Genomic DNA, 72,089 nt, shown 5'->3' with positions numbered 1-72,089 from the left:
GAAGCCCCACTTAACACTCATTTGTGCAATTAAGTTCCCTCTGTATGATTACCTTATCATTATCCGATTTAGTCTCAACTAGCACTAAAAAAGGTCCGATTCCACAAAATGTAGCCTGAATTAACCCCCATTTGTTCCATTAGACACCAAACAATTAATTCTATATTTTTAATACATAGAGCCACTTGACTGGTACAATAGGTACATCAAGTGTATTGATCTGAATCCAACTTTCCCTTGGGTTGTAATATTGACAATGGATCAGATCATGCTTTCATACATCTTTTGTACCTAGTTTGTACCTTGATGAAATCTGCTACAATCATGGCCGTTCGTTGCGGATTGAGAGTGTTGAGGGGTATCGCTTTCATCTCTTGTGTTACTCCATAGATATGCAAGGCTGAAAGCAACGGCCCCACAATCATCTAAAACATAATATATAAAAATATTAAAAACAGGTTAGAATATTAACAAGGGGAATTTCTCTAATGGCTGTTTGCATAAATACCCTACAGAAGAATTTCTAGTGTACACCTGCTTGTGACCATGCAAAATGTATATTAGTGGTAAAAAAAACCTGACAAATAATAAAGAATCTATTTGCCCAACCTTAACAGTTACATCGAGAGACATTCAAAGTGATCTTCCTTCCTCGCCATACTACCCGAAGGAGGAATTTTGTCTTTTTTTTTAAAGAAACACAGAGAGCAGGGGTATATGTGATAGTTCTGATTTTGATGGGTCAAGCATAAATTTAATGTTTTAGGGCTCCAAATCAAATTATTACTAAAGGATGACATTTGCATCAGTAGCCTTGGATTTCAAAAAATAATGGTATAATTGTAGGTCGCCTGGCACCAACATACCAGTACTATAAATAATCTCGTAATATGGATAACATACCTTGCCTTGCATGGTGGAGCAAACAGTAGATGCAAGCAGAATGCCGGCACCAATACCAAGCATATCGAAAAGGGTAGATATAGCCTCTCCTTTTGCAAATATATCACTCAGGTTTCCCTCTTTTGCAAAAGATGAATATATAGGTAGTCTTGTTGCTCTAGCTGCCACCACTGCCATCCCCTGAGAAAATGGAGAAAGGATTTATTTTTTATTTTTTTTGTGAAATAGGAAAAATCAAATTTTACCCTTTCCAAAACTCAACAAACAAATTTGGCACATTTGTCCTAGAGACATATAAGAGATAACTCTCCAAATACCAAATCCTGTAATATCTTCTTCAAGGGGCATGTTTGAAACAAAACAGACAGATAGGTGCTAAATTAAAGGTACTATAAAAAAAATCATGATATATTACACAGAATATCCCCACTGAAAGCTGAGCACAATCAAAAAGAAAAAATGTAATAAAAACTAAACTTGTTACCTTGGCAAAATTTCCCAATCCAGCCATCTCAAGAAAAAGCTTAGGGCATAGTGGTGAAATAACCTCCAACCCAGTACCAAGGTCGTATAACACATCAGCTAGAAAACCAATTTGAAAGAAAAATCCTCAAGTAACTAATTAAGTAAAATTGCAAAGAGATTATAACGCAGTACCAAGGTCAACTAGCATTGCATTATGATTTATTATCAACGGTTTTAAATACGTGAGACCCACAAGAAACAAACAACTACTCTCAGGCGGGGGGGGGTTACCAATTATTCGCCAGGTCTTAGGCTCTGAGTCCATTCGTGCACCCATGCTACTACATATGAGTTTTCCAGCATGTTGCATTCCATCTTTCAGAATCTAAGTATATCAGAGACAAAATAGTATGAATCCAAGAGATAGATTTCAATAATTGATTCTTCATCTTAAATTATTACGCTTACCCAGCTGACGGCTGTTGCTTGCGCAGGTGTCGGTCTCAATCCTGCAGCAAATAACAGAGACTGAGCCAGAGCTCACATTGATTTGTTAGTAGGAAAAGAGTGAAAGTAGAAAAGCTATATAAATATTAAGCATTTAAAACATTAATTGACCTGAGTAGAAAGAACAGACAAGGCAGCACTAGAGAAATGCTGTAGAACCCGAAATTGTGTGTAAGTCAAGTACCCCTCATTCACACTAAAATTTATTTTTCATGATATGTTAACAGATTTTTAGACCTATGGTGACATCAATTTTAATAAATATGAAAGCATAAATTGATACATGTACCTGTATGGGTAACCCGAAGGAAAGAATTTGTTCAAAAATGACTCTACCAATCTCTGATGCAAAGGTCTTGTATCTTTCAATGTTTTAACCTACAATTCAAATTGCAACACCATGAAATTAGAAAATTGAGAAAACAAAGTAATTAGGTGCGAGATTACTTACACAGAGGCGACCATCAGAAGCAAAGCTACAGTGTTGCGAGACAGAACCAGATAATTCCAACCAGAAACCAGGCGCCTCTTTCTTCTTCACTGGAGCTGGTGGAATTTTTCGCTGAAGTGACCAAATACACAAAGAGCGAACAACTGTTAAGATGAGAAAGAGAATTGTTTTCCACATAAACTACTGAAAAAAAGTAAAATAAAGCGAGTACCTTTACCAGTAGAGAATCCATTGAAGTGTCTGAGGAAGAAACTGAAAAGATGGAACTCGCGGCGCGAAGAAACGAAGGTTTTTGCTTATCTTGAGCTTGCAAATTTTTTTATGGATCAAAACTTGTTATTCTTTGACAGCCCAACAATAAAATAAATTTTCTTGGGCCGGATATTAGATCATTTAAAGTAGGCCCATTTTAGTCCGTATAAAAGGAACATTTATTGGGCTGGATCAAATTGGACCGGTTGAGCGAGCCCACATATGTAGGTCGAAGCGTAAAATTAACAAAACTGAGATTGGGGATTAACAAAACTTATTTATTTAACAATAATAATCAATAAAAATATTAGTAAAATTAAAAAAATTTAGTCTAGAGAGTTATGCATTAAATTTGATGAATCGAAGAATGACGGTTCATTTGCAAAATTAATTAATCAATATTATCAAAATTAGTGTCCTCTGTGGTACTGCACGAGATAAAGTTTATTTCGATCAAGCGATTGTTTTACGGTTACATTTGTGTCAGATTAAACGAACGATTCGGATCTCATTTTACACGGTATGGTATTCCTATGGGGTCTAAATCTTCTAAAGTAACACAAAATTTGAATTTAATTTTGATCGGATGAATTCGCAGGACTCCTTTAACATTTGTGCAAATTGATCGGATGGTACCAATTCAAACACAAACTCTGAGTTACTCGAGAAAATCTGAATCCATTGCATCAAGGTTCTAAATGGTTAGCTATAGCTACGCACTAGTTGCATTTTTTTTTTCGGACCTCAAAAGCTATAACGCTATTAACTGTTTTTTTTTATAGTAATTCTAAACAATTAACTACAATTGCACTATAATTTTTTCGATCCTTAAAAGCTATAACACTGTGATCGCTATTTAAAACCTTGATTGGAGTGCATCTCAATTCTTCATCTTGTTTATTGTTAGATGTGACACCATTTCCTATCCTGAGTCTTGAGACAATAATTAGTTGTTGATACCTCCAACTAAAACCTGTCCCCCACCATGTGATTCCTCTGGCTTGTCATGAATCATGATGGGTAAGCAGCAAGCTCATTTATTTGTACTCTGTCTCTGTGACTTGTTTATTGTTTTCCCTGGTGGTAATTTACAAAATTTGTTCCAATGTATGTAAGTAAAACAATATCTAGTTGGAGCATAGGAAACACTGTCATGTGAGCACTAGTATAAGAAATGGAGCGCCTCAGATATTAGTTGGATAGCTTATATCCGAGGAGGTAATAGTATAGTATGGATAGCTTGTAAGAAATGGAGCATAGTATGTATCTTTATATTCAAGAGGTTTTAATATCTCATACTTTACATATCTTATCATATCTCATATTTTATATTTTTATTTTGAAAATTCAAACTGTTGATCCGAACCGCCCAACATAATATTTATACTAAAATATATCTGGAGATGAAATTTTATAATTTTTGAAAATTTTCACTATTTTTTAAGATAGGTACAAAATCACTGTCTTTAACGGTCCAAAGACAGTGATTTTGTACCTATCTTAAAAAATAGTAAAAAAATTTAAAAATTATAAAATTTCATTCATAATCATATTTTAGTATCGATATCATGTTGAACGGTTCAGATTGACAATTTAGACTTTGAAAACAAAGATATAAAATATGAAATATGATGATGTTGAAATGTACGAGGCATTGGAACCATCCTCTTTATATCCTTACAAGCGTAAATTGTCATGTATTATAGTAAGCACATTTAATATGATAGAGTCTTTAGATGCCAAAATAAATCCGTTACATGTAATTTTTATTTTTGCTGCATGCACTAAAAAAATTATGGCTTTTCGATTTTATATTTATATGAATTAATAAATTGAAAAATCAACATCCAAAATTATCCACAAAATGTATTTTTACAAATTCTTTAATTACAATCAAATAAAGTTAAAATATCATAATTATTTACATATGCACAGGGAAAATAATGTAATACAAATTTTTTTTGGATTTTGAGTTTTAGTGGTTTTAGTGGTGATCGTGACGTTCTAATCGACTTTGTCTCCTCTGAAAAAAAAAATTATCTATGTTTGGATGTTTGATTTGTAATTCGGGTTAAATTTAGAGTTAAAATTAAAATATTTTTATTGGTAATTAGAATTATAGGTTAGAGAAACATAAATTACAAGTCAAAGTATTGGAATGTATAAGTTTAAACATTATTTTTTTTATCGAGTATCTAATTAATTAATGAGTTTAAACTCGATGAGCTATTCAAATCTGATTTGATATTTTTTTTGCCCTGTAATAAAAATTTTGAATCCGCCTCTGAACCTTTGAATCAAAAAAAAGGATAAGGCTAAGGTGCTATGTGTTGCATAGAGACCTACGGTGTTACGGCTCAATATTTGAGTTTTTAAAATCAAAACGGTCGATCCGAACCGTTCATCTTGTTCTCCATATTAATATGTGTTTGGAGACCAAATTTTACATTTTTTTGAAAAAATTTTACTATATTTTTATATAGGTAGAAAATCAAATATTTGAATGGTGCAGAATTTTTTAGATCAACTGATTTTCTACCTATCTAAACAAATAGTAAAAAAAAATTTCAAAAAATGTAAAATTTGGTCTCCAAACACATATTAATATAGAGAACAAGATGAACAGTTTGAATCAACCGTTTGAATTTTGAAAACTCAAATATTAAACCATAGTACCGTAGGTCTCTATGCAACCCATAGCAACTTAGTCATACCCAAAAAATATATATATATAAGTTATCGTGTTCATTCCGTACAAAAATAATATGCCGGTGAATATACTCCGGGAATAAAGCTTGTTTCCAACTTTCCATTTAATACAACGATTCCCATTTTCCAATCCCTGTTTTGGATGACATTTTGCATCCAGTTTTGGATGAGAGCAATCACCACAAAGGGGGACCTACTAAACACGTGACATTTGGTGACAAATTAACTACCAGCGCACCACCACCACTAGCAGCACAAATGTTGTTGACAGGTCCACAGCACAAAGGTTCGTTTTCAATTTTCATCCGTACCTTCTTCGGTACTAAAGTTCTTAAAGTTTTAAAGTGACGAGACATTTTTGACAGCTGGAATGCAGAGAGCATTATCTCCTCTTTCTGAATTCGGATCAGATAAAGCTTTCTGATTATATAATGTTAGATATGATATCATATCATATCAACCATTCAATAATCAATGTAACTTTGTATGAATTTTAAAGAGAGCCTTCTTAGATATAGGGTATTAATACTGGGGCGGGTACGGGTACGGGTATCCCGGGTATACCCGGGTAGGGTACGGGTACGTCTCGGATACGGGTAGGTCGGGTAGGTCGGGTAGGACGGGTATAAGGGTAAGGGTATCTCAGGTATATTTTTCAAAAACCATACCCTACCTGTCCTATACCCGTACCCGTGTACCCTTGACGGGTAGGGCGGGTACGGGTATTTTTTTTTTTTTTTTGCTGTTTTTTTTTCTGGTTTTTTTTTTTGCCGTTTTTTTTCTAGTTTTTTGTTGGTTTTTTTCTGGTTTTTTGCTGGTTTTTTTGTTAGTTTTTTCTGTTTTTTTTTGGAGGGAAATACATAATTTTTGAATTTTGAATTCGGATGAACAGTACTCGGATACGAGTATAGTCGGATACGGGTAAACTCGGGTAGGGTATGGTCGGGTATTAGTCCAAAAAAACGGGTCCGGTCCGGTTTATGCCCGTACCCGAGTACCCGACCCATATCCGGGCTCAGGCACGGATAACCCGGGCGGCGGGCACGGGCGGGTATGGTCGGGTATACCCGACCCGGGTATTGTTAATCCACTACTTAGATATGAATATGATATGATTTCATCCGTACCGTCTTCGGCAAAAAAGTGTTAAAGTTATCAGAAACTTTTGACAGCTGGAATGCAGAGAGCATTATCTCTTCTTTCTGATTTCGGTTCAGATAAAGGTTTCTGATTATATAACGTTAGATATGATATTAAGAATCACCAAGTTCAAAATGTTTCTTTTAGTCTTCGGAATAAATGATTTGGTTTTTTTATTTTTAAAATTCAAACAGTCAATTCAAACCGTTAGATGTTTAATCTATATTAAAATGTATTTGGAGACCAAATTTTACATTTTTTGAGATTTTTTAACTATTTATTAAGATGGTTTGAAAATTATTAATAAAAACAACGAATTTTAAGCCATCTTAGTAAGTAGTAAAAAGTTTCCAAAATATGTAAAATTTGGTCTTCAATTACATTTTAATATAAATTGAACATCTAACTGTTTGAATCGACTGTTTAGACTTTGAAAATCGAAAAACTGAGTCGTTTGTTTCGAGGGCTAGAAAACAATGTTTTAAGCTCAGCCATTCTCATATGATATCATATCAACCATTCAATATAAATTTGTATGAATTTTAAAGAGAACCTTCTTAAAAAAAATTAATTTAAATTTTTTTGTATTGTTGTTAACTTGTTATATAATAAATATGTAGTAACTTAATTTACAATTATTTGTTTTTTATTTTGTATTTTCGCAATTAATTTGAATATGAATTACGATTACTTCAAGTTTTAAGTTTGTTTAAATAGAGATGCTCTTAGAGAAGTTTTATGGCACAAATCTGAAGTGTTATACCTTTTACTTTTCAGACAATTTTTCTTCATTATTTGTTAACACATCTCTTCACTTGTTAATTTGTTTGTTTTTTTTTACTATTTATTAAGATAGGTACGAAAATTTAATGGTCTAAAAGCAACAATTTTATAAAATACTTAATAGATAGTAAGAAAAATTAAAAAATATAAAATTTGATCTACAAGCACATTTTAATATATCCATAATGTTGAATAGTTTGAATTTACTGTTTGAACCCTGAAAACTTTAAAACTATAGAATATAATTCGGTGTCATTAAAAAGAGTGGAAGTGAATTCCTCCTCTTTTAAAAATTGTATCATATTATGTCCAATACATTTCATATTATGAACTATGCAGCAAAAATTATTCTCAAAATTATTTTATATTGTGTCCAACACATATCACATTTGTATTTCATAAAAGAATATATCGTAATAAAAACTAAACTAGAAATTGCGGCCATTTTTTTAATATCTTTAAAAAAAAGAAAATTTAAAAGATGCCCTTTGATTTAATTTTTTTTTATAAATGCCCTGACCGTCTGGCCCATGGGCGGCCCAAAACACAAGCGGACCGCCCGTGGGACGGGCGGTCCTCTTTTTTTTTTTTAGAGATCTTAGTATTTTGATTTAAATAATTTTGTAAAGAAAAAGTTTTATTGTTTAGAGTGTATGCCAAAAAATAAGACATTTGATATATTTATGAAGTGATGTCGTAACTCTTTGTAACTTTGATTTTATTTTTTTTATTTTTCTTATTTTTTTTGGTGAACTTTGATTTTATTTGTCAGTTGGATATCACAAGTCTAAATATAACACTAATTAAGGACTTGACCATTATTAAAAAAATTTCAAGCTCTGACAGCTTATTGATCTTCTTCTCTTTTTCTGATTTTTTGAATATTTTTACTATTTATTAAGATGGTTTGAAAATTACTGTTTTTGAATGCCTACCGTCGAACGAAAACTTAAACTGGATTTTTGAGGCCCTAAACGACGTTTTTTTGAGATTCTGATGCTTCAAATATGATGATGCTTGAGGTTCTCCTGGCAAAATTGTATCTGTCTCGTCCTCCCCTTTCTGAAAAGTGCTCATACGCGTAAATCCGACTTTTCTAGCCAAAGTTATGGTTGTTTAAAGTTTTTTCAAAAATTAAACTTTGGAAATTCACAACTAACTATAGAAAAATTCAAATAAGTTGAAATTTATATCAATTGTGTGTATTTTTTAATACTCTGCATGCTGGTGCAATCACTTTTGTAGTTTAGTCCCTGTATCAATTCATACTTGCTGATTTACCAGCAAATGTCAAATTTGATATTTTTAGTGCATTGCATTATACCAGTGGCCTTTGCCTAGTGCTTGGCTGCTGAGTTTGGACTTGGTACCATACCAGAGATCAGTCTAGGATACTTTGTGCATGGACAGAGATCTAATTTGATGTTTGAACATATTTTAGTAGATCTAAACTACTGTTTTAGTACCATAAATAAAGAGAAGAAGATCAACAAGCTGTCAGAGCTTGGAAATTTTTGAATAGGGGTCAAGTCCTTAATTAGTGTTATATTTAAACTTGTGATATCCAACTGACAAATAAAATCAAAGTTCACCAAAAAAATAAAAAAATAAAAAAAATAAAATCAAAGTTATAAAGAGTTACGACATCATTTCATAAATATATCAAATGTCTTATTTTTTGGTATACACTCTAAACAAGAAAACTTTTTCTTCACAAAATTATTTAAATCAAAATACTAAGATCTCTAAAAAAAAAAAAAAAAAAAAGAGGGCCACCCGTCCCACGGGCGGTCCGCTTGTGTTTTGGGCCGCCCGCCCGTGGACTAGGCAGTCAGGGCATTTATAAAAAAAAAATTAAATCGGAGGGCATTTTTAAAATTTTCTTTTTTTTAAGGGTATTAAAAAAAATGGCCGTAGAAATTGCATGTCATATTATGTTGGCATTCATATACTGATTTTTAGACTTCTAATTTAATGCTATTGGTATGGTAAAAGATATTATCACAAGGTAATTTTTCAACGGTAACTTTTCATAAGGCGTGTTGGTAATTTTTCACATGGCATGTTGGTATGGCAATAGATTATCACCATCTTCTTGTCCCTCGGACCTTCTAGAATCGACGAGTAAATGGCAAGATTCAACATTTGTATATTTAGAAATTTCTAAAAATAATATATAAAACTAGATAGGTTGTTTGTGAATTTTGATCTCATAGGAAAAAAAAATTAAATTATTCATTCGGTTCTTATATATTACCACACAATATACAGTTACAGTTAGGGTTTTTCAAACGGTCAATTTCGGTTGAAACCGAAATAAAATAGGTGAACCAAATTCTTTTTTGTTTTTAAAGAACCGTTTAAACCGAATTAAATTTCGGTTTATTCATTCGGTTGACCCAAATAAGAGAGATTAAATTTAAAAAAAATCAAAATTCAATACATTAGTAATTTCATATAAATAAATATCAATATAATGTTACACACATTATTAGTTTCATACAAAATATGTTAATGTTCTAAAATATACTTACCAAAATGGAAGGAAAGAAACAACCATTGAACCAAACAAAATACAAATCATACTTAAATCATTATAATTAGTTGGTTTTGAAAAATCTAAACCGAACCAACCCATTTAAACCGAAATAATTTAAAAATTCAACCGAACCGATCCATTTAAAATTTTAAATCAAACAACCGAATCATTTAAAGTTTTAAACCGAAATTTTTCGGTTTTGTTGAAAACCAAAGAAACTTAACCGTTCATTACCGAAGCAATGATATTTGGTTTAGTTCTTTCCATAAAATCAAAATTTCGAGACAATTCATCTATATATTATATTATTTTTAATAAATTTCTAAAAATAATATTCTAATAGAATTAGGCAGAAACTTTAGACTTTGCTCCTCCATGTACCTAGGGGACCAAACTTTAGCCAAGTTAGAGAAATGGAATATTGTACGATATCTTATTTGATGCTTGGTATCTTTGAATGTTGGAATTGCGTGATAGCTTATCACTTTCCAATCTCTTATTTGATGCTTGCTTCTTACTTCTATACCAAGAAAAGAAAAAGAAAATTAGGAACCTTCGTGCCCGTTTCCATTACTTCAAAAAATAAATTTGTCCCGAAAATCGGTGAATAGATTCCACTTATCTAAAAAAAAGGAAAACTTTTGTAACAATTGTAATTATTAGTCTCTCTCTTGTAAAAGGAAATTACAAGATGTTAATTTATTCAATTCAAAATCTTAATTTTCTAACTTCGGTCCCGTGTTTACTATTTATAGTTGTGGTCCTAGTAATGCTAAATTCTAAAACAATAAGAACAATAATATATAATTATAAGTGAATGTTTTATTCTTAAAATAAACATATTTTCATTTACGAAATTTTATAAGAGCTGCTTGTTTGTCGTCAGTGGGTCAACAAAGGAAAAGGCCGAAACCTTTAGTTATCAAAAAAGTAACCCTAGTTTGTAATTTGCACCTCCAGAATGCTCTTCGTGGCCTCTAACAATTTACCAGAAAAAAAAAAAAAAAAAACCTACTACATTCTTAAAGTTTTTGGAGCTTCCGATGTGACAGTTTCTAATCTAATTTTAGAGAGGTGAGAGAATTTCTTATTTAAAAATTATGCATGAAAGTTTCTTATTAAAAATTTATTTATAAACTTCATAATAACTAAATAATTTAATAGAAACTCTAAACTTAATTTCAAAACCATGAGAGTTAGAAATTTTAGAGATCATAATTTTTAAAAAGTGAATAACAATTATTTAAAAACTCATTTGAGTTGCTGAGATGTAGATACTCCAAGTTGTTAAAATTACCAAAACTTAAAATCCTTTGAAGCCACTCCTGATTAACCATATTTACAACCAAAATATACAAGAAGTTAGTTATTAAAAGTTAAAATCCAATCCCGCTATGTACTCGTCCTTTATTTTATTTTTTGATAAATTATTCTAAGTTTTGTCCGAATTCATTTATCTTACGGTAGGGTAACAGAATGGTCATATGGATGATACACAAGATTTGCTCATTACTCAGATATATTTACAACAATACTCATCACTGCTCAAGGATGACCAAACAAAACCAAAAAAGATTGAAAACAACCAAACAGAGATAAACATGAAAAAGACAGCAAAGGAGAAAAAGTTATCTTCTTTTTCTCTCTCTAGTTGCTGTCTCTCAACTCAGCATCCTACTAGAAACTCTCTATTTCTCTATGTACACAATAGTACCCCAAGTTAATTTAACAAAGAAAAAGGAAAGGCAGATCCGGTACTACACACTAATAAAGTAGTCTCATGATTCATTTCTTCATAGTTCAATCATAGCATTTATTTGCTTATTTATCCATCTACTGGTCTTACTCCACCTCCACTGGCAATCCATGGATGCCCTGTTCAAAAAAGAAAGAATATTATTAGAATAAACTCAGAAAAATTCTTGACAATTCTATCTAGATAACTAAAAATACATTTCATCACCATCACCCCTTCATTTGATCCTCCAAAAAGAAACAACAGTTTGAACGCCCGGCATCCCGGACAACAGTTTGAACGCCCGGCATCCCGGACAACAGTACCCAAAATTGCTCTCTCTTCACATCAGCATGTTATCAATAGCACCTTCCCTAAATAGTGAAAAGAGAAAATCTTTCGTCTGAAAAAACAAAAGACATATCGGAGAAGCAAACCAGACATATATAGAAAAACAATACAAAAGGAGAATGATTTGAATTGAAATATAGAAAAAGGATTAAGGAATTAGGTGTCTTACTTAGAACTTGTTCAGCAGAGAACCTTCTAGAAACCTCGCGGCATATCATCCGTCGCAATAAATCCTTCGCGAGAGGCGACACACCCGCAAACAATCTTGACGGGAATCGAAGGCCGCTACGAAGCACTGACTCGAACACCTCCTGTGCGCTGTCACCTCCGAAAGGGGGGACCCCACCAGCCAGCATTACATACATCACCACCCCAGCACTCCACACGTCAATTTTTTCCCCGTATTCCTCCCCCCTTAACACCTCCGGTGCCACATAATAGGGGGTTCCGACGATCCCTTGCATATACCTGTCGAAAAGAATCCATTTCTTCAGTTCAAGGCCACCATTTAATCATTCAATTAAACCCTACACAATTTTTCGTTCAAAGAAATTGCCGCATGTAAAATCAATTGAACTCGAATGCAAATTCTAGGGCCTTTTCAATCAAAACTCGAATGCAAAAAATTTACAATTCGGTTTTTTAAGTGTGGAAAAAAGAAAATAATTTCAATCGATTCACAACATTAAATTACCTTCCTTCCGAGAAGGAGGCAGCAGATCCGAAATCGGCCAACCGGATCTTGCCTTCACTGTCAAAAAGGATGTTATCGGGCTTGATGTCTCTGTGCGCCACCCCACGCCGGTGACACGTGGCAAGCGACAGCATGAGCGAAGTCATCACCGCGGCCACCTCTGGCTCCGAAATTGGAGTACCTTGGCGGCTCTGGATCCACTCGAGCAGATCGGGTCCATCACAGAGCTCCATTACGATGTGGATCCAATTTTCGTCCTCGAAAACCTCATGCACCTGTACAACGCCGTCGTTTCCAGACGCCGCCAGTAACCCTAGCTTGCCCTCCATCTCAGCGCACTCCCTATCGAGAGAATCGCTTAGAAGGGTTTTGTCAACCGATTTCACAGCACACACCTCTCCGGTGAACCGTGACTTGGCATGGTACACCACGCCGAACCGCCCCCGGCCTATCTCCGCCCCGATCTCGTACAATCGCCTCAACTCGTCGCTCATGGTATTTTATCAAATTTAAACCCTAATTTTCTCGATTTTTTCGTTCTCTCACAAGTAACCTTTTCTCAACAAGCTCACTGCTTTTATAGATAAAAAAACGGTTCAGGCGTTTCAAGCTTCGAATATTCGATCCACGTGGACGGTTTCTAAACCATCATGTTCATCGATCCGACGGTTAGTAATTTCTCTATTGACCGTTTCTTTTCTTTGACTCATATATCCTGCTATGATAGTTACGTAACTGAAACTATGAGGGGTAAATTAGTCAAATTGGATATGCTCTTTTTTTTATTATAGTAATTCTGTTTTTTTTGGAGGAAAAAGTAATTCTGTTAGGTACTGGTCTGAGTGCACTTATCACGGTGGGGCATGGGATTGAGTGTTTAGGTATAAATGTGGATAGCAAACATGAGGGACAGCTGTCCCGTGATCTCAGCCGTCATTTTGGCCAATAATTTGATCAATATTATATTCCGGACGGCTACGATTTGCTCCGTCCACTTTAACGGCCTTTTCAAGATAAGTTGGGTATTAGGCCGTGATTGTTACTTTATGTTTTGTAGTAAAGCTTTCTATTTTTTACTAATATATGTGTTGCGGGTGAATAATACCGATTTTTCCAACCCGGTACACAAAACGTGATTCAAAGTATGATAGTGAGTATAGCGATGTGGGTGGAAGCGTTGGGGCGTAACAGTTACCGATTAGTGCGCTGGGAGTGGGGACCACTTCCGGACGGCAAAGTACATAAAATAAAGAGAAACCGAATCAGATGGTGCCACCCGAATTCGCATCCTCTGAGATATCTCAAAATTTACGCCACTTTTTGGAAAATCTTAACCGTTCAAATACTTCTGCACGAATCTCAAAGATCAAGTAATACTGGCCCCCGCGCTATACCCGAATAGGAACCGGACACGTCGGTTATGCAAAATATGAGATATCTCAGAGGATTCGCACTCGTGCCACCCTTCCCGGAGAGAGAAAGGCGGGCGCGCGCGTAGGGGACAATTTCATGTGACCTCGTTTTGTCGTATCTGTTTTCGTAACCAAAAAACTAAACACCGAAGTTTTATCGAGCCGGAGCGCGGACACCTAGCAACCCGAGATAAAAATATATTAACAGAGTATATTTTACTTCATGCAGTGCATCTGTCATATTAAATGCTTCTTTTACTACTACGGTGATCTGCATGAAACTAACTCTGCTCTGTTAATAATATACCAAGGAGTGTTCCAGTTCCCGAGATAAGGTTCGTACGGCTGATAAGGTATCAATGCGATACGGCTACGTAATTATCAAGCACAGACTGGAGATAGTGGCCTAGTGGAAAACTGTGGGCCCAATAAATTCTTCGCTTTAAATAAAGGAGAAAAAGTTATCAAAACGTGGTTTACGTAAACCGAAGGTGAACTACAACAGAACACGTTTAATTCCATAAATTCCATCTTTCGCCATCACTGACAAAAAAAGAAAGTTCGTGTAGACATCCTTTTCATACAGTCTTCTCGTACTCTTCAAGTAGACCTGGTTTTCATATTAATGTTGTATTATTAGAGTATTTTTCTGTTTACATCAACGTAAACCTTAATTCTAGTGAAAACATGACATGGTTTAACAATTTTAATTTGTTTGACTAGTGGACCAGTTCTAATTAAAATATAATTATTCGTCCAACACTCCCCGTCTGTGTTGTTGTTGGTTGTCTCATAATTAAATTCAGGAAAACTAAATACTAAATTTAAATCCAGAGAAAGAAAAAACATAAATTTATAGTATAATACAAGGATGGGTCCTTTTTATGAATTTTTAAACAAAATTAATTGTTGGCAGTATACATTTTTATTTGTCAAATTGATTTATTATACTTGTTCTACCAACCGTCGGTTGGATCTACCTCGGATAAGAATTTATTTTTGCTTCCACTTTTGTTTTCTTCTTTTAAATTTGTTATAGTTGAATATTTTCGTTTAATAACAGAGGAGGGATCCACTTACAACATTCTAAAGTTACAATGTCTTATAACAATTTGATTTTGTGATTTTTAAAATCTAAATAGTCGATTCAAACTGTTCAACGTGATATCTATATTAAAATGTATTTGGAGATCAAATTTATATTTTTTTTGAATTTTTTTACTATTTGATAAATATTTTACAAAACTCCTATTTTTCGGTGATCCAAAATTGTCTAAAAACAAGAGTTTTGTAAATTACTTAATAAATAGTAAAAAAAAATCAAAAACATATATAATTTAATCTCATTTTAATATAGAGATCATGTTTAATGGTTTGGATTGACTATTTTACTTTAAAAATCACAAAATTAAATTGTTATAAGATGTTGTCTTTCAAATATTGTAATTGAATACCTCCTCTTAATAATATTTATCCTTGTCATCTTTTCAGTATGTTAACTTATTAAGCTAACCAATGGGGACAACACAAAACATTAAAAAATATTTATGAACTCATTAAAAAATGCCGATTTTTTTATTTATATCCAAAAAAAAATATAAATTTAAAAAACTAACCCAACTGCCTGTTAATTTCCAAATCTACCCAAACTGGAAAAATTTTTTCTGGTTTCAATACCAATTTTCGGAAAAAAAATTTCCGGAAATTGGATCCTAAATCCGGAATAATTTTTTCCGGATTTAGGATTTTTTTTTCCTAAATCCAGAATAATTTTTTCCGGAATAAGGATTTTTTTTTTAGGAAATTTTTTTTTTCATTTTTCAGTTTTTATTTATAATTTATTTATTTATTGTATTGAAGTATTACAAATATTTAATATATTTTTTAAAAAATAGATGGAATACTATATAATTTGATTTATTCGAACGACTGCTACAAATAATCCGGATCAACATTTTTCAGGCCGGACTTTTTACGGCCGTAAGAAAAATTAATATAATATATGTATATGTATATGTATATATAATATAATATATGTATATATATGTATATATAATATAAGAGGAGGGTTCCAATGCCTCATTTTTTTCATACCTCATCATACCTCATATTTTATATTTTCGTTTTCAGAGTCCAAATTGTCGATCCGAACCGTTCAATAAAATATTTATACTAAAATATGCATGGAGATGAAATTTTATATTTTTTGGATTTTTTTTGCTATTTTAAAATATTTATACTAAAATATGCACATTTTAAAATATACATATAATATAATATATGTATATATAATATAATATATTTTTTAAGATGGGTAGAAAATCACTGTTTTAAGAACGGTTCAAAAACAGTGATTTTGTACCTATCTTAAAAAATAGCAAAAAAAAAATCCAAAAAATATAAAATTTCATCTCCATGCATATTTTAGTATAAATATTTTATTGAACGGTTCGGATCGACAATTTGGACTTTGAAAACGAAAATATAAAATATGAGGTATGATGAGGTATGAAAAAAATGAGGCATTGGAACCCTCCTCTTATATTATATATACATATATATACGTATATTATATTATATATACATATACATATACATATACATATATTATATTATATTATTTTTTCTTACGGCCATAAAAAATCCGGCATAAAAAATATTGATCCAGATTATTTGTAGCAGTTGTTCGAATAAATCAAATTATATAGTATTCCATCTATTTTTTTTAAAATATATTAAATATTTGCAATACTTCAATACAATAAATAAATAAATTATAAATAAAAACTGAAAAATGAAAAAAAAATTTCCTGAAAAAAAAATTCCTAAAAAAAAAAAATCCTAATTCCGGAAAAAATTATTCCGTATTTAGGAAAAAAAAAAATCCTAAATCCGGAATAATTTATTCCGGATTTAGGATCAATTTCCGGAAAAAAATTTTCCGGTTTGGATAGATTTGGAAATTAACAGGCAGTTGGGTTAGTTTTTTAAATTTATATATTTTTTTGGATATAAATAAAAAAATCGGTTAAAAAATGTCTTCTTTTTTTTTTCCAAAATTAATTGATTGTGTATCCTTTGGAATTTCTTTAATTTTAAATTTTTTTTCTTTTTTTGCATTTGTTTCTAAAAATTATTTATACTTTATGATAAAAGTATTTTTACTTCACATTGCTAGTAATAAAAACTTCAAAAAATGTATTTTTATTTTAGGATAAATTTTAGTGGAGGTCACTAAACTTTATCATTTGTTACGAATTTAGTCACTCAACTTTGTTATTTGTCTCAATCAAGTCACTCTATAATCTTCGGCCAAAATCATAACGGAATATTCTCATTCCGTCCAATATATTAACGGAATATGCCCATGATATTCATATAATTTATCTTTGTTTTCGAAGTTCAAATAATCGATTCGAACCGATCACCATGATATTCATATAAAAATGTATTTGGAGATCAAATTTTATAATTTTTGAATTTTTTTTTTACTAATTTTTAAATAAATACAAAATTACTGGTTCTAATTTGGTGCTGATAAAATAGTCAGAAATCCACCCTTTCTAATTAAATTTAAAAAAATATCGTCCATAGATTTGGCTGTATTTCAAGATAGATATTTTAGAAGAATCATATATATATACTAAAGTCGTGTATTTCAAGATAGATATTTTAGAAGAATCATATATATATACAAAAGTCAATAACTTTTCACGGTGATATTTTATACTTGAGAGTTTTTAATGTGCAACTTGTGTCAGAGATGTCAGTTGTCTCTTTTGTTGCTTTGTTTTACTTAAAAAATTGTCCAATTGCTTATCATCTAAATCCAAATCTTGAAGTTTTTTTTTTTTTTTTTTTTTGAGGATAACTCTTGAAGATCTGAAAGAGTAATCCATGTCATGTAAACTTGTAAGGTCATTTTAATCAGATTTTTTTTTTTCATTTAGGTAGTAAATCATGAGGGTGAGGAACTTGACAATTTACATTGTGAGGTTATAATATAAAATACATAGTGTGTTATAGTGGGGATTTTAATTAAATTCTAAAAAAAAATTAGTAAGTAGGCTAGCTACATGCACACATTAGTGGTGGGATTTTTTTAAATAATGTTAACTTTAAATATTTTAACAGAACAGGTATTATTGATTTGGTTTTTATAAAAAAATAGCTTCATTGATTCGCAGGATCGGTGGAGGCACAACCATGTTTGCTCCACCGATTTACTATTGATTTTTGTGGTCAGGTTGTATAGATGGATCATAAAATGACTCAGTGGAGCAAATGTCATTGTGCCTCCATCCATCTGCAGAATCGGTAGAGTCATTTTTTTAAAATCCAAATCAATGATACTTGTTTCATTAAAAATAATAAATTTAGTTCTATGTTTTAAAAAAAATAATCTTAGTGGTGTATTTACTAATAAGAAATGTAATTTCCGATGACTTTTCATCCTTATTTGTTAAGATTATTTTGAATTTTTATTGATTTAATCAACTAATTAAAAGCCTTTGAGCTAACTTAAGTAAAGTTAACTTACATTTCTCATTTTTTTTAGTTGAGAGTAGTTGACTATGTTATTATTCATCAATAATGAACTATAAAGGCATTGAAAAATTAAAAACAATTTAAGTTATACATGTTTTTTTTTTGGCAAAAGACATCTTTTCTCAAACCAATGGATACTAATTAATAAGTAATTATTTTCTAGATAATATTCTTATTGCTCAATTCCAAATTTTTCTTTATTTATCACAATATTATGGGTGGATTCTATATTTCAAATTCACTAATTTGAAAATTGTATAACAGACAAAACCCTTTTGGTTCAAGTGTGTTCATTGAATATTTTAATGACATTGAATTCTGCTATCTAACAACTATAAATATAAATTGACCTTCAACATTTATCATATTAATTTAATAATAATTTTGGCAGAAAGATATTTCAAAGTTCAAACTACTTCATTATAATGTTTTATTTTTAAAATTTATTTATTAGACGTGCATAAATAGCATGGAGATATCTATATTCAAGAATCAATCAATTGAAGGATGAAAGATATCAAAAGAAATAATTTAATTTTGTTCTCTAAATAACATTATTTTTTTAATGTATCGGATACTAACTTTAATTTATTTATTCAAAAAGAAAGAATGTGCATTTTTACTAGCATCAATTTTGTGTATAAACTTATCCAAAAAGGATGTGCACTTTATTTTTATTTTTGAGTTTTGACAGTGGTTTTATTTATTGAATTGGTCTTCTTTCCTCAGAGATTTTGACAATAAAAAAAATATAACAAAGTCCCAAGAAATTAAAAAAAAAAATGATAGTTCTCAAAACAAATGTATTTTACAAGAAAAAAAAGATAAATTCCTTTTCATCCTTATAGAAATCCTTTAACCCTATGCATGGGTGATGAAAGTTGGAAATATTTACAAGCATAAAATGATTTTTTTTAAGGACGTGGCTACGGTGCTATGGGTAGCTAAGAGGCCTCCGTGCTACGGCTCGGATTTCGAGTTTTCAAAATCCTAACGGTTGATCCGAACCGTTCATCTTGTTCTCCATATTAATATGTGCTTGGATACCAAATTTTACATTTTTATGAATTTTTTTACTATTTATTAAGCCACTTTGAAAACCCCTGATCCAACGGTGGCTTAACCCAACAGTAAAACCAGAAACTACCGTTGGATCAGCGGTTTTCAAAGTGGCTTAATAAATAGTAAACAAATTCATAAAAATGTAAAATTTGGTCTCCAAGCACATATTAATATGGAGAACAAGATGAACGGTTCGGATCGACCGTTAGGATTTTGAAAACTCGAAATACGAGCCGTAGCACGGAGGCCTCTTAGCTACCCGTAGCATATTAGCCAAAACCTATATATATATATATATATATAAGAGACTATTGTCCGTTTCATTACAGAAACTTGGTGACCAATTACATCAAAAGAATTGTGTGTTATAACACAGCAAACATCCTTGTGCCAATGTACAAAATCTTTCTAAATTGTTCAGAGCTAATATTTAATATTATTGTTATTACAACAAAATATTATTTTCATTCGAGTTTCAAATCCATAATTAAAGATATTTCATAATTTTTAGATCAAGTGAGTTTTTTACTTATCTAAAACATATTAAAATAAATCTAAAAAAAAAATTTTGAGTATATTTTCATAAGGAGATCATAACAGTTCATATCTATTATATATACTTTCAAAAGAGTGATAGCTTCTGTTAAGGCTTTAAAATTTTTTTTGAAATGAAGATATAAATTCATAACTTCACTTTTGAAACAATGTATCTCTTTAACAGATACATGTTACCATAACTTCACTTTTTAAACAATGCATCTCTCTAAAAAAATACAGTTACCTCACTATATGACAAAATTGGTATAAATAATAATTTTTGGGTATATAATATAATATATTTGAAAATTATTTGTTCAATGTGCCCGGTTCAAATTTAGACTGCTAGCAGTCACCGAATTTATAAGCGGGACTTTAAAATGCACAAGAAGTCAAGAACTCTTATCAACAAATTTCAAGACCACAGACACATGAAATTGCACATGGTCTCTTATCTACAAATTCCAACCCATGACATCTTGACCACAGATTTGGCTATACTTGTCATCTCTTCTCTTTGATTGTATATTTTATGAGATTTTTTTCATTTTCATTTTATCATCAAATAAGATTAATTCTTTTTTACAGAGCATATTTAGATGCAGCTCAAATTTGAAAATTTCATTTACAGGGATTGTGAATTCCTCTCTTGCATCCTATTGCAATACGCACAAGTGAAGAAGTCAGATGTTCAAAATATCCCAAAATACCAAATTTCATATCACCTAATATACATATTTTTTTAATGTTCAGATCTAGATAGATCGTTTGATCAGAATTTGTACAAAACAATTTCAATTGTAGTGTATTTTAACACGGGTACTGTTATCAGCTTCTATATATTTAATAGTACAGTGTATTTTTGAATTTTAAGATCCTTCAAATCAATTTGCAGTCTTTCAAAAATGAGACCGCCAAATTATTCAGTGGCCTAGTATTTTTGGAAATCTACACAGTTTTTTTTTTTTTTATAATATGATATAATAAAAATTTGTCTTCTGTGTACCATTGTCCGAGACAGAATCCATGACAGAGAAAAATCTCCAAAATACCCCCGTAATATGACTGCTTATCTCCAACAACAAGAGTCAAAAGTCCAAAATACCCCCTAGTATTATCTGGTTTGAAATTTTATCTGGCAAAAAAAACCTTTTGGTTTTCCTTTCTTCTTTCGGTCATTTTCCTGACCTACGGAATTAGTGCAACAAAGTTAAAACAAAAGCGTCAAGTAAACAGCTTTGAATTGACTATAAAAGAAAGAATGATGTAACAGGAGATGAAAAAAGGAACCGGTAAGCACAGTCACAAGTCAATTGTGACATTGATACCTCAAGATAAGACGGGTGCAAACGTATCGGATACGGATAGGTAAAATTATATTTGTATTTATTTTTATTTTTTAGATACGGATATAGATTGGATATCAAACGGATACGGAACGGATCTCAGATATTTGTAGATATATATAAAATATATTCGTATCCGTATTCGCACGGATATTCAGATATCAAATATCTATATCTTATTTTCAAATACGGGTCCGAATACGGTCGAATATTGTTCGATCTGTTTGCATCCCTGAGATGAGATTACTTCACCAGTGATGCAAGCAGGGGTGTCAATGAGTACGGTACAGGTAGGGTGCAAGTATTTTTGTACCCATACTCAGTAAAAATTAATCTTACTCATATTCTATCTTTATTAATTAAGAATTGATTTTATCTTGTCCAACTCATACTTGTTAAAATAATTGGATAATGAAACGATAGCTAGTGAATGACGAATAATATTATTTTAATATTTAATTTTATTATATTTTACAAATTGAACATTAAAATTCATTCATTTCACACATATACAATCACATTATTAATAAAAAAAATTAAACAAAAACAAAATGTGCAATCAATTCCAACTAAAATGTTTTTTTATAAATCAAGAGAATTTAAAAACACGAATATCTCTTTAGACAAATTTAATTATTTAACAAACATAGAAATAAAAGTAATATATTCAACATTATTTTTATAGAAAAAAACATACACTACATAACAAAAATACATCACTAATTATTGCTCGAACATTACCATATTCAAAATCACGCAAATAAATTTTACCATTACTAATTATTGCTCAAATATTATTTTATATAATTACACTATAGGATAACGGGTACAAAATAGCATTTACTTATATTCTTGTTTATTTATCTAACAAATACAAATTCTTATCCATATTCATAGTCAATAAGTTAATGAAAAAAAAATATTATCTGTATCAATCTTATCGAATACGATACAGATAGACACCCCTGGATGCAAGTAAACGTGTCCATGGGTCTCATTAATTAGTTTTTGAACCTTGAAAGATTCATTTTGTAGTTTTGTTTGGTGCAAGAGGGTTTTGATTGCTACATTAATATACTTTTTTTTTTTTTTTTCAATCAAAAAAAAAATATACATTTTTTTTGAAGTATTTATGTCAATCGCCATCAACTCATTACTCATATATCATAAAATTAATTACATGCAAATGCAAGTCTACTTGGTTTGTTGGACTAGTCAACACAACAGCAAAGCTATCCTGTTGGATGACTTTTGAATTCTGATCATTTTTCTTTTCTCATGCACATTTTTTCTTGAATTTTTTTTATAAACCAAAATTAATTAAATTAATTTTAGAAAAGCAGTATGATTACTTCATTTTTTTTTTACAAAAACCATAGACCGAATCTCTAATTTGGTTACCACATTTTTTTTTTGACCGAATTGGGAATTCGGTTTCCCTTTATTTTGAAACAAGAGGCTATCCCTAGCAGAAACAACTTGTTCCTGACAAAAACAGGGGCTATTTCTGGCCGAAACAGCTTGTTCTTAGAAGAAACAGGGGCTGTTCCAGGTAGAAACAAGGTTGAAACATAATCACAGAAATTCAGGATTTTCGTGAAAAGCCGAAACAAAGGAAAATGTGGAGACCAAATCTCCAATTCGATCTTTCCAGAAAGTAAAATTTAGAGACTGAATTGGGGATTCGGTCCTTATAGTTTTTGTAAAAAAAAAAAGTAATCATGCTGCTTTGCTAAAATTAATTTAATTAATTATGGTTTATAAAAAAAAATTATTTTCTCTTCTGTTCTTAATATTAGAGTTGGAAAGATTCTGGTATTGTTTGCATGGTAGTAATGCTTGACTATATCTATTATATTTAAATGTGAGTTAGGTATATAGTTCATCAATTATAAATCAATCCCTAACACAATTTGTCCAGCTGAAAAAAAATATCAGATAGTACTTGAAAGCTTTACCAGTACATGATTCTTAATTTTCTTATCGATTGATAATGACTGAACCTCAAGTGGCATAATTTTGATTTAAAAAAATTAAGCAAAAGCATGCCTTGCTGGTCATACCAATGTTAATTTCACTAATTTAAGGTGTCCTGTTTCCTGGTAATATATGTGTTCTGGAATGCGCTTTTCTGTGCTAATTTTTGAAATACAGGAGGTTCACATTAAGATTTGTGCAAATTTACATTGAACGGATCAGATAAAGGATAAAAATATTGAGCGAACTATTTTGGCTTCACGTAGCACGATCAATAGAAATAAAATGAAACGTTATTGGATTGGTGAGCTGTGTGAAACCAAAATAGCTCTGTTAATAATTTTACCCCTGATAAGCCATGAATTACTAATGGAAAGCCTTCTGTGTATCGCTTTCTTAGTTTAAATGAATTAATTCTCCACATTGGAAAATATGTGCATGATTTGTGGTAGTCCCTGTCATCTATCAGATTACAAAGTAAAGGAAGAAAGAAGAAAACAAAGGTGCTGACTAATTGTACCAATTTAATATAAGTAGCTGAATGGTAATTTATTTTCTGGAACCTAATCCGTATATCTCCTAGGCTTTAAAAATTATATCTACTTGTGTGGATTATACATTATACATGATTTTGGTAGGTCGCTACTTCTTTTGCATTCCTTCCAGTATCTGCGCTGCCCAAATGATATTTTGAATCCTTAATAAAAGGCCTAAAGAGCTAGCCCGAAAGCGAACTTTTCACTAGGCATTAGGCAATAGAAATGGAAATGGGGCCTTCCGTCGGTGCTGTGAACAATCGAGTCGGATTTCTCTCACTTTCACCCGACCCGAAATTTCTTATCAAAAGCCCGTTTTTGACAGCTGTGACATCTATCGGTGGGGGAATTCAGATCCTCTCCGCCGTCTCCGGTACCCTAATAGAGTGGGTAAAATAGCATGGCGAAGCTGGCTCCGTCACGGAACATCACGGCACACGTGTCGGTTACGTGCCGTGATCATTCGCGTGCTGTGACCATATTTTGAAAATTTGATACGGAACAACACATCATGCAAAATATCTAATCACGGCACGGCACAACACGCCGTCGCACGAGTCACGCGTAATTAGGACCATTAGATCTTGATCAAAAATTGAATCTTAAATAAACTAACTTAAATTATAATTATTACGTGAGTCACAATTGGTCACGGTACGTCTTGACACGGCATGACTCACATGGCGTGATCAATCACATGCCGTGATCACCCCTTGATATTTTAATCACGGTAAACACAACACGTGAAAAATTAACCTGATCATGGTAAGACGCGTTTTTTCAATTTATCTGTCGGTGATTAGGCTCAGTCAAGAATTCATATTCTCGTATCCAAGGAATATGTCAAGGACTTGAGGTTATCAAAAGCTAATTACAAATTGAGCTGCTTTCGTATTAAATACTCAAGTTTGGTATTTTAAACGGTGAGTTTATCCAGAGGAATATGAATTCTTAACTGAGCCTAATCACCAGGAATACTTGAAACTTTTTAAGAATATGTCAAGGGATATGCCAAGGCAATACTTTTAAGCTATTAAGAAAAGAAGATAAATCACTTTAGCTTATACTCTGTCTGGTCTAGTTTTTGTTTTTGTTTAGTCTTTTATGACTTTGTAATATGAACTATCCTGGCAAACTGTTCTGCTATTATATATCCCCTTGTTGCTTCTCAACTTGAGAGATTGGTAGATATCCCAATGTTACTTCTCATAAGAGATCTTTTCTTTGTTTAGCTATGACCTCTGTCAGTGATTAGGCTCAATATATGTTGCATGGATACGGATATGAGTATCGTATTGGATACGATACAAATACGGCGATACATTTATTTTAAAAAATCATAGATACGATACAGCTTCTGTCTATATATATTTTAATTATTTTATTAATATAACAATTGTATATTAAATTAAATATCAACAATCAACTCGAGAATAATTTAAATACAAATTTTAGTAGGTTAAAACAACAAAAGTGAGATAATGCAGTGGAAAAGTCATATGTTACTTAATCAATAGATCGTTGGTTCAAATTTTGGATGCTACTAAAACTTTTTTTTGTCTTGCGTGGTGCATAGGACCGTGTCAATGTGTGGTGCACGATGGTGTATCAGCTGTATCAACTCATTTCAGTCCGTATCAGAGCCGTATCAGTTCGTTTCAATATGTACTGGAGCTGTATCAGATGATTAGAGATACGCCAGCTGACATATTCAATGCGTATCTGTATCCGATATGCAACCGATATTAATACAGATCCAATTTAAAGTATCCGAGTAACATAGGGCTCAGTCAAGAATTCATATTCTCAGATCCAAAGAATATGTCAAGGACTTGAGTTTATCAAAAGGTAATTACAAATTGAGCTGCTTTTGTATTAAATACTCAAGTTTGGTAACTCAAATCAAACGATGAGTTTATGCAGAGGAATATGAATTCTTAACTTAGCCTAATCACCAGGAATACTTTAAGCTTTTTAAGAATATGTCAAGGGATATGCCAAGGGAATACTTTGCTTTTAAGAAAACAAGATAAATGGTCTTTGGTAATTTATTTTTTTAGAAAAATGTTCCCAAGTTAGCAAAAGATAATTCCAAATCTGTGCTAACATAGAATGTAATTTTAACTCGTCTCTAATGTGAGAGGTTAAGAGTTTGAAATCTAAATGGAAAAAAATAAAATTTAATATTTTATCATTTTGTGACCACTTGATTTCATGCTAAATAAAATTAAAAAAAAAAAAAAAAACTTTTGCATGTAAATGCACCATTCATAAGGTAGACCAGTTTGAACGGTTTGAATTTGTTGTTTGAATTAATCTTATTTGATAAATTTATAACTAAAATAAACACTGATATGACAGTACACTGAATTTGTTGTTTGAATCTTATTTGGATTATTATCAAGAGAGCTTGTAAAAATACACTAATTTAAATAATTTTTTAACGTTAATTTTTTACCTTATTAATTCATATAAAATAAAAAAATTAATAATTTTTAATGTACATAAAAAGAAAACAATATAAATTACATCTAACTAACATGTTTATTTTGACACAAATTTTACAACTTTTTTTATTTGAAAATTAAAATGCAAAGATACAGTGGAGACATAACAAAATGGAAGTATTTAAATCCCCTTCTTTATTTTGTACAACTAAATTTATACACATGTAGAAGATATAAGTTGAAATTTTTATACCGGTTATAATAATTTTCATCATTATAAATGTGTTCTAAATTTTAATTCAGTTGACCCGTAAATAATGTTAAACATCAAATTAGCTTTAAACCTTAAAGGAAAGAAAGGGCCCAAAAGTGAACTTTCCAGTATTCATGGGCCTTTTGTGTGTGATACAAACAATCGACCCGGCCCAAATATCTTATCATAAGCCCAGTTCTACTGCTGTTACGTGATTAATAATAAGCCATTTGTATTGAATAATTTAAGCTATTAAGAAGAAAAGAAGGTTGATGACCTTTCAAAAAATAAATTTAACTTAAAAAAAAATTCAAATTTGTGTTGACATACAAAAATAATTACAAGAGAATAACTAAGAGTTATGCTGGAAACCGTCAAATGTAAATTTCGAAACTAATTTGATGTAAATAAATATAAATAATATAATTTATTCTTTTTGGAAAAGTTATTGATTCTCCAAATAAAACCTATAATCGACAAAAATATCTCGTAGCTCATGGCTCGCTCGAATCTGATATGGGCTAAAAACAAGCTGATTTGTTCTAAATTCGAGCTCGACGGATCTATATCCTCACAGGTACCTGACTCAACACAATTGAAACAGACGGTCCAGATTTAATCTTAGTCGGTGCCTGCTCGAGATGGCGAAGGGTTGAGATCAGTGCCAAGTTAAAAATTCCAATTTTGAGCCATCCGATTCAATTGTACTCAGTCAGGTAACCTGAGGGGATGTTAATTCACTAACTGGGCCGTTAATTTCTTGAAAAAAAAGAAAGAAGGCCCACAGGTGTAAAACGGCCCAAAAAAATTTTGAGCACCCAAACAGGAGCAATTTATTTTGTTCCAATTATGGTCGTTTTATTAGTCGTACCGTGCCAAACTGTAGTAGTACGGTACGGTGCCGTGGTACCGATTCCTTTGGAAGCTGATGCTGTGGGACCATGGATGGGTAGCAAGTAGGAAAGCAAACGCCAGGGAGGAATCAGGAATGGGAAGATAAAATAAATAAATATGGAAATTTTCTAGTTATGTTTCGTCAAGTTTTATTTTATATGATATATCGTCATAACGCATACGGCACTACGGCAGTACGGGTCGCATAATGAATTTGAACTGTTATTATTTTATATGATAATAGAATATATCATAATATAATATTCTATTGATGGAATGGACACAAATATGTGTACTTTTTAGGTCAAATTTCGGACCACCATCTACTACGCCATAACACCAATTGCTTGGAATTTATAGTCTGCACATTTTAATTTTTTAGTTTCGGTAAAACGAATTCGAACCATTCGATTCAAATTAATATAAATATTAAAGGGTTCCGTACATGACAAGTGTAATGTATTGGATTGGTCTGAATTTTAATTGAACGGTCAAGATTTCAAATTTAAGATCTGAGGTAATGTAGAGGATACAACCTCAATTGTTTGTAGGAGCGAGAATTTGTATCACTGAAGGTAACAACATATTTTTGTTAGATCCGGACTATCTGATCATAATCCGCACAAATATTAAATGAGTCATGTGCATTTCACCTCGGACCAGATTGGTCTGGATTCTGATTGGACGGTTCTGATCTGAACATAAATATTATGTTACCTCAGAGGATGTGGATTCGTAGGAGCGAAGGGGATCTGATGAACATCGGACCAAATTAGTTTAGATACTTGTTTGACCGTTAGATTCGCATTGAGATTCAAGCGTCAATTTTTATTCACATGATAGTTTATAATGTTATCTTTTTACGTGAATCTGAACGTGAATGGAACATATTAGATCAGATATTGAACTAAATTTGATCTAATGACCATCGGATACACTCTGCTACCATTACTTATTTATTAATATGCTGCAAATATATTATTTTGAACTCGATCCAAAAAAGAATTGTCAGATCAATTACATTCTGCAAGTGAATTTATACGCAATTCAAAATATGAACTTAATTTTTTTTTCTTTTTTCCTTTTAACAAATGTGGGTATGTTCACTGATTTAATACTCAGAAACCACAATGTTAAGTGGAAATGGTACCAAGTTGGTACATATCCACTATTGTTCATGCAGCGCAACATATAATCAAAATTGCTGAACAAATAATAATTGTTAATATGGCATTTTAATATGAGAGGTTAGAAGCTTATGCCTATATATTTATGAATGTTCGCAGTTAAGGTTGTGCTCCAGAGAGAAAAAAAACCTCTTTTATTAAAGAGAAGAAACGGGAATGAGGGGAACACGCGTGCTTAGGCTGTCTACGCTGTTCACCCACTCCAGAAAAAGATAACCGGAGAGGAAAAGGAAGGAATGCGCTACTGTAGCGAGGGAACGCGCTATACAAGTTTTTCAAATTCATACCTCCCAAATTGAATGTAGGTTTCTCTGTAGCGAGAAGAACTGAGCGTTGCTCCTTCCTTCCTCTTCCTCTCCTCATGGATGTTGTGAGCACAGCTTAAGAACAAAGTCAGTTATCATAGTGCATTTTATCATTGGTCCGTAATTAACTTAATTATGGATATATATATATATATATATATATATTTTTTTAGGAAATTTGAGTATATAGAACCCAAGAATATTAAATAAATTGTTTCGTGAACATATCAAAATCATATATACAACAAATTTTTATTAAATTATATTACCAAAAGATGGTAGTTCGAAACTCACTTTTGTCTAGAGTTTATGGGAAAAAAACCTCAGCCTTTTCTTTACTCGAAAAACAAAAGTTTATTAAATTAAATTAAATTAAATTAAATCTACTTAATTTCATATAAAAAAATTATTACGTAAAATCCCCCCTATATATTACAAGTGTATGTCTGGATATGATATTATGAATTTTAAAAGGAAAAATATTTTTAAGAGGTTTACATGAAATTCCCCCCCTGTATATTACAAGTGTATGTCTATATATGATATTACATACGTATTTTGAAAAAAAGAAAAATGTTAAACCGTCTGGTTTTGATCGACTGATTCAAAACGAATCACTCACAAATAAAGCTGATTAAATCTGATCCATTATTTTAAGATCGGATGGATGAGATTGAAATAGGCGGAATCTACTGGAAAAGGGATGAATAGTAGCAGGTAGCCTCCCTAGCTATGACCTACAATGCCTTCTTCTCTCTGAAGAACTGAATTGAATGGAGCACCCAATCCAATGAATGAATCCCATCCTATGATCCTGCCATCCGCCTCTCTCTCTAACCTCTGGTTTCTCTGTTTCATTCTCTCCATAGTAAATTCTGTGGTAAGTCATTGTGTTACCCGTCAATATGTTTTATTTTCCAGTATTAATATTTTACCCACAAGTAGGGGGTGGTAACGAGATGACTCGTCCGAGTCACGAGTGAGTTGACTTTAAGAGTTCGAGTTGAAATCTTAGCTTGAAATCATCACAAGCTGTATCGAGCTGGCTCGTTGAGTTTGGCCAAACTTTGTTTTAAGAAGAAAATGAATTCTATAAATTTTTTGAACCGAGTTGGACAGTATAAAATGCACGTAAATTTATGTAAATTCACAATGATATCTAACTGAGCTAGCTCGCCGACTGGCAAGTGAGCTAGGTCCTAACTTAAACTCGTTAATTCTGAATCGACGTAGTGGCAAGCTGGCTCGTTAACAGCTCAGTCCAGTAACAAACGAGATGTTAGCATACGAGTCATGATCGAGCCACGAGTTTTAGAATTCCTACTTTTGAGTTGATTGTGCTTTGCATTGACATTTACAGGCTAAATGCATAAAAGAAATGATGTTTCTCTAAACATGTATTCTAAAAATCAGGTTATTCAAGTAAAAGAAACAAGAATTCAGATCTTCTAAGGTATATAATCATTAGATTCAAGTTGTTCAATGTGAGTTTGAGCAAATCTTAAAGTGGACCCCTTATATTTGTAACATATATTTTTAAGATAACGAGGGATTTACTTGCACCGTTTTTGGTGACATCTGATTACACCTTACATTTTCAAAGTTTTCAAAATTCAAACATTCGTTTCAAATTGTTCAACATTATGAATATATTAAAATGTGGTTGTAGATCAAATTTTATATTTTTTTAATTTTTTACTATTTATTAATTATTTTACAAAATCGTTGTTTTCAGACCATTGAATTTTTGTACCCATCTTAATAAATATTAAAAATAATAAAAAAAATATATAAAATTTGATCTACAACCACATTTTAATATATCCATCATGTTGAACAATTTAAAATGACTGTTTGACCTTTAAAAATGTAAAGTGTAACCTGATGTCACCAAAAAGCGATATAAATGAATTCCTCCTCTTTTAAGATTACTTGAGTACAAAAAGAGTAGAGAAAAATGTTGAACTCTCAATTTGTGACTTGTTGATTCACAACACAGTTGCCTACAAAATATGTAAGAAAATAAAATCATCTCTCTTTTGATGAATTTTGATACCTTATCCTTGACTCTCCCAAAGATGCTTGAATCTATAGGCCATTTTTAGTTTCTCGAGGCGTAGTTAAACCTCCCTTGGATGAGATCCCATCCGTCCATTGAACGATTGATTGAATCCAGTCCGTCCATTTCAATACAAATAAACAAAGTATCTACGTATGTCCTTGCTCTGTACCCCTCCCATACAAGCAAGTACGATAAATTGCGTAGCATGGGAAATAGTATCTCCCATTGAATCTCTTTCAACAAATCATAGCACTGCCTCAATTTATTACACAATACAGTCTACCTAGATCCAGGAATTTATAAACACCATATATTATAATAAAAAATTTGACAAAATATATTATTATAATTATAGACTCTATTTTTCTTGTGCAACCCTTAACCTGGCCCAAGAGCCGTTAACAATTCACCTCCTGCCTTTCAAAATATAAAAAGATTTCTCCACCATTTCAAGTAAAATGGAGAGTTAAGACTTAAGACCCAACACTATAAGGGGGCAGCCGTTTCCTGGATTTTGAGTTTTAGTGGTGATCTGTCGATACTGATCGACTTTGCTCCTCCCTCCTCCGGAAACTTTTTTGCCCCTCTTTGGATTTTGATTTGTAATTCAGGTTAAATGTAGTGTTAAAATCAAAATAAATTTCTTGAATTATAATTGGTAATTAGAATTATAAGTTAAAACATCATAAATTACAAATCAGATTATTGAAAATGTAAGACAAATCATTGTTTTTTTATCGAGTACCCAATTAGTTAATGGATTTAAATCCAATTAGCTATTTAAATCCGATTCGATATTTTTTTGTCCTCTGATGAAAATCCTGGATCCGTCCCTGGAGAGGTTACCTTATTTTTTTAAGTATGTACAAGTATTATTAACCGTACTTATTTGGTCTAACATGTTAATTTATTACCATGTGTCAGTGACTGTAATAGAAATTAGATGGATTTGCAATGTATATGATTCTCTAGAGAAAAAGAGTATGAATGGATCAAATAAAGGTAAGGAATATATCAAGATTCATACAATTTTATATGATTTTTGGTTCATCAATTTTAAGTTTGAGGTTAGATCACTGGAGAATTCTTTAATTTGACAATCTTCATAATTAAAAAAAATAAAACTTAAACATAAATTTCATCGTTATAGACATAATCTATACTATTCAAATATTATGCGTATAAAATATGATAAGATCTGATATATATATATATGAGGAGGGTTCAAATGTCTCTATTTTTTGTGCCTCCATCATGCCTCCATTTTTGAAAACTTTAATAACTCAAAATTTAAAACTTAAATGTCAAAATAAAACCGTTAGATGTGATCTATGTTATTTTCTCTATGTGTCAATAAAAAATTATCACATTTTGATTTTGCTTTTATATGAATCAATAAGTTGAAAAATCAACGTCTATAAATTATCCACATTAGTATACATATTTACAAGCTCAAGATGATAATCAAAACAAAGTTGAAATGCCATAATTTTTTACACGTACATAGATAAAATGATGTAGTTCATATCCAACGGTTTTATTTTGAATTTTAAGATTTAAATTTTGAGTTATTAAACTTTTTAAAAATGGAGGCATGATAGAGGCACAAAAAATGGAAGCTTATATATAATTTACACTGCATTATCAAACAATACTTAAATTCAAAAAGAAGATCCCTTTGTCAATTCGGATAAATACCAAAATTTAACTTTATCATTGCCAAGTTACTACATGATAGTGCATTTCTTAAGATATCTAACTAAACCCTTTATTTTTTTACAAAACAATAATTTTAGTTTGAAAAGTTCTAAATTATTTTTCAAGCAACAACAAAAAATGGACAACTCCATTCTCACTTGCAATGGAGATCAACTAATGATCAGCCCTTGCAAATATATATAACATACCCAATTGACAGAGTCTCACACTCCTCACCTTTCCAATACTCTAAAATATATGAATATGCAAAAGAAATTATTCTCAGGGAAGTTCTTCCAAAGGATGTGGAGGAAGTTGGGTCAGGAACTCGGCGCAACTTCCTCCACCATCACATATCAAAACATCGACAACAATAAAAAAGCCACCGGCGCTCCCATTCCAAAAGACGTGCCGAAGGGCCACATGGTGGTCTACGTAGGAGAGCAACTGACACGATACGTGATCAAGATTTCATTCCTCGATCACCCATTGTTTCAAGAGCTGCTCGAGCTGGCACACAAGGAGTACGGCTTTTCGGGTGCATCGGGGCTCTGTATTCCATGCGACGAGGATGTGTTTCTAGGTGTGATTTGCTATTTGGATAGGCAGCAAGAGCAGCTTCTCTTGGGATGTTGCCAGTTATAGCATCAATTAATTGTAATAAGAGCTAGATTTGGCTATTGCAAATTTGCAGAGCAGAGAATTGCCTCTCACTACAGAGTGAGTGTGGCAGCTAATGGAGATAATTGTATTGTACAATATATAGATTAGTAACTAATTAATGTCTAGTAATTTTTCAACTTGGCTACATGTGTCTAATTGTAATTAGATTTGTGCTTTTCACCTTCTGGTTATTTTGACAAAAACAATTCAGACATGTAAGAGCACATTTCAACTGTGGGCAGTAAGAAGTTGAATCCAATGGTCAATAATTGCCGGGTTCAGTTCCAATTAGGCACAACAAAAATGGTAATGATAATTTGTATTTTGATAGGATAGGATAGGATAGGATATATGTTGTTATTTTTCAATACTGAATACGGTTGTATATAATTAGGAATTTTCTTTTATCATCACAAACCCTAAGATAACACACACACACACACCGGTTTTGTAATATTTCAAAATTTTGATGTACTAAATTTTCAACTCATTATTGGGAATAGTTTGAATCCATTAATTTACCAACGTCAAAGTGCTCAAATTAGTGTAATTTATCAAAATTTTGGAATAAGTATAACCGATGATCAGGAATAAGTTAATGAACCTTCTAATTAGTTTATGTGGAGGTTAGCTTGGCAAAACCCTTTGTAATAGCCTACACAAGTAACACAATGCTACAAATTAGTTTGATAATGTTTTTAGTTACTTTATATAATGTTCCAAATGTGTACAGCAATATGAAGTTTTCAGCAATGTAGAACATTGGGACATAATATATAATAGAAATAATTGAAATCACCGGTACCATGCCTCACGTCATAAACATATGACCCCAAATCACAGTACCAAACAGCTGGTACAGGACAGTAGAACTGGATCAGTTGCAGCATGTGTTATCCATTAGAAGCTTGAAGCCTCAAACAAGGAGTACCATTTGATACAGCATCCATGATAAAACCAACTGCTGGCAATAAAATGTCGAGCAGCGCACAATGAAGAGTGCAGAATCACATCAAACTTCTGATATCAAACATATCACGGTAATTGTTTTCAATTTAAAATTTTAGCGCCGTCCAATTCTCTTGAAAGAGAGACCTAATGTTAAAAAAACGACATAATTTTTTTTCTGATTTGCAGACGGATCGCCAACCCGTTCACAGATCCACGGTGCGAACGGGTCACTCGAGCGGATCAAAGGCGTGTCAGTGCGCAGATCCACGGTGCGAACGAGTCAGTCCGCAGATCCATTCCGCGAACGGGTTGGCGATCCGTCCGCAGATCCACGGTGCGAACGTGGCGGAATCTGAAATCTGATTATTCGGGTGGTATTCATTTAATTCTGATTTTTGAGGGTGGTAGGAAAAAAAAAACGGTGTGAATGGACTTCACATTTTCTTCCAGAAAAACTCCTCACACATATGATTACTCTAAAATAAATGACTATAAATCACAGGTTATTTAATCAAAATTTCCCAACTCAGAAATATTATTGCAAGATTCGTAACACTGCAGACCTCTAAGCAGAGGCACAATCTCCCTCAAAAGGTAAAAAAAAAAAAAAGGGGAGAAATTGATACAATGGTAGTAAACCTCAATGATACCAATTGTTTTAGCCCAACATAAAAACACCAAATTATCAAACTTAAACAAAATTAAATGCTGACCAATGCGAATGCCCATTCATATAGGCAAAAACGACTCATGTCTATTTAGTTGAAGTCGGGTTTCGCAGGATAAGTGCATCCAGAATGTTGGATGATGACATTGGCTGCATAGCATCCACCTTTGACGCACTCCTCTATGCTCTTCTCTTGAACCAGCTGTGATAAGAATCCTCCCACAAATGCATCCCCTACAGAAAATTTACAATAAAAAATTAATTCTAGAAATTAGAACTAAAAAATCATTACAGTATTGTTATCCTTCGGGGCTGAAATTATTTTAAAAGAAGAGTCTATTGGGGGGGGTGGGGGGAGGATCATACCAGCACTGTTGGTGTCCACCATCTTCTCCTTTGGCAACAGAATTACAGGGTATGTTGTCACCTGTACTCAACAAATTCATTGCATTATTAGAATATCAGATAAATTTGCTAACCTAAAAGTTCTATTGGTGCTGAAATTATCTTCTACGGTCTAAAGTGCATAAGATATTCCTCATTCAGTAAGGGTGTATGTGTTATTTTGGTATGGTTTAGGATCCATTAATAATTATTTAATAATCAATCAATATCCAGAAATAATGATCAAGTTTGAAATCCAACACTTTAGGCACGACCTACACGGTAAATAACTAAATATATCATAAATATAGAAAATCACGAGATGCGGTGCATGTTGTACCATTTACCAAATGGTTTGAACTTTTTAACAAACCAAATTTAATTGGCCAGCAATTCATGCCAACAAGACACCTGAAGTTGATATTGTGGTTTTGAAGCTCTTTTCTATATTAATTTGAATATTGTTAAGGTTGTCATATAATTCCATTGTCACGAAATCCCATCCTTTTCATTCCTTGGCTTGATATGTCTTATTGAAACGCAGCACATCCATAAGACCCCCATATTTGTATCATTTTTTACTATATTAGAAAAACACACCTTTCCGTCTTTGGCAACAACAACAGGATCAGCTCCTTGGGTGATGACAGCAATTCTCTTGCCTGATACCTTCGGCAGAGCTGCCAGCTTAAGTGCTATCTCTTCCACATTATCTGTCTGCATTATTTTATAGTTGTTAATATCCAATTTATTTTATCAACCATGCAAACCATTTGATGTGACTATATTTTAGACTATGTCATGTTATAGTCCTTGAAGTAAAACACTTCCTTTTTGTCCCTGGACTTCCAATGTCCACATTTTCATCAAACATATATCACCAGAAGTTGAGTCACTTGATTGAGAATTTTAGCCATTGCTTCAATAAAAAATGGAACAAGGACCAAAATGTTATAACATATAATGTTTAAGTGACCAAAATGGACATTTTAGGATATAAGTTTTGATGTTTTACAAAATTATTCTGTTTCTTTGTAAACTAATTATGGTTAGGGCAGCGAGAAAGGGTTATCACCTGCCATCCATGTACTTCTGCATATTTCCTTGCTTCAGTCTCATTTCCAAAGATGTAGTCGCAGTATCTAAAGGAATACAACGTAAACAAAAAATTCAATACATATTGGTACTGGGCTGGTTTGATTCAATTCAGTATATAAACTAGATCAGTACCAGAGAGATCTAAATTGAAAACAAGGACATTCAAAGCATTGTACTTACTTGAGAGCATCATCCTGGACCTTGGTATAAAATTCACAAATAAATGGGGCAGAAAGGTTCATCATGAAAACCTACAAAAAACTTTATCAGTTAGATACATTCTGATAAAATTATTAATAGTAATAGAATTAGAGAAATTAAGAAAATAAATAGGACCTTGTTGTTTTTGGCAGCATGCTCGGCAACAAGCATGATAGATTCAGGAGACACGGTCAGGAAAAATCCAGCAATGTAAATGTATTTGGCTTTCTCAACTGTTTTAACAAAAGTGACATCAGAAATCATTTCATATATTTAACAAAACTGAAAAGTCAAATATAGAGACTAAAATTTGATACCAAGTGCCCAGTTTTCCGGTTTGGTTAAATGCTCAGGTTTGTAGTGGTTTGCAGCAGCTAGATTTGCAACAAGTGACCTGATGGAGATCAATAACATATAATATAAGCATTAGATATGTATAACATAATAGTCAGCATAAGATGAAAATCAACACAAAGCACAAGAACTGACCTTCCACTACCAACAATACAGACAGCACATGTCCCGGTTGGGACGTCAACCTCATAGTAGTGAGCCTGATTAAGCATAATAAAATTATATCATAAAGAAAATGTAAAAGAATTCCAAAGGTAAAAGGAACTTGGCATTAAAGAGAATTTTTTTTGTTAAAATTGTATACATTAACTCCAGAAGTTTCGGCATTTTTCTTCATTTCCTCTCCATATTTGTCTTTTCCAATACAACCCATGTAACTTGTTGCACCAGGAGATTGTAGCATCCACTGCAGAATTTCAACAAAAATGATTCAAATTAAAGAAAACAGTAAAATAGCAATTGGACTTGTTCTTTTTCCCTTTCAAATTTAAAGCTTGCCTGTGCAACTTTGATGGTATTTTGAGTGGCACCTGGACAAGAAATATGTCAGAGAGCATTCATAAAAATCATGATTCAAATTTTTAGGTGATACAAGACTAAGAAACATCAGATGATTACCGCCGGCAATAAATTCAACATTCTGTCTGGCTGTCAATTCATCATACCTAAAATTCACAAAAATTTCAGAAGTTAATTAATTGTGAGGTGTATTCAATTAAAGTATTTTTTTGTTATCGACTTCAAAAGTTGAGTTTTGTATTATTGTAAAACAGAATAATCGCTGAAATATAATATAAATGGAAGACATGCAAGCTTACATTGGCAAATGCTTCTCATCAGCGATTATGGCATTTTCGGGCAATATTTCATACCTATGAGCAAAGAAAGACAAAAAAAAAAAATATATATATATATAAACAACTTTGACCATTCAATGCCAAATTCATAACCTATGACACCAATAAGGTATTTGATTGACAGAGATATAACTGAACTTAGTTTAATTAAAGCACATTTTAACAGGAGAACACTATGTATTTGCCAATAATTTAAAAGACAATGATACAAGACATCAAGGAAGCAAACTTAAATAATTAATTACTAGGGGTCAAAGAGTCCCTTTAAAAAATGTTGACCTTTTCCATGGACCAGACTTTATTTTTTCTTTAGGGCTAAAATTCAATTAAAAGTAGAGAATCAAGACAAGACACTTCACTGGGAACAAAAATGGGCCAAACAAATGTCACACTAGTTGACTATTATCTCACATAACTAGAAAAAACATGCTACAAAACAAAGGAACGTCATAATCCTCATCTCATCACTTCTCAGAAAAGCATCCAAACAACCCTTCCAACAGACTCTCTCTCATGCTTTGTTACAGAAAAAAACATTTTTAATCAGATTTAATCTAGCATGCAAAATACCACGATCTCTAAAAGTGCAAAGATTCTGAACTCAATATCACCACTACCATACATTTGCTTTTCCTGATTTTCTGGCGCGCTTAAAAGTTAATTTAGCTAATGGCTATAACTACGAAAGGCAAATATACTACAACTCACACTGACAATCTGATAAATAATGACAAAGTCATGGATTTTTCGCCCTTTAAGACTGATTCAAAATTGCAAAGTTGAACCTATTTGTTCGTATTTTAATATCACGCCTCGTACAAAAATTGAAAACAAATGAACAGTATTTTTTTTCATTAGATCTAACAGTTGGATCGACGAACAATCATTTAAATTTTCAATACAGTAAGATCTGAAGTCTAATCAACACGGAATCGTAGAAATATAACTCAGAATAAGTAAGCGAGAAATACTTTTTAAGGAATTCGTCATCGACGACAGAGGAAATGTCCAGCAGAGGGTTACCCATGCCCAAAAGAACTCCCTCGCTCACCATTTTTTGCTTTAGGGAGAGAAACGGAGAGAGATCTGAGCTTAGTGTGAGATATAGCGACGAGGTGAGGAGGCGGGGAGAGATATTTTGCCTTTTTCTCCTCTAATTTATATATATATCCTGCAATGGACGAGGTAGCGCTTTTTTAGATATCTTCTCTATTTTAAAGATAACAGGAGATCTCCAGATAAAGAGTGCAGCATGTGCTGCTGCTTTGTGACTTGTGATACAAGTCGCCGCTAAACTGGAGAGCTTTAGGCTAGTAGAAAAACAGTCGCATTCGTTTACCCACCCACCCGCAACACAGGTGAATTCACATCCTCTGAGATATCTCATATTTTGCGTAACTTTTAGAAAAATCTCAACCGTTCAAATAAGTTCTACACGAATCTCAAATCTCAAATAATGCTGGCCCCTGCGGCATCCCCGAATAGGCACCGGACACGTCGGTCACGCAAAATATGTGATATCTCAGACACTCATCAGCATGGATAGAAAACATTTATATTGGCGCAGGTGCTAAAACCTTACTTGTCTGTAGCGAGTCATTTTCACTTAAGAATAAACTGGCGTAAACTGCAAAAGCATTCGTGGGTCCCGAATGCAGTGAATTGATGCATACTGAAGGTCTACCGCTGCATATGCAGAGGACTCGAACTCTCGTTGCGAGGGGGTTGGTGGCAAAGGACATGGGTCGGTGCGTTTGGTCTGGGTCCGAGATGGGACATTGATATGGCTCCGAGGCCCAAGCTCTACCCTCGGGGTTGGTTCCGGTCCAATTATGGAATACATATCACTTACAAGGTTACTCAAACTTTCAGTTGGATCCGAACCGTCAGATCTGTTGTGATCACACAGTCTGAATCTGAATTCAAAATTAGAGTTATTTTAGATCCGGGCTACCAATTATGTATTTGCCATTTGGAATTGTGGGTTCGGCTCCTCTCCTTTGTTGGACGGAACACACGGGGAGGATTCAAGATTTTCGTGAGAGAGGGGGAAAAAAAAAATTGAACCAGATTAAATAGCTAATTGAATTTAAATTCATTAACTAATTAGATATTTAATAAAAAAATTACTTTAACTTATACATTTTAATACTCTTACTTTAATTTCTGATTCTCTAACCTATAATTTTAATTATCAATCATAATTTAAAAAATATATTTTAATTTTAACTCTAAATTTAACCCTAATTATAATTCAAACATTCAGAGGAGGGCAAAAATAATTTAAAAGAGGGACAAAGTCGATCGGAATATCCCGATCTCCACTAAAACTCAAAATACATGAGGGTATAATTTGAAAAGAAAAGAACACTCTGGATTTAATCTCATATGGATAACAAAAATTCAGTATCTACTGTAAATATAGCAGATTCGTTTTGAAATTCGTGTCAGAGTTAAAGAAATCCGAATTTTCTAATTGTTAAATGAGGAGGGTTCAAATGCCTTCATTTTTTAAAACTTTAATAACTCAAAATTTAAAACTTAAAAGTCAAAATAAAATCATTAGATGTGATCTATCTTATTTTCTCTACGTGCTCATAAAAAATTATCACATTTCAATTTTGTTTTTATGTGAATCAATGAGTTCAAAAATTAATGTCTAGATATCATCCAAATTAGTACGTTTTTTACGAGCTCTTGATGGCAACCAAAACAAAATTGAAATGTCATAATTTTTTACACATGCATAGATAAAATAATGTAGGTCATATCCAACGGTTTTATTTTACTTTTAAATATTAAATTTTAAATTATTAGAGTTTTTAAAAATAAAAATATGATGGAGGCATATCAACCCTCCTCTTGTTAAATTCATACAACCTGAGGGGATACGGATTCCTTTCGGTATAGTTCCACTTTGAAACTGCCGTGAAAGGAAAGAGTTACAATTTTATTAAAAACTCACAGTACTTGCTGGAAAAGATTTCCTTCATGCTTTCTTGAGTATACTAAGAACTTTAATTTGACTTGATCATGTTGGATAATAGCTCGCTAGGATTAGAATGTCTTCTTTTGTCCGATTTTTTTTTTTTTAAGATAGAAAGGTGGTCTTCCAAATTCCATTTTTAATGTTTTTTTTTTTAACCTCGACAGCCGCTGCCAAAAATTCCATTTTTAATGTTATAAATAATTTCTCGTCCGGATTTCGAACTCATAATTTTCTAACATGAATGGCGTTAACCTTCATCCACCAGTGGAAAAACTAAAATTAGGATCAGTTATTTACACACATTAGTATCGGATTTTAACCGATCATGATCACAGCGATACTAATACTACACTAATCTGGATCGGTTAAACAACCGATCCTAAAAGTTTGAATTAGGATCGGTTGTTTCAAATAACCGATCTTAATAATACTAATTAGGGTCCGTTATTTGAAACAACCGATCCGAATTTGAGTTTCGGCCGAAAAAAAAAGGAATTAGGATCGGTTGTTTCAAAAAACTGATCCTAATAGTACTATTAGGATCGGTTATTTGAAACAACCGATCCTAATGTTTTTTTGTTTGTTTTTTCTTTTGCAGAACCAACATTAAAAAAAAGGAATCAGGATCGATTGTTTCAAAAAACCGATCCTAATAGTACTATTAGGATCGGTTTTTTGAAACAACCGATCCTAATGCTTTTTTTTTTTTTGCAGAACCAACATTTTGTGAATCCAGATTATAACGCATTACATATTATAACAAAAAATTTAAATCCAAAAAATTTAATTAACAAACATACAAGTGACTGATTGAGTTATTTCTTCAATTAACACACATTTATGCAATTAATGTTAAGCACAACAATAAAAAAAATAATTATTACCTCTTTTGCAATCACATCACTTGAGATTAGAAAAGACCCGAAAAAGAAAAACAAAGGAAACAGTTAGATGGAAAAATATTTTCCAATGAAAAATACAAAAAAAATGTGTTTTAAAAGTATAATAATGAGAAAATTAGATAAAGCTAATACCGTGATAGTTGATCGGCCGAATGATTAAGTAACTTGAGCGAGATGTCCTCAAGACTGTAAAACAATATACAAATATCATTAATTAATTTTTGAAACAATAAAATAAATTAAAAGACGGAGACAAACTTGAGCCGAGTTGTAAAACAATATACAAACTTGAGCCAAGATGTCCTCGGCTTTGAGAGGGAGAGACAGTGACAGAGAGAGAGAGAGACACGGAGGTCTGAGGATTTGAGAGGGAGAGACAGAGACACAGAGACGCTGAGTTGAAAATGAGAGGCGCAAAATGAAAATAAGAAACCTAAGTAGGTTATATATGGAGTTATCAGGATCGGTTATTTATTGAACCGATTCTAATAGTATTGAGACTCAAAATTTTTGGCTAAGTACAGAGGTGCGAAATGAAAATAAACCCTAGCACCAAATTAGAATTAGGATCGATTGTTTCAAAAAACCAATCCTAATTCTTTTTTTTTGCAAAACCAACATTAAAAAAAAAATTAGGATCGGTTGTTTCAAAAAATCGATCCTAATTCTTTTTTTTTGTAGAACCAACATTAAAAAAAAAAGAATTAGGATCGGTTGTTTTAAAAAACCGATCCTAATTCTTTCTTCTTCTTTTTTTGCAGAATTATGATCGATTATTTCAAAAAAACAAAATAAAAATAGAACATTCTTTATGCTCAGTGTAACAAAGTAATCATCTCCATTACATGTGGAGAGTGGTGCAACCTTTCCTCGTGGAACAGGTGCCCCAGAAACATTTGAAACAATAAATCCTTGGCACAAGGGGCTAAAGCAATCATCTCCATTATTTATGAAGTGATGTCATAACTCTTTATAACTTTGATTTGATTTGTGAGTTTGATATCACAAGTCTAAAGATAACACTAATTAAGGACTTGGCCTTGATTATTAATAATTTATTTTATTCAAATATACATAGGAAATATAGTTAGATTGTCTCAATGACGTCAACTTCTATTTTACGGTCTGATGGTTTCGAGAGCTCGACTCGTCCCGGCTTAGGGAATCCGGTTCGAGTCTCGCTGAAGTGACTTAGGGTAATTGTCGAGATACTCATACTCTAACCTCTTCGTATCTTCTATTGTCCAACCCAAGGTCCCTCGCACCTCGGGATCTGGGACTTATATAGGTGATCTTCTGACAATCATTCCGCGTTGTCAGGATTGTCAGAGTCTGCATGAAGGCGAGTAACATTCCCGCATAACTACTATACACGACGTCCTTGCGGATGCTTTGGGCTGTTCGTGCCGAGACAGGCCTTCCTGTTGGGCTTGGCCTTGAGCCTTTTCCTCTTGCCCAGGATCGCATTAGGCGGGTTTTGGGCCTTAGTTGTGTCATATCGACTTATTGGGAATGAGAGCCTTATTCTTAGTCCTGATCTGGCCCTTCATGGAAGATCCTAGGCCGGATTATTCATGACCCAACTCCATTCTTTTAAGGCTGTTGTTTACATGGTCCCATCACTACTAAAATCACTTTTGTTTTACAAATTTAGTTTCCGATTAGAGTGAAAATTTCTCCAAACTCTATAACAAAACTCAATTCCGAAAGAAAACAAATCATGGAAATCATGGGGGCGAAATGATAACTTCCAACGTCATCCACTCTCTCTTTTCAATTCGTATCCTCTGCATTAACTCAATAGCGCATCTTTTGAGTTAATACATCTGAACTGTTCGATCCACTTTAAGATCTGTGCATACTAAATCCACACTAAAATCAGACGGTCAAGATGCGTTAGCTCAAAAGATGCTCTATTGAGTAAATGCAGACGATGCGAACTTCTCTCTGACGCAACTGCTCCTGCACTATCCTCTGCATTAACTCAATAATGCATCGTTTGAGTTAACAAATTTAGACCGTCCGATCTGCTTTAAGAGCCGTGCAGACTAAATCACATTAAAATCAGACGGTCAAGATGCGTTAGCTCAAAAGATGCGCTATTGAGTTAATGCAGACGATGCGAACTTCTCTTTAACGCAACTGCTCCTGGCCTCTGCACACTCTTTCTGCTCTGTCACTTCACCCTGCCTATAAGACCAAGAGAGAGAAAATTTCTCCTCCCCCACCATTTTCCATTATAAGTTTCTCTTTCTTCTTTGCTTTTACCCGCCTTGTCTTTCTCTGAATACTGTTTCTTGCATATCTCTCCCATCCGAGATGAGTCTTCTTGCAAGCTAAAGAAAACATCCTTCCTTCCTTCCAGAAGTTTTCCTCGGAATTTTGTTTCTCCAAATTTATTGGGTATGAACTATGTGTGCTACTTCATGCTTTAGTTTTCGTATTAACCTGTACATTTTTTGTCTTATTTAGTAATAATTTTGTTCTTAATGGTGTAAATAACAAAGAAAATTGAAGCAATTTGTGTATGTTGTCTTTTAGCAAGTGTAAACCCTGGTTAATTTCTTAAACCCTAAGCACGAAAGACCAAATGTTCATATCCTAATCACTCGAACCATTCTGTTAAGAATCTTTAATCTTATGTCACCTTTTTAAATCCCTCTTTTTAATCCGGTATTGTGCAATTTTTGGGGGATTTTTTGTTTGATTCGGGACAAATTAATTGTGTATAGTAAGTAACAACAAACACTTGAATGAAGATTCTTTCAAAATCTAACACATCTATAGATTTTAATCTTCACTTGCAGAAAGGTTTTATATACCTTGTTGGAGTTAAGGCTTGGTCCGGGTGTTTCTTTGTCGGTTTTTCTCTACTGGTACTTTTTTTTTGTCTCAGTTTTGTATTCCTTTATATTAAACTAAAATTAAGCTCCTTATTTTTGTCTCAGATGATGTATAGCCATTACTAATTCCAAGGAAACATGTAATTTCGAGCTTTAGAGAGAGACAGAGAGTAGGAACCTAGTATTAAAGATATAGGCATATCTTTTGAAATAAAACCTTCCACAGAAAATTCAATGAATGTCGATGTACATGCATAAATGTTGCATGCACCGAAAATATATGTTCATGTGCTTCTTTTCTTCGTGACCCTATTTACTCATATTCTTTGGTACTTCTTGCCTGTGCTTTTTCCTCCACAATTTCTTTTTGAGTCCTGGTTTGCGCAAGGACCTTAAAATCATGTATTATGCAAAACCAAGTACGGAGATGATTATACAATCCAATTTCTCATAAATTAGGAAATTTATTATGCAATTCTTCCATATTCTTAAATTAAATTAAGTATGTTATTATTTTAGTTATAATATGTTGGTGCTCATGCACAGTAATTCTTTCCTTTTGATCAGATACATCAAGTTGAAGTTAAAATGGGATCTTTTGCGGATGGAAATACCGCCATAGAATTTGTTTTGAACGACGACGAGCTCGAGGAGGGTGAAATAAGAGAAGTAGAAGAGAGAAGTATTGCACATTTCCAAAACGCCCCCTCTTATTTGGATGATTTAGAAGAAGTGGAGATAAGAGAGGAAAAAGTAGTAGAAGAAAATATGGTGCACGTACAGAACACCTCTGCTTATTTCAATGATTCAGAAGAAGGCGAGATCAGGGAGGAAGTGCGGCTTTTCCATGGAGAGAGAGAGTCAAGTCAAACTGACCATTCCAGGGATAATGCAAAAGATCCTAGAGACAATTCTTTGACTAGACAGGTCAAAGAGTTTTATAATAAGAGATTTAAGGAGCTCCTCTCCCTGCAAGATTTTGAGCTTAGAAAATTCAAACTGTTGAGAAAAGTGCATGAGATGGAATTTGAGGTAAATTGCTCTGGGAAGCTCTCAATTCAAGATTTTAAGATTTTAGGTGACATGTTCAAGAAGCACATGAAAGCCCAGCATCGAACATTCATATCTGTGCAAATCGACACCAGAAATAGAGAGAACAAATTGAAGGAGCAGTGGCTCGAGAAGGCAAGAGAAGGTACTCTTGAGGGATCTTTCTGTGAACTACCCCTCCCCTGTTCAGGGTTTAAAATGAAAAAATTTGACTATAGGTCAGAAATGGAAGATATACTTGCGAAAAATGATAGTGATGACATGCATTTGGATGTAGTAGAGGATGAAGGGTCTTCAGGTTCTGAAACTTTGCTCGAAGCACAAGTGGAGTCAAATCATATGATAGCTGAGGTTTGTCAATGCAATGATAATGCAATTAATGCAACATGTCTTGATCGTGCTGTTTTTCCTAAATCTCCATCCATTAGCATACCAAGCTCTGATTTTGAGAGTGAAGAGATGTCCATTGAGAGGAATGAAATTGGGTGCTATGAGACAGCACTGGGTGTGCCTGAGACACGTGCAGATGAAAACATTAACCTTACCCTTAACCATAATTCTCCACAGGCAATTATGCCGGACTCTAATTTTGAGAGTGAAGAGATGTCCATTGAGAGGAATGAAATTGGGTGCAATGAGACAGCAGTGGGTGTGCCTGAGACACGTGCAGAAAACATTAACCTTACCCTTAACCCTAATTCTCCACAAGCAATTATGCCGGACTCTAATTTTGAGTGCGACGAGGGGACCTTAGAGGCACACAAACCAGCAAGCACAGATACGGCTTCTATTGGCTTGGCTGAGGCAAACATGAACACCAATTCTCTGCCTGGAAATGTGCACAGTGATCAAATTGTAGTTTCTGATACCTCTCATGTCCCTGCCAGATCTCAAGAGTGCCAGGTAATATGCTGTGCTTATTTGACAAAAGAAAAATTTATTGAAATGACGGATTGCACTGCTGAATTAGTCGTGGCTATTGATATTGGTTGTTATACCATAACATGGTTTGAAGGAACTGATATAATTTGGTACAAGTAAGATGTCCTATTTTGTTTGGTTTTATGCCCCCTACCTCACCACAAAGTCAAGGTAAATAGTAATAAAATAATGATAAATATAATGAATATAATAATAATAACAATAGTAGTAATACTAATAGTAATAATGGTACCAATAATAATAGTAATATACTAAATATAATACTACCTATATTATGCCTACACTATTGATTGGAGGGGCCTAAGTCCTAAGTCCTATGCCCTTGATCTCGAATCACTAGCCCTATGACCTAAAACCTATAACACTACCCCTAAAAAATATTTCCTAGGTCATGATTCTGGTACGTGGATCGCTAACTTCCACGCGCTCTTGTCTGAAGCCAACTCTTTGGCTACATTATATTCCTTCAAGTCCCTTTTTACTCCTTCCGATATCAATCTTGGCCGACCTTTGCCTCTCCTGGTGTTTTTGATACAACTTATATTTCCAATACGCAACGGCGCCTTGGGAGGTCTCCGTTGGAGATGTCCAAACCATTTCAAGTGGTGTTGGATGAGCTTCTCTTCAATCGGTTCTACCCCAAGTTTGTCACGTATATCATCGTTCCTAAATCAGGAATGATGATATAGTTTTAAATCTTAGGCCAAATCTAGTTTCATTTAATTTAATTTCAAGGGTCGTTAATTGCAAACAGTTGAAAACTTGAAATAGTGTCCACAGTGTTGGATTTCAATTTTTTTTTTTTTTGCAACGATCGAAGTCCTTGTTAAGTGATACTCCCTCTAAGATATATAGACCATGACTTTGTTAGGTAGTCTGGTGGTATTGATACATCTACTGTTTCGGCCTTCTTCTTTTTTTTTGTCTTTTTTTTTCATTTGTTTTTTAATGCATGTGACATGTGCGTCTTTCTCTGTTTATTTATTTTTTTATTCTAGGGGAACCCAGCTATCAGCTTGCCATATACTAGCAATTTTTCCACCACTACAAACCAGAGGCTTAGCACGGAAGGAAACATTATCGCTGAAACCCCACTGGTAAATCAAAATGAACCTCCTGTTGAACAACCAGCCACACAAATGCGGGCACCTGATGTGGTTATATTACCTCAGCTTCTTCAAATGGTGCGGCATGATTTGAGTACTGACCCGTTGCAGAATGAGCTAACTGCTCTGAGGAAATTACAAAAGACGCTCAGTGAGAGGCACAATGAAGAGGTATTTCCGTTTCTTGCTTCCCTTATATGTCCTTATAGGCTGCTGCAGCAGCACTTTACTATTTTGTGAATTTGCAAGATTATTCAATACCCCATAGTTCTGAAAATTAAAAGTATTACATCTGGTGCCTATCATGTTCACAATTTTAGAGTGGTTTCATTAACAACTGTCTCTCGGGAATAGGCGCCAAATCATAATGTACTTGATTGTTGGCACCTAGGAAAAAAAAAGCCTGCTACTGCTTTGAATTTAGTTTAGCATGGGACTAAACTGACAAAATAGAGTGCTTATTGTGGCAAGGGGTGGAAATGTGAATATTTGATGCAATATATACCTTTTCACTATGATTGTTACATATTTTCCTCTCTTTTTAATGATTAAATGATAATCTTTATTGTAAACACCTGAGTCTTAGGTGTTTGTTTATCAAGTTTGCTAATATCTTGATTCTCCCTCATTTTTTTTTTGTTTGCACAGATGGCACGGCTAAAGGCAGAGTATGAGAAAGAGTTGGATAACACAAGAAGGAAGTACAATCAGATGGAAGTAGAGGCAGATGCACAGTTGTCAGGTCATAGGGCCCACCTGAACATGGTATATCAAAAGGTGTGCATGCACCGCAGGCTTGCTGAGGAGTTCCAACACATGTTCTATCGACCCAATTTAATTGGTCAGCTACCCATGCACGGTATTGCGTTCACTCTTGGTTTTTGTCGGGTTATAATATCTAAACATGCAACTTTTTAACCCAGCATTGAGTTGAGCAAAAGGGCAAATTGTTTCTAGTACAAATTCACAAAATTTTAGTACTAGAATCTCCACTGGAATGGCGCATGATGTAAGCTCTTAAGAGGAAAGAACAATAGGTGTGTCATGCTATGGGAAAACTGCAATTAATAAGGGCACACGGTTTTGATAATATCTTGTTACACTTCGAGTTCTATGCAAAGATTTCAAGAAAAAAGCAAAGCTCAATGCAAATCGAAAAACATTCCGTGCTATTTGCATACTCTGTTTAACTTATTTGTCAAATTACGAAAGAACCTTTCATTATTTGTTTGTTTATTCTTATTATTGTTTTCTACTCAATTGTGCAGGTACTGTAGGTCCACAGCAATTCGCCCCTCCATCTCAACCTCAATTTAACCCACATCCCATTTTAAGACCTGCCACACCATTTGTCGCAGAGCCGCTATCCATATCAAATTACGGACTGGTCCCAAATCCATATACCATTCCTCAAGTAACCCAACCTCATCCAACCTTTACTGTTGCACCCACTTTTGGGCAAGGACCTGTGCTTCCAATGCAAAGCTTTCCATATTTTCTGAATCAACCAACTCTAATGCACTCATCTCTGGTAGGTGCTCCAATTGGTGGACTGGGTCCAATGGGTGTTTGTGGTCTAGGAATCCCCCAATATAACCGGTCGAGACCTTCATCCCTGTCCTAGCATGCGTATCATGTATGACTATGACAAATTTTGGATATACAGCTTGTAGTCGACTTAATTTTTGCGAGAGCATTTTCCTTTCTTCTCGGAGGAAAGCAGACTCAAAAAAGAAAAGGTGAATACTTGTGTTTAGCAATTAGAATATTGTGTGTATATTTTGCTGCTTTTGGTTCAAATGCCTGTTGTTATGGCCAATTATTATGCAAATAATTCTCGTAGGGGCTCTTTTTGTTTCTTTAGTATTTTGGATGAAAATCATCTAGAAGTTTGTTATACTCGACTTTAGAAAAATAGTAAGAACAAATCCAACAGTACATGTGGTCATTAGAGAAAATAAATCTGCTGCAATCCCAAATCCAATGAACAGTATCATGAAATTCCTGCAATCTTGAATTCAGGTGTCGAATTTTTTTCGAGAATGCATCTTGAAACAATTGGTTTTTCTGTGCATGCATCTCGAAATAATTCGACAGTTGAACTCGGATTGTAGAGATTTCAGAGTCATTGTTCATTGGTCTCGGATTACAGCAGATTCGGATCCATCATTGGAATGTGACTCGGAATCCTCTTGGCCTCCTCAGTAGCCTTCTCTCTCACTTCTCTAGTTTTCTTCTTATTAGACTTTTTAAGGTACACTCAAAAGAGAAACAAATATTTTAATTCAGACAATTTTATAGACTCTGTTGGTTTGAAATAAAAGAAAATATAAATAACTGACTAAATAGATAAAATAAGAAATTCATGTCTGAATCTCTACAGGCCAGTTGAAATTTTGTGGCCTGCAAGAAACTATTGTGGCCCAAAAAGAGCTTCAGGAACTAAATTGTACATGTAAGAAATTCTACAGTAACTAGCAGCAATGGCTAACAACTTCTTCAATAGCATTGGTAAATAGTAAATACTGAAAAGCCCAGACCTATAAGAAAACTTTAAAATGGGCTTTAGCCCAATTTGAACCCTGTCCAATCAGCAGAATTCAAATCCTCTAGAGTAACATACATTTTTTGTTTTAATCCTGATCGTCTGATCTCCTCTAGCACGAATGTTAAAGGTCCCGAGCATTCCACCTCGGGCCGGATTGGCTCGAATTCTGATCGGACGGTCAAGATCAAATATCAAAATTTGGGTTACTTTAGGGGAACCGGACCAATCAAGTGCGTATCCTCAGAGATATCTTATATTTTGCGTGATCGACGTGTCCGGTGCCTATTCGGGAATGGTGCGGGGGCCAGTATTATTGAACTTTGAGATTCGTGCAGAACGTAGTTAGACGGTTGAGATTTTCCAAAATGTCACGCAAAATATGTGATATCTCAGAGGATGCGAATTCTAATCAACACCGGGCGCATCGCAATTCGCAAATCTCTCTTTTTCTCGCGCTTTCTCCGTGAACTGAATTTTTCTTTAATGGCTCGCGGCGTAGCTCAGCTGATCCCACGGCCATGGGTACTCGATCTCGTCCCTGCTCTTGTTATCCTGCTCATCGCCGCTCATGTTCTCGCGTTGGTACTTTCATCACCCCTTCTCCCAATCCTTCTTCTTATATGATGTCCCTCTTGCTTTTTTTTGTAAATTTGTTTTCTTTTTCTTTTGTGTTGAATTAGGTTTACTGGATCTATAGGCTAGTTCTGGATGGCAAGAACCAGAGGAGCAAGCACAGCTAGTTCAATCTCTTAATTCTTTAATGGTAAGCTATATTCTCTAGCAATTGTCCTTAACAGATAGTATAAGTAAAGATCGATTCTTTTGTTTTTTCTTAGTTTCCAAAAGTTCATATCTGAATATGACGACCAAATGTTGGTGGTAACATCCTGTTGAAATTACTTGTTAACCAAAAGAATTGTTTGAATTTACACTTTGGACCTGGTATAATTACTCCTTGCTTAATTATCCATTATCAAGTTAAAACAGGAGAATCATTTGGTCTAAATTTAGATATAATTTATGGATATTTTCAAGATTTTGACAAGTTAAATCCATTGCCAATAACTCGCTTAATTTTTCAGTAGACAGTGAAGTGTTAAACAGGAGGAACCATTTGATCTAAATTTAGAAATAAATTATGGATATTTTCAAGATTTGACAAGTTAAATTCATTACCAATAACTCCTTAATTATCAGTAGACCGTGAAGTGAGTATTGAATAGGAGGAATCATTTGATATAAATTGAGAAATATTTTATGGAAATTTTGAAGATTTGACAAGTTCCATTGCCAATGACTCCTTAATTATCAGTAGACAGTGAAGTGAGTGCTCAACAGGAGGAATAATTTGATCTCAATTTAGAAATAATTTATGGATAGTTTCAAGATTTGACAAGTTAAATCCATTGCCAATTGATTCATTCCCAATTGTATATGTAAGAATAAAATCTTAATTATAGGAGATTTCTGAAAACTTGGATTCTATGTGTTCAAGTAAGTTTATACTGCTGAGTTAGACAGTGAAGTGTTTAACAGGAGGAATCATTTCATCGAAATTTATAAATATGGATTTTTCCAAGATTTCACAAGAAGTTAGTTCCATTACCAATTGATTCAAAACCCAATTGTAGATGTAAGAATAAAATCATAATTAAAGGAGTTTTTTTAGAACAAGGATTCTACGTGTTCAAGTTTATATTGCTGAGTTAGGCAGTAAAGTAAGTGTTAAACAGGAGGAATCATTTGATCTAAATTTAGAAATAATTTACCGATATTTTCAAGATTTGACAAGTTAAATCCATTGCCAATTGATTCAACCCCAATTATAGATGTAAGAATAAAATCTTAAAAAGGAGCTTTCTAAAAACAAGGATTCTATGTGTTCAAGTAGTTTATAGTGCCGAGTTAGGGTTTAATTGAGGCATGGCAGCTGTTTGGGTCATTGTTTCAACTGTTATGCTTGATACTGGTACCAAATTTCTGGAAAAGACTGTATATACATCAGCTAGGACCAAATTTCCCTTTCCAATTATTATTTAGTCCTTCTATTTTGAAAAGCCTCTTCACCAACACCAACTAATTTGATCCTACTTTATCACCTAACTTGTCTCTCTCTCTTCTTTTCAGGTCATAATGCACAAAAAATAGAAGATAACCTTCCTGATCTCCTACCATTGACATATTGGGTTTTCGGTGTGGAAAATGATTCAGTTTCCTTTCTTTTGTTTGTTTGTTTCCTTCTTTTTTTTTGTTGAAATTAGTTCTTCTGAGCAGTTGTAATTAGTTGTAGTGTCACTAGCAAAAATTTTGTTCTACATCTTTGTTGCAACCGAAGGTGTCCGTTTCATAAAATGTCGGTACAGCACAGGCACAGACACTTATCCAAAATCAAACTTAAAATAAGATAGGAAACATAAGCAAAGGCAATGTAGAAGTAGATTAGCAGTAGGCTGTTTCTCACCTAACTTTTGATAGCTATTTTTTTTTTTTTTGTTCTCTAGATTTTGCTCATTTGTGTGATTGTGATTTGTCAAGTAGCTTATATTGAATTTTTTTTTTAAGATTTTGCTCAAGAGGCCCCCAAGTTGATGGAACTGACAACTAAACTATATTTTTTTATGATTTAATATTACAAATAAACTAGATCTTTGATGATATAATATTATTCATTTTTTATTGTCAACATAAGAATATAAGATTAAAGAGTTGTTGCTTGACCCTCCGTTTTTATGTGAAATGGAGAGGAGGGAAGCGTAGACATTTTCATTTAATGTAGAAAACACGCATGAAGCCTTGTATTGGTACTGACAAATTCAGAAATTCAGACAATGCCAACTAAAATTCACAATTTTTATTAATAGAAAAATAAATAAATAAATAAATAAATAAATATCGACAATGAGAGAGAGATTGACGGAAATTCGACATAAGAAAAAATGTGATAGTCCATAATGTCCAGTGTAGGGCTGGCAAAAAAATTCAAGGTTCGTAATTCGATTCGGGTTTGATTCGGGTTTGATTCGAGTTTAATTCGATTCGAAATAGGTTCGAATTGAAACGAACCAAACCAGGTTCGGTTCGGAATTAATTCAAACCAAACTCAAACCTAGCTTGGTTCGATCGAAATAGGTTCGTGATTTTTTTGTGGTTCGAATCTCATAAAATCACCGGCCATCCATTTACCTGATGAAATTAAAATCCAAGATAGAGAGTCATAATTTAACTTAGCCGACACTCCCTCGCTCTCAAATGTCAATAACCTAGTTCTCTCTCCACCTCTCCCTAACTCACTCTCCCTCTAGCTCTAAAATCTAGCCGACACTCTCGGTGACTGGCTGTCTCTCCGGCTGTCACTCCTCTCTCCGGCCTAGATGACTGTCTCTCCTCTCTCTCTTCGGTTGTCTCTTATAGTTCATACCAGGAAAGCCATCTCTGATGTATTTTTTCATGAACAATTTTTCAACTTAAAAACACTTATTTCATAGTTCATACCGGTAAAAGGAAACCATGTGACTTTTGTCCCGCGAGAAAAAATTAATGTATAAACTACCGGTATAACTAGGGCTGCTAAAAAATAATTTAGTTCGTGATTCGATTCGAGTTCGATTCGAAAAATGTGTAGTTCGCAATTAATTCGATTCGAAACGAATCAAACCAGGTTCGGTTCGAAATTAATTCAAACCAAACTCAAATCTAAGGTAAGTTCGGTTCGGTTCGTTGCCACCCCTAGTCCAGTGGATGTTATAGAGAATTATGGTCTTTTTAGCGAAAAAGATTAATCTATAATTAAACAGTGAAAAAAAACGAGACTTCATTATCTATCACGGTCAGGAAAAAAAAAAAAAACTACACACTTGGTCCCCATAACCCATGCACCCATCCCTTTCTTTCTCCTCTTCATTCCGAAATTTTTTTTTCCTGGCCGTGATAGACAATGAAGTTCTATTTTTTTCCACTATTTAGTTAGGAGTTAATCTTTTTCGCCAAGCAGAACGTGATGATCTATAATGTCCCTTGTACGTCATAAACTATCACGTTTTTTTTATATGTCAAAATTTCTCAAATCCTTTCTCCATTGTCAATATTTATTTATTTATTTTTCTATTAATAAAAATTTCAAAATTAAGATTGGAATTTCTAGGTCCCCAAATGTCTCACAACTAGTGGTTTGCTAAAACTCGGGCGGATCAAACCCGATCCTGTCCGCCCGTGCTCGTTACCTGATCGGACCGTGCCCGTGCCCCGGGTATGCACGGGTACGGGTTTGAAACGGGCCAGTCACGAAATTTAGAGACCAAACCCGTGCATACCCGGACCGAGCTATACCCGTGCCCGCCCGGACCAGTTTGCGTACCCGTGAACCCGGCCGGGTTTACCCGTGATACCCGTGCCCTTTGTACCCTTACTCATGCCCGTACCCGTTGTGCCCGTACCTGTTGTACCCTTGCCCGTTGTACCCGTACCCGTGACTTTTTTTTAGAGTTTTTTTTTTAATTCAAATTTCATTCCCATTTCCCTCCAAAGTTGAATGTTGAACATAATTTCATTCCCATTTCCCTCCAAATTTTATTCCCATTTTTTTTTATTAATAAGAAAATAAATATTAACCGTGATAATTTAAAATTTTCACTCTAACTAAAATTTTACTAATTAAACTAATGAACGATTAGAAAATAATCTAAAATGTAAACTAAAAATTTCGAGATATAAATAAATTATGAAACTATATAATTAGAATGAGAATTTGAAAAAAAATAAAATGACTCGTGTAAAGAAATAAATAAATAGATTTGTACTTAGTCGAATAAATATACAAATTTTCGCATGAATAATTTTTTTATATAACTTACAAATTTTATTTATTTAGAAATTATAAAGATGTGACTTGATAATTTTATGTGTGTGTGTGTCTATATATATATATATATACTATTTGATATTGAACTATTCAGATTTTAAAAGTCGAATGTGAATAAAATAGTAACTTGGTGTACTATTAAGTTTTAATATGTAGATAATATTTAGTGATTAGATTGACATTTGATATTTTTTTTTCTTAATAATCATTAGCATTCATCTTATATGTATATATCATATATGTATATACAATATAATATATGTATATGTATATATAATATAAGAGGAGAGATCAAGTTACAACAATTTTTTAGTTGCAACAAGTTACAACAAGCATTTTCTACATTTTTAAAGTCCAAATCGTTGATCCAAACTGTTAGATGTGATCCTACAATAAAATATGCTTGGAGACCAAATTTTATATTTTTTGGAATTTTTTTACTATTTATTAAGATGGGTACAAAATTCAATGGTCTGAATTTGACTAGTTTTTGTACCCATCTTAATAAATAGTAAAAAACTTCCAAAAAATATAAAATTTGGTCTCCAAGCACATTTTATTGTAGAGATCACATCTAACGGTTTGGATCGACGATTTGGACTTCGAAAATGTAGATAATGCTTGTTGTAACTTGTTGTAACTCAAAAATTATTGTAACTTGATCCCTCCTCATAATATAATATATGTAGAGTAGAACTAGGGTGCTCTTAAGCTCACCAAAGTTTTGGTGAGCTTAACTCTAAAACTCATAAAATTGATTTCAAATGACGAATCCGAACCGTTGAAATCCGCCTACCTTACGTGTGATGCATCTACATATGAAATTTTTAAACATTCGAATTAATTTAGTATAAAGTCAAGCGGTCAAAATTAGAAGGTTAATAAATTAATTTTAGTGCATTCATTTTGAACGTTTTTTGACCGCTTAACTTTATACTAAATTAATTCGAATGTTTAAAAATTTCACATGTAGATGCATCACACGTAAGGTAGGCGGGTTTCAACGGTTCGGATTCGTCATTTGAAATCGATTTGATAAGTTTTAGAGTTAAGCTCACCAAAACTTTGGTGAGTTTAAGAGCACCCTAGTTCTACTCATATATGTATATGTATATATGTATATATAATATATGGATATGTATATATAATATACGGATATGTATATATGTATATATAATATACGGATATGTATATATGTATATATAATATACGGATATGTATATATGTATATATAATATACGGATATGTATATATGTATATATAATATACGGATATGTATATATGTATATATAATATACGGATATGTATATATGTATATATAATATACGGATATGTATATATGTATATATAATATACGGATATGTATATATGTATATATATCAAATTTGACCTCTGCTGGTAAATCAGCAAGTCTGGACTGATACATGAATCAAACTGCAAAAGTCATTACATCAACATGTAGAGCATTAAAAAATATATAGATCTGACACAAATTTCAATTTATTTGGATTTTTCTACAGTTAATTATGAGTTTTTAAAGTTCAGCGTTCGAAAAAACTTTAAACAGCCATAATTTTGGCTAGGAAAGTCGGATTTGAGCGTATGACCACTTTTCGGAAAGAGGGGGGACGAGACGAATTTGAATATCGCCCCGGGGAAAACCCCCGGGCATCCAAAGCATTATAATTTCAAAAAAACGTCGTTTAGTGCCTCAAAGATTCAGTTTAAGTTTTCGTTCAACGATAGACGTACAACGGTCGATATTTTGTTTAGTATAATTTAGGTTTTTGTAGTGTAATTATTAATTGTATAATTTTTTAGTTTGCATACAGAGTAATTTAGCTTTTTTTATAATTATATTATATTATATAATTGTAAAAAACCTAAATTATATATAATTATTTGGAATTATATTATATATACATATATTATACTAGAGGAGGGATCCGATTACATCCTTTTTTGGTGACACCGGATTACACCATATGTTTACAAAGTCTAAACAGTCGATCCAAATCGTTCAACTTGTTGGATATGTTAAAATATGCTTGCAGATCAAATTTTATATTTTTCTGAATTTTTTTACTATTTATTAAGATGGGTACAAAAATTCAACAGTCTGAATATAGCAATTTTGTTAAATACTTAATAAATAGTAAAACAAATTAAAAAAATGTAAAATTTGATTTGCAAGAACATTTTAACAGATCCAACAAGTTGAACGGTTTGGATCGACTGTTTGGACTTTGAAAAATTTGAAAATGGAGAGTGTAATTCGGTGTCACCAAAAAAGGGTGTAATCGGATCCCTCCTCATTATACTATACATATATTAATTAAATTTATGCAATAATTAATGTTATAACATATTTATTGCTTAATTAAATGATTTTGACACATTAAATTAAATATCATTACATGTATGTTGCTTACATTACTCACATCTTCTATACATGAATATGAAATATAAATTCTTGTTTGGTGAGTTAATGAAGAAGCACGAGAATATGTAATATGTTGGTCGATAGAAACCATTTAAATTAAAAAACACTACATTTACTGTCTTGTATCCAAGTTTGATAAATTTTTTTTTATTTACCCATCCATCTAGTTGATTGAAAATTGAAGTATCGTATGGTCATAAACACTTCGTGTTGGATCGAAGGCCATACATAATAAAACTTCCGAACTTTTATGTTGGTTACGTTCAATGTTCTTCCTTAATCATTTTAAAACAGATTTGGAAAGATTTTATTGCAGATCGACCATTGATTTTCCGCATGAAAATGAATGGTCCGAAAATATTTTAATCTATTGTTTTAAAATAATTCATAATTATTTTTAAAGTAATTGATTTAAGAAAATTTTGATTTATATTTTATTGTTTTAAAGTAATTGATTTAAGATATTTTAAAGTAATTGATTTAAGCAACATTGTTTTAAAATAATTAGTAATTTTAATTTATATTTTATTATAATAAAAATTATTGAGTTCAAATATGCAACCATGTCAAATGAATTTTAGTTTAAATGAATTTTGATTTATAATTTATTGGTTTACAAAGAAAAAACAACAGAAAAGAAAACAGAAAAAATATGCTGTTTCGGCCTCTGTTCATGGCCGGAACAGTTTGTTTTGACCTTTGCAGAAAAGCTGTATTTTCTGCAAAGGCCAAATAGCATGTTTTGGCCAGGAACAGAGACCGAAACAAGAAAAAAAACCGCCTACTCGTGAACCCGGACCGCCCTGCCCCCAAATCCGAGACGGGCACGGGTTTGAAACGGACAGGGCAAGGGTTTTCAAAATTAAACCCGTGATGCCCGGCCCGTTGTACCCGTCGCCCATCACGGGTTTTGCCCGATCCGCCCGACCCAGCCCGTTTGCAAATCACTACTCACAAGTCACAACCCACATTCAAGGTTAAGCAATCACATACATAAATTATTATTTTTTTCAATGTGTGGCAGCAAATATTAATTTGTGCTTGTCAGTTGGCTAGTTGGCTACAGATAGTCTACTGCGTGAAATCAATTGTTAAATTGCTACTAGATAGTTTAACTCTTCACCGGCACGCCAGCTAGGTTTCACGGGTTGTTTAGCAAAATATAAAAAAAGTTAATATTTTACATTACATGTGGTAATATTTTACTTGAGATGCGTAATTTTCTTAGAATTTAAATACTGCTGTTAGATCTAGTAATTGGTAGGCTACCTAATTTGGTACTCTATATAAATGTGTTATATTCAAGCACAGATTTGGTGGGTAGATGTTTGTAATAAATTGTTTATTTATTCAAAAACTAATCAAGCCTTCCCGAAGACTATCCAAAGAGCAGACTCCCCTCCATTTTATTGGAAGACGGAGACTTTTTGCTGACAAGTTATTAACCCAGCAATTTAGTTGAAATCAAACGAGATCTCAGTTTTAAAATTTATCAAATTGATTTCAAACGAGGAAATTAAACCATTGAAACTGACATACTTCACAAATAATGTATGTGTTTAATTATATGCCAAATGATAAATTTTGAAATTAATTTAGTATAAAGTTAGGCGATAAAAAAATATAAAGAAATAAATCTATTAAAATTAACTTATAAATTTTTTTGCTCACAAATTATTAATCCAGCAATTTAGTTGAAATTATCATGAGTTCAACTTCAAAATTTATCAAATTGACTTTAAATGATGAAATTAATTAAACCATTGAAATTGACATACTTCACAAGTGATGTATGTGTTTAATTATTGTAAAATGAAAAATTTTGAAATTAATTTAGTATAAAGTTATGCGATAAAAAAATTAATTTATTAAAATTAACTTATAAGTTTTTTTCTTTTACCACTTGACTTTATACTAAATAAATTGTGTAAGTTTTTTATGAGCTTGATTTTATGCTCGATATAACCAAGTTTAGAAATTAGGGATTCTTTCTTAATCTTGTACTGCCACTGAAACCTCAAAATAAGAGAGCCAAAAAATGGGAAACAGTAAATGAAAATGTAACAAATTGAACTAGCGGGGTTACCAAGATATGATACGGAGGATCTGATCTGTATTCTTTAAGGGTCTGTTCGGCACGCAATTGTTTTCGTAGGAAAAAAAAAATTACTCAGAGTGAATATTTTTTTCCCATGTGCACAGTGTTTAAGCCATTCAATTTGAATCCGAATCCAAACTCATTTTCATTCTCGTTTGATAACCGAACAGACCCTAATTGTTTGACCATTACAAAACAGTGAATGGTACTATAAATATTGGAAAAGCAAAAAGTGAATGAACAATAAAATTCAAACAAGTTTAGTTCAACGAGCTCAACTTAATTTTGCTTATATAACTCATCTATCTAGGTATTACAGATTTTATGTTAGGTGCTGTCTGTAGAAGCATTCTTACATAATTTGATGTATCAGAATATTATAAACAATGGTATTCCAACAATGCCTCCTTATCTAAATTCACATCCTCTCCAATACTGCACAAGAGAATTTTTTTATAATTAATGAATTTGGACCATTCTTTTAAACTTGGCATGAATCTCAAAGTCCAATAATATTGCCTCCTTACTCTAACCCGAATCCCAAACATATGAGATTTAATCTCAAACCGTAAAGTTAGGACTATCTTCTACAGTGTTGGAGAGGAGTTGAATCTTCCTTTAAAACATCATGGGCGGGTTGACCCATTATGGTATCGGGTCGGCACCAGTCGTTTTAGTTGGTCGGACCAGTGGGTCAACTGGTTCAATTGTTGATTTTTTATAATTGTTATATTTGATATTGAGATATTATTTCTTATTTTACTGAAGTGTTAGTTGAAGTAATATTTTGTGTATATAACTTAATTTGAGCAAATTCATTAACTAAATAATTAAAATGAGAATATTTATATATTTCCTAATTGGTGTACACTAGCTTTTTACAATTTATTACATAAAACATCAAAGTGACAATTTTCTTAAAAATTAAAAACAAATAGAAATTATTTTTACATACAAATAGAGATTTTGATAGAGATGAATTGTAAATTTCATCTTTATACAACGAAATAATGTTACATACATGAAAAAAAATAACAGCGTTTGAGAAAATTGTATAACATTAATTACACTCTTGTAATGGGTCCCACTGTCATAATCTTCTTCCTCTCTTCGCCCTTTTTTCTTTCACTGATTTGATTTGTTTTCTTCAGTCGATTTCACTTCAAATTTGAATATGCTTTGAACCGGATTTTTTCTCAAATGGTTCAGCGATTTTTTGGATATAACCGGGCGATTAAACTGATTTTTTCCGGTCCAATAGCGTAAACGATTCTTTAAACGAACCAAACCGGAGAGGTGGGCGGTTCCGATTTTTTCTGGTCCGGTCCGGTTTTGATAACACTGCTTTTTAGATTAGTATTAAAAATATTAGTTTAAATATTAATATTAGTTTAATCATTATTTTATTCTATCTTCCTCCATCACTATTTCAAATATACAATCCAAACAACATTTTTACTAATCCGAATAGTTCAAAGTTACAGTTATTCTCAAACCACTCGGATTAGCACTATTCTCAACCACTAACTCAAAAAATTGTTATTTTTGTACTCAAGGACGGAACTAGACTTCCGAACTATGGGAGTTAGACACATAATGAAAGTCATTATATAAAATTTTCATGTTAAGAAGGGGATCAATTTACATGATCTATGACATTGTACTATAAATTATACATAATACAAATAAAGGTCAATTGATCTCTATTCATGTATACTACATCCGTCTCTGCTTGCACTAATCCTTGCACAATTCAAACGTAAGCTAATGTTTATCTTCTAAAATACACTTGCATGAAACAACGATGTTAATGCAATTTAATTCAAATTAGAAACAATATTTATGGTTTGGGCAACCCTAAGACTGTGCTTCATAAAAGGGTCGCACAGAGGAAGGAAACGGGAGGCGAAAGAAGGAACACAAGTCTGATTTACTCCCTCTACACTCCGAATTGAAGAGGGAGGATTTCAAAACTTTTATACGTGGAGTTCTCCTTGGTACATTGCTACTTCTTTTTTTTTCCTCTCTGATCTCATCGCTTCTGAAACATATGAATGTCGCAGGCAGCTCCGATTTGAGCGAATGTTACTTTCTCCCTCTCTCCGAAGCACACCCTAAAAATTAAAAGGAATTGGAAGGGCTTTTCACATAATCTCATCCATAATATGGAACGCCATCCTCTGTGGAGTATCCTCTACGGAGCTTTTAATTTGGTCCGTTCGTTTTGATCAGACCGACCAGATCAGAATGAAACCTCCGCAGAGGATACTCTCCCCCATAATATGGCGCATTGACAGTTTAACCCCGCAAACAGTATGAGAAGACGGGGAAATATTGCAAGGGTAAATAGGTAAACTGACACTTAGCCTGGTTTGGTTTTCCAGAGAAAAACCCAAAGCTCCTCTCGCTCTAAGCTCTCACCGTAGAACTAGAAACCCTGGAGAAATGAAGAAAATCTTTTTCCCTCTAATAAAACCCTGGATAAACCCTCCGTCTTCTCTTCTCTACCTCTCCTCCTCTTTCTCATCTCTCAACTCGCAATTCCCCATCCCTCCTTCAAAATCTCACATTTACGCCTCTTTCTTCTGTTCTCTAATCCATGCTAACCTCAATTGCTCTTACCTCGCCAAAGCCATGTCAGCTTTCACTCAAATGCGAAGCCTCGACCTAAATCCACCTCTGGATTCGTGGAATATCCTTCTTCATAAGTTCAATTCTCGCGGTTTTGTTTCTCAAGTCCCTGTTTTGTACCGGGAGTTGCTTCATTGCCACCAAAGAGGTAACCTTTTCACGCACAATGTACTTATCCATGCTTATTGCAAAATGGGAATGTTGGATAAGGCTCAGAGTATGCTTAGAGAGGTTGAAGTTGATGTAGTTAGCTATAACACGGTCATTTGGGGGTTCTCTGAACAAGAATTGGGGAATTCGGCTATTGGTTTTTTGTCAGACATGATAAAGAAAGGAGTTGGATTTGATGGTGTTACTGTCAATACTCTAATTATGGGTTTTTGTAGAGAGGGATTGGTGCACAAGGCCGAATTATTGGTTTATATGTTGTGTAAAGGAGGTGTTACATTGGATTTAGTTGGATATAACACTTTAATTTATGGTTATTGTAAAATTAGTGCAATTAGCAATGCAGTTGTGGTACTCGAGACGATGAAGAAAGAGGGAATTGAGCCTGATATAATTAGCTATAACACTTTGATCAGTGGCCTTTCCAAAATTGGTGAGATTGAGGCGGCAAAGGGTTTGGTTGATGAGGTAACCTCGAAAAAGATAGAACCAAACGTTGTAACATATACAAATTTTATTGCGGAATTTTGTAGAAAGAGAGAATTGGATGAGGCATTCTCATGGTATGATCAAATGGTTAAGTCTGGTATTGTTCCAGATGTGGTATCTATTAGCTCTCTGATCTACGGCCTTTGTAAAGACGGACAGTTTTATGAAGCTTATTCGCTCTTCAGAGAAATGGAGGAAATTGGTGTTTCACCTAACCATGTCACTTATTCTAGCCTAATTGATTATTTGAATAAATCGGGTTATGGTAGGAACTCAAGTGCAATTTTTGGTGAAATGTTCTATAGAGGTGTTTCCATGGATTTGGTCTTGTATACCATTCTCATTGATGACTTATTAAAAAACGGTAAGATTAATGAAGCACAAAAAATGTTCAAATTTATCTCTTCATTTAATCTAATTCCAAGTACCATTACATATTCTGCAATGATAGATGGTTACTGTAAAATTGGGGATATGGCTAGTGCCGAATCTGCCTTTTTTGAGATGGAAAAGGGATCAGTTATCCCAAACGTAATTACATACTCTTCTATTATAAATGGGTATGTTAAAAAGGGCTTACTGGTTAAGGCATTTGACTATTTGCAAATTATGAAAGAGAGAGGTATTGCCCCAAATATATTTACCTATGGTACTCTTATAGACGGTCTATTCAAGGCTAAGAATCACAAAGAGGCATTAAAACTGTTCGACGTAATGCTTGAGAAAGGCATCGGGCCTAATAATTTCGTAGTGGACTCAGTCTTTAATGGCTTGAGAAAAAATGGGCAAATAACAGAAGCAAATGCAGTGATCAACGACATGTTAAACAAGGGTGTTTCGTTGGATCGGGTTAACTATACCTCTTTGATGGACGGCCTTCTCAAATCGGGAGATGCCTCAGCTGCTATAAAAGTTGCACAAGATGTAATGGAGGGGAATCTCCTACCAGATACGGAACTCTACAATGTGCTAATAAATTGCTTTTGTTCATTAGGGAAAACCAACGAGGCAAAATCTTTTTTGTTGGAGATGAGAAATGTGGGGTTAACTCCCAATTATGTCACATATAATACATTTATCTGTGCACATTTAAAGGAAGGGGAGGTTCACAAGGCTTTGGAACTATTCCATGAGATAAAAAAGGGCGATTTAATGCCAAATTTGATTACTTATGAGGCCTTGGTTTCGGGTCTTTTTGAGGCAGGAGAGGCTGACAGTGCAAGAAACTTGTTAAAGGAAATGGCCGAATTACGATTTTCTCCTACCCCGTTGACTCATAGAAAGGTCTTAAGAGCTTGCTCTAAGAATTCTACACCAGAAATAATAATGGAAGTTCATGAATTTCTGGTGAGAATGGGTCTCTTACCCGATAAAACTGTGTTTGACACCCTTATTCACAGCTTATGTACTCATGGGAAAGCTAAAAAGGCTATTCTAGTGTTAGAAGAAATGAAGAAGAGAGAAATTGCACCGGATACAATTACAATGAATTGTATAATACTCGGGTATTGCAATAGTGGTGACATAGATAAAGCCTATGGCACCTATCATGACATGGTCAGATCAGGGTTGTCACCAAACATGGCAACTTATAATACCTTGTTTGGGGGTCTTGAATCTGTTGGAAGAATAGAAGAGGCTGAAAATTTGCTACGTCAAATGCACAATCATGGATTTTACCCTAATAACATCACTTATGACATATTAGTCACGGGCCATGCCAAAAAAGGTAATAAAAAAGAGACCATTAAATTTTATTGTGAGATGGTGTCGAAGGGGTTTGTGCCAAAAGTCAGTACATATAATGCAATAATAAGCTGTTTTTCAAGGGCTGGAATGATGAAACAAGCAAGGGAAATGCGTAATGAAATGGAAAAGAGAGGGGTTAAACCGAATAATTCCACCTTTGACATACTTGTCAGTGCTTGGTCGAGGTTTTCTAATGGGACAGAGGTTCAAAGGTTGCTCAAAGAGATGAAGGATAATGGTTTTAAACCCGACAAGAGTACTTTGATTGTTGTTTGTCGGGCTTTTTCTAGACCGGGTAGTAGAACTAGAGCCCGAAAATTTCTTGAGAAGTTGTATGAAAATTGAATCTTGAAATTGGGAACGGGAATCTGAGATAATATTTTGCGCTTAAATATTTTCTCATTAGACTACAGCATAGTTGACAGAGGTATGTCTTTGTAGCTCAATTCTAAACTTCTCCTTGATTTGTATATGTTTAAATGTTATTGGCCTACCTGTACATTACCTGAATCTATATTCTGGTACCAGCACATTGTGATCTTTTCTGGTTTTGATCGTAAGTTGTGATTGATATGGAAACGTACTATAGGTGCTTCACATGAAACATAATTTCCAATCTGAAAATATGTAATCTGGCACCCAATTATTAGTCTTGATGATAATTTTTCAAATTACTTCAAATAATTGAAAATCAAAAAATAAATTATTGGTGAGTTATTGGACATATATAGATAGCACAATAATCACTCATACAATTTGAGTATTGTTTGAAGATGCATCAATACCGTTAATTCCATACTGTCAAAATTTTTAAGTCACTTGATATAGGATGAAGCGTACACCAAATCTCACCATTTTTTTGGAGACATGATATTTGTATCATACGTATCATGTCTATATTGTTGGATTTTAAATCTGTACTGTACTTTTGAAGATTGTCAAAATTATCAAATGATCCCTGCTCTTTTCTTTAAATAGGCTAAGTCGATTTAATCTCATGCTTTCAGATAGTTTCTTAATAACTGGGTTACATCTAACATGAAATTTGTTGCGAAAATTTCAGAAAATGGACATGGGGCCTTGCCAAAAGGTGCACTCTTTACAGCTAAGAAAAGAGTATCCTTTGACAACTCCTTGGCAGTTTTTTTGGTTACTTATATGTTTGACTTAAACTCATAATCTTACAGGTCTGATGATTTGTTTCAGTATAGTTTGTTTAGCTGCTTATTTTTTTTCCTCCCTTTTGTTTTACCAAAATGCTACATCAGTTGTTGTACCACTTTTTTGTTAGTTTTTCCTAAATTTTGAGTAGATATGAAGAGGCCAAAGAGAGGGGAGAAGATAACTATGACAGAGAACTAGAAGACAAAATAGATAGGTTAATTGTGGAGTGCGAAAGGAAGATCCAAAGAGCTCTCAAGAGGTTGTCGAGGAGGATGCAAAAGCTGCAATTGCCATTTCTGTGTCAGAAGTTACTCAGGTAACTTACTTTTTGTAGGCTTTTTGCGATTTTGTTATGTTCCATTTCAACATTTTATATTCACTGAAAAAACATGCCGTCACACATGGCTGAGCCTTCATGTTGAAGGGATTTCTTTAGTTAGTAACATAAAAATCACTTTCTCAACATTTTTCCACTTGTCATGTCCTTAGCAAATAGAGCAAATCGATGCAATAAAATTTACAACTTTGCAATAAGGTAGCCAGTGTGACCCTGCCATGTCTTGGGTAGATGATGGCGTGCTATGCTGTAGTGAGCACACCGTTATGTATATGTTTTCATCTAGAAAAGTTTCCCATGCATTCCTTGTGTGTGTGTGTGGTTAACCCTTGCCAAATAAGAAATAATATTTTGGAAAATGCTGAAATATTGTTGTGGTCAGATCTTTCTTCTGAGAGGAGAATGAGGTCGAAGGGGATGTCGGGCTATTTTTTTTCTTCTTCAAGAAAATCAGGATCATACGATTGGAATTTATTTGTCTTTGTTTTGTAATGGATTTATGGAATGTTGCTTATGTAGTTATTTAGTAGTTATTTGAGCGCGTGGAAGTTGTGTATATGGAAAAGTAGAGCTTAGGAAAAGTATTTTTAGTAGTTATTTGAGCGCGTGAAAGTTAGGTATCCACGTATCAGAATCATGACCTAGGAAATAGACCATTATTAGTCTCCCCTTCCTTCACCCTCGTAAAAAAAGAGAGAAAACTCCATTCTTTTCAGCTCAATTTTGTAAAAAAAATGGACCGTTATTATACTATGTTGTTGTTGTTGTTATTATTATTATTATTTTATTACTATCTACCTAGACTTTGTGACTCTGATTGGGTTTCATTTCTAGTCTAGCTAAATGCTTGGTTTTTGTTGTTGTTTGTTGTATTTGAAATAGATGTGTTTGATTTTGTTTAATTTTATGGAGTTGTGTTTTACTCTTTATTATTACTTAACATTTCACATTGTAATTGAACGTTGCACAGAGTAACTTACACTACAATAATAAATTCTGGTCAAAACAAATCACTTGGAAAACCACCAGGTGGTCATCTCCTGGAATGAACTAGGTTTCTACTTTCTACCTGTGGCGATCATAATTTCTAGAACGATGATCCCGTGGAGAATGAGAGTGGTGACGATGGAACCGGGTATCCCTGTCTCTGTTACGATCGGCACCTCTGTCGTAACCACGATCCCGATCATAATTGTGGCACAACCTCATTTTCCTTGTTTCTGAGTTTCTAAACTTGCCACTAACTGCTCAGCTAAGTTTCAAGTGTACCATCTCGAACAAAATGAGTAATAAATGGCTCACCACAAGCCAATGAATTGCCACCAGAAGCCTCCGACACCTAACCAAATTAGTCTATTGACAACAGAAATGACGAAGCCACAACCCCACCATTCGGCTAGTGGTACATATATATTTGGCACCGTAAAAGACTGGTGCCGACCCGATACCATAATGGGTCAACCCGCCATGATGTTTGAAAGGAAAGAGAGGAGGGGTGCCTAATGCACTAGCCACTGACAAGAAGGCAGTGACATGGCTCCAATGTGGGCTGCACCACTGGCAAATTAAGAAGAATAAGAGTACCAAGATACCAAATGAGAATTGCAATGACAGTCCTAGCCTGGAATTCACATTCCCTCCAATACCTGATAAGGGAATCTTTTACAATTACTAAATCTGGACCGTTCTTTTTAACTTGGCACGAATCTCGAAGCTAAAAATACTGCCCCCTATGATGACCCGAATTCCAAAACAGTTGAGATTTAATCTCAAACCGTAAAGTGAGGGTGATCCTCTGCAATACCTGAGAGGATACGGATTCCCTAGCCTGGCTCCCTTGCAGTTAAGGAGGCATTGTTGGGATACCATTGTTTATAATATTCTGATACATGATCAGATTATGTAAGAATGCTTCTACAGAGAGCACCGAGCATAAAATCTGTAATACCTAGCTAGATGAGTTATATAAGCAAATATAATTAAGTTGAGCTCGTTGAACTAAACTTGTTTGAACTTAATTGTTCATTCATTTTTTTGCTTTTCCACCATATATAGTACCATTCACTGTTTTGTAATGGCCAAACAATTAAGGAATACATATCAGATCCTCCGTGTCATATCTTGGTATACCAGCTGGTTCAATTTGTTAGATTTTCATTTACTATTTTTCTTATTTTGGCTTACCCATTCTTATTTTGAGGTTTCAGTGACAGTACAAGATGAAGAAATTAAGAATCCCTAATTTCTAAACTTGGTTATATCAAGTATAAAATCAAGCTAGTCAAAAACTTTTACAATTTTTTTTAAAAATTTATTTATCATAAAGTCAAGCGGTAAAAAAAAATTATAAATTAATTTTAATAGATTCATTTTTTTATATTTTTTGATCGCCTAACTATATACTAAATTAATTTCAAAATTTTATCATTTGACATATAATTAAACACATACATCACTTGTGAAGTATGTCAGTTTCAATGGTTTAATTTCATCGTTTGAAGTCAATTTGATAAATTTTGGAGCTAAGCTCACATGTAATTTCAACTAAATTGCTGGATTAATAACTTGTGAGGAAAAAGTCTCCATGTTCCATTAAAATGGAGGGGAGTCGGCTCTTTGAATAGTCTTCAGGAAGGCTTAATTAGTTTTGAATAGGTCAAATCAAGAAATAAACAAAGTATTACAAACATCTACCCACCAAATCTGTGTTTGAATATAACACATTTATATAGAGTACCAAATTAGGTAGTCTACCAATTACTATATCTAGCAGCAGTACTAAATTGCAAGAAAATTACGCATCTCAAATAAATATATATATATATATATATATATATATAGAGATGGGCTATGGTGCATTGCAATGCACCAACCCTCTTATGCATTGCACTATTAATCATGGATTTAAAGTCCAAACGACCAATCTGAACCGTTCATCTTGTTCTTCATATTAATATGTGCTTGGGGACCAAATTTTACATTTTTTGGAATTTTTTTACTATTTATTAAACAATTTTGAAAGTCGCTGATCTGATGGTCCAGAAAATTTTACTGTTTTTTACTGTTCACAGCAAAACAGCAATTTTCAAAAATACTTAATAAATAGTAAAAAAAATTCCAAAAAATGTAAAATTTGGTCTTCAAGCATATTTCAATATGGATTAAACATCTAATGGTTCGGATCGGTCGTTTGGACTTTAAATCCGTGATTATAGTGCAATGCATAAGGGGGTTCATGCATTGCAATGCACCATAGCCCATCTCTATATATATATATATATAGAGTTAGGCTGGGGTGCTATGGATAGCATAGTGGCCTCTATGCCACGGCTCAATATTCGAGTTTTCAAAATCCAAACGGTCGATCTGAACCGTTCATCTTATTCTCCATATTAATATCTGCTTGGAGACCAAATTTTATAATTTTCTGAATTTTTTTACTATTTATTAAGCCACTTTGAAAATCGCTAATCCAACGGTTTTACTGTTTTGTGCAGCCACCGTTGGATCAACAATTTTGTAAAATACTTAATAAATAGTAAAAAAATTCAGAAAAATGTAAAATTTGGTCTCCAAGCAGATATTAATATGGAGAATAAGATGAACGGTTCGGATCGACCGTTTGGATTTTGAAAACTCGAATATTGAGCCGTAGCATAGAGGCCACTATGCTATCCATAGCACCCCAGCCTAACTCTATATACATATATATATAGAGTTAGGCTGGGGTGCTATGGATAGCATAGTGGCCTCTATGCCACGGCTCAATATTCGAGTTTTCAAAATCCAAACGGTCGATCTGAACCGTTCATCTTATTCTCCATATTAATATCTGCTTGGAGACCAAATTTTATAATTTTCTGAATTTTTTTACTATTTATTAAGCCACTTTGAAAATCGCTAATCCAACGGTTTTACTGTTTTGTGCAGCCACCGTTGGATCAACAATTTTGTAAAATACTTAATAAATAGTAAAAAAATTCAGAAAAATGTAAAATTTGGTCTCCAAGCAGATATTAATATGGAGAATAAGATGAACGGTTCGGATCGACCGTTTGGATTTTGAAAACTCGAATATTGAGCCGTAGCATAGAGGCCACTATGCTATCCATAGCACCCCAGCCTAACTCTATATACATATATATATAGAGTTAGGCTGGGGTGCTATGGATAGCATAGTGGCCTCCCGTGCTACGGCTCAATATTTAAGTTTTCAAAATCCAAACGGTCGATCCGAACCGTTCATCTTATTCTCCATATTAATATCTGCTTGGAGACCAAATTTTATAATTTTCTGAATTTTTTTACTATTTATTAAGCCACTTTGAAAATCGCTAATCCAACGGTTTTACTGTTTTGTGCAGCCACCGTTGGATCAATAATTTTGTAAAATACTTAATAAATAGTAAAAAAATTCAGAAAAATGTAAAATTTGGTCTCCAAGCAGATATTAATATGGAGAATAAGATGAACGGTTCGGATCGACCGTTTCGATTTTGAAAACTCGAATATTGAGCCGTAGCATAGAGGCCTCTATGCTATCCATAGCACCCCAGCCTAACTCTATATATATATATATATATATATATATATATATATATATATAGTGGCTAATATCAAAACGTTTGCACCAACCCTCCTGTGCAACCAAGTCAGTTTCCGATTTTTAAAGTCCAAATGATAAATCTAAACCGTTAGATGTGTTCTAAATATTAAAATCTGCTTGAAGACCAAATTTTATATTTTTTGGAATTTTTTTACTATTTATTAAGCCACTTTGAAAATCACTGATCCAACGGTGGCTTCTGATTTTACTGTTCCAAACAGCCACCGTTGGATCAGCGATTTTCAAAGTGGCTTAATAAATAGTAAAAAAATTCCAAAAAATATAAAATTTGGTCTCCAAGCAGATTTTAATATGTAGAACACATCTAACGGTTTAGATTTATCATTTGGACTTTAAAAATCGGAAACTGACTTGGTTGCACGGGAGGGTTGGTGCAAACGTTTTGATATTAGCCCCCCCCCTCTCTCTCTCTATATATATATATACATATATATATATATATTGCCAAATATCTCAAGTAAAATATTACCACATGTAATATAAAATATTGAACTTTTTTTATATTCTGCTAAACTAGCCAACTGACAAGCAGTACTATATATGTAGCCAACTAGCCAACTAGCCAACTGACAAGCACAAATTAATATTTGATTCCACACATTGAAAAAAATAATAATTTATGTATGTGATTGCTTAACCTTAGAATGTGGGTTGTGAGACATTTGGGGGGACCCTATATGTGGAAGTCCCAATTTTAGCTGGCATTGTCTGAATTTCTGAATTTGTCAGTATCAATACAAGGTTTCATGCGTGTTTTCTACATTACATGAAAATGTCTACGCTTCCCTCCTCTCCATTTTATATATAAACGGAGGGTCAAGCAACATCTCTTTCATCTTATTGTCTTATGCTGACAATAGAAAATGAATAATATTATATTGTCAAAAATCTAGTTTAGTTGTCACTTCCATCTACGGCTGCACAAAAAGTTCGTAGTTCGTGATTCGATTTGAGTTCAATTTGAAAAAAAGTGACAATTAATTCGATTCAAAATTAGTTTGTTCTAAAACAAATCAAACCAATTCGATTCGAATCTTATTCAAATCAAACTCAAGCTGGATATTGTTCGAAATTGATTCGCAAACTATTTAGGTTCGAATCTCAAATAATGCAACTATAATAGTAACCAAACTTATAATCATAAGTAAATCAAATAACAATATCATAAGTAGGAACC

The 72,089-nt window shown here is 33.3% G+C and overlaps 5 protein-coding genes and 1 long non-coding RNA gene across 14 annotated transcripts in view; 3 read left to right on the top strand and 3 right to left on the bottom strand.

The window, feature by feature from the left end:
• LOC144562112 (protein root UVB sensitive 2, chloroplastic-like) overlaps positions 1-2,637 on the bottom strand; it is a 3,235-nt gene extending 598 nt beyond the window's left edge. Inside the window, exons 1-9 of one of the 2 annotated variants that reach the window (XM_078311275.1) lie at positions 2,544-2,637; positions 2,327-2,437; positions 2,165-2,253; positions 1,987-2,071; positions 1,837-1,896; positions 1,660-1,753; positions 1,388-1,485; positions 904-1,083; positions 303-425 (exon numbers count right to left, since the gene is read on the bottom strand). In XM_078311275.1, the coding sequence (XP_078167401.1) occupies positions 303-425; positions 904-1,083; positions 1,388-1,485; positions 1,660-1,753; positions 1,837-1,896; positions 1,987-2,071; positions 2,165-2,253; positions 2,327-2,437; positions 2,544-2,558 (855 nt within the window). In that variant the 5' untranslated portion in view covers positions 2,559-2,637. Of the gene's footprint in view, positions 1-302; positions 426-903; positions 1,084-1,387; positions 1,486-1,659; positions 1,754-1,836; positions 1,897-1,986; positions 2,072-2,164; positions 2,254-2,326; positions 2,438-2,537 lie in introns of both variants that reach the window. The other variant, XM_078311274.1, reaches the window with a different exon arrangement.
• An 8,599-nt stretch (positions 2,638-11,236) lies between these two features.
• On the bottom strand, positions 11,237-13,090 carry LOC144562292 (phosphoenolpyruvate carboxylase kinase 1-like). Of its 6 annotated transcripts, none has more exons than XR_013514041.1 (4): positions 12,530-13,090; positions 12,005-12,303; positions 11,713-11,887; positions 11,237-11,624 (listed from the first exon to the last, which is right to left on the bottom strand). XR_013514041.1 is itself a non-coding variant. In XM_078311492.1 (3 exons), exons 1-3 carry the CDS (start codon positions 13,021-13,023, stop codon positions 11,575-11,577), a joined length of 843 nt encoding a protein of 280 aa, XP_078167618.1. In that variant the 5' UTR covers positions 13,024-13,090; the 3' UTR covers positions 11,237-11,574. The 6 variants fall into 6 exon arrangements, 2 of the variants coding, with proteins under 2 accessions (XP_078167618.1, XP_078167619.1); XR_013514042.1 differs by having other exon boundaries at positions 11,719-11,887; XR_013514043.1 differs by having other exon boundaries at positions 11,713-11,858.
• A 21,823-nt stretch (positions 13,091-34,913) lies between these two features.
• On the bottom strand, positions 34,914-39,208 carry LOC144562024 (adenosine kinase 2-like). The gene is made up of 13 exons (XM_078311149.1): positions 38,940-39,208; positions 37,930-37,983; positions 37,730-37,776; positions 37,610-37,641; positions 37,416-37,517; positions 37,247-37,311; positions 37,075-37,151; positions 36,893-36,990; positions 36,737-36,807; positions 36,534-36,600; positions 36,059-36,175; positions 35,441-35,501; positions 34,914-35,308 (listed from the first exon to the last, which is right to left on the bottom strand). Exons 1-13 carry the CDS (start codon positions 39,020-39,022, stop codon positions 35,166-35,168), a joined length of 1,017 nt encoding a protein of 338 aa, XP_078167275.1. The 5' UTR covers positions 39,023-39,208; the 3' UTR covers positions 34,914-35,165.
• A 4,781-nt stretch (positions 39,209-43,989) lies between these two features.
• LOC144561382 (uncharacterized) lies at positions 43,990-49,623 on the top strand. Of its 2 annotated transcripts, none has more exons than XM_078310349.1 (5): positions 43,990-44,262; positions 45,270-46,655; positions 47,693-47,971; positions 48,449-48,659; positions 49,069-49,623. In XM_078310349.1, exons 2-5 carry the CDS (start codon positions 45,291-45,293, stop codon positions 49,422-49,424), a joined length of 2,211 nt encoding a protein of 736 aa, XP_078166475.1. In that variant the 5' UTR covers positions 43,990-44,262; positions 45,270-45,290; the 3' UTR covers positions 49,425-49,623. The 2 variants fall into 2 exon arrangements, with proteins under 2 accessions (XP_078166475.1, XP_078166474.1); XM_078310348.1 differs by lacking the exon at positions 43,990-44,262 and adding an exon at positions 44,574-44,735.
• A 1,142-nt stretch (positions 49,624-50,765) lies between these two features.
• LOC144562025 (uncharacterized) lies at positions 50,766-52,939 on the top strand. Its single transcript, XR_013513956.1, has 3 exons — positions 50,766-50,930; positions 51,029-51,111; positions 52,476-52,939. It is a non-coding gene; the product is annotated as an uncharacterized LOC144562025 (long non-coding RNA).
• A 9,235-nt stretch (positions 52,940-62,174) lies between these two features.
• LOC144562274 (uncharacterized) lies at positions 62,175-67,080 on the top strand. Of its 2 annotated transcripts, XM_078311469.1 has the most exons (4): positions 62,175-65,211; positions 65,848-65,900; positions 66,097-66,264; positions 66,668-67,080. In XM_078311469.1, the coding sequence occupies exon 1, from the start codon at positions 62,193-62,195 to the stop codon at positions 65,127-65,129; it is 2,937 nt and encodes a 978-aa protein (XP_078167595.1). In that variant the 5' UTR covers positions 62,175-62,192; the 3' UTR covers positions 65,130-65,211; positions 65,848-65,900; positions 66,097-66,264; positions 66,668-67,080. The 2 variants fall into 2 exon arrangements, with proteins under 2 accessions (XP_078167595.1, XP_078167594.1); XM_078311468.1 differs by having other exon boundaries at positions 66,097-67,080.
• The last annotated feature ends 5,009 nt before the right edge of the window (positions 67,081-72,089 follow it).

The sequence above is a fragment of the Carex rostrata genome, chromosome 11 (genome assembly GCF_964058835.1).
Source record: "Carex rostrata chromosome 11, lpCarRost1.2, whole genome shotgun sequence".
Classification (NCBI taxonomy): Eukaryota; Viridiplantae; Streptophyta; class Magnoliopsida; order Poales; family Cyperaceae; genus Carex; species Carex rostrata.
The sequence above is the reverse complement of the archived record's forward strand: the minus strand, read 5'-3'. Positions and strand labels throughout refer to the sequence as shown.

Bases quoted from the DNA above. Each gene is read 5' to 3' on its own strand.
- LOC144562024 (XM_078311149.1), bottom strand. From the start codon at position 39,022: ATGGTGAGCGAGGGAGTTCTTTTGGGCATGGGTAACCCTCTGCTGGAC. The intron at 36,991-37,074 runs GTATCAAATTTT...TTGTTAAAACAG, and splicing joins ACCGGAAAACTGGGCACTTG to TTGAGAAAGCCAAATACATT. The intron at 35,502-36,058 runs GTGTGTTTTTCT...TGTTGAGTACAG, and splicing joins TTGTTGCCAAAGACGGAAAG to GTGACAACATACCCTGTAAT.
- LOC144562274 (XM_078311469.1), top strand. From the start codon at position 62,193: ATGAAGAAAATCTTTTTCCCTCTAATAAAACCCTGGATAAACCCTCCG.
- LOC144562292 (XM_078311492.1), bottom strand. From the start codon at position 13,023: ATGAGCGACGAGTTGAGGCGATTGTACGAGATCGGGGCGGAGATAGGC. The intron at 12,304-12,529 runs GTAATTTAATGT...TCTTTTCGACAG, and splicing joins GCCTCCTTCTCGGAAGGAAG to GTATATGCAAGGGATCGTCG. The intron at 11,625-12,004 runs GTAAGACACCTA...TTTTTTGAACAG, and splicing joins CTCTGCTGAACAAGTTCTAA to GGCATCCATGGATTGCCAGT.
- LOC144561382 (XM_078310348.1), top strand. From the start codon at position 44,613: ATGAAGATTCTTTCAAAATCTAACACATCTATAGATTTTAATCTTCAC. The intron at 44,736-45,269 runs GTACTTTTTTTT...CCTTTTGATCAG, and splicing joins TTGTCGGTTTTTCTCTACTG to ATACATCAAGTTGAAGTTAA. The intron at 46,656-47,692 runs GTAATATGCTGT...TTTTTATTCTAG, and splicing joins CCAGATCTCAAGAGTGCCAG to GGGAACCCAGCTATCAGCTT.